The sequence below is a fragment of the Anas acuta genome, chromosome Z, assembly GCF_963932015.1.
Source record: "Anas acuta chromosome Z, bAnaAcu1.1, whole genome shotgun sequence".
NCBI lineage: Eukaryota > Metazoa > Chordata > Aves > Anseriformes > Anatidae > Anas > Anas acuta.
In genome coordinates, this window is record NC_089017.1 from 6759822 (window position 1) to 6831910 (window position 72089).

The 72089-nt window shown below is 39.1% G+C and overlaps 1 long non-coding RNA gene across 1 annotated transcript; it reads left to right on the forward strand.

The window, feature by feature from the left end:
* Positions 1-1179: 1179 nt before the first annotated feature.
* On the forward strand, positions 1180-24743 carry LOC137848506 (uncharacterized). The gene is made up of 3 exons (XR_011091396.1): positions 1180-2168; positions 4114-4312; positions 22523-24743. It is a non-coding gene; the product is annotated as an uncharacterized lncRNA (long non-coding RNA).
* The last annotated feature ends 47346 nt before the right edge of the window (positions 24744-72089 follow it).

The following is a 72089-nucleotide window of genomic DNA, read 5'->3' on the forward strand; positions in this document are numbered from 1 at the left end:
ACAAATGGGCAAAAATCCTTGCTTGATCTTGGCTAGAAAAAAAAAGCTCAAATCCTTGGTTCAACAAACCAAGCCGCAGCACTTCTACAACCCTGCCCGTGGTTGCAGGCCCAGCAGTGAGTACTCATGTGCCCCTCTGCCCTCTCGCAGGACTGACCCTTTGGTGTCCTTCCCACCAGCCCTGGTGGGTGACACCTGCCATCCAGTGAGCCTTACTGACGTCCTTAGCTCAGAACGAGATCCTGTGGTTTGAGCCGGAAAGCAGAACGCAGTTTCTTACCAGAAATCCTCTGTGCTGTGCTCTTATTACATATTTAAGCCATGGGAAACTTTTATCACTTTCAGTTGGTGGAGCAAAAAATGTTCATTTTAAAGCCCCCAAGAGATGTGCTTTGGGCAGTTTGGCATGAGGATATGAATAAGCACTTTTTGGAAAGAAGTGAGTAGCAGCTCTTTCCTCATACTGCACCTTGACTCGTTACTTAAAACTGCCGTTTGAAACTTCTATTCCTGCAAAATGAGCTCTCGTAGTGTTAATCTCTTACATGGAGATACTTAAAGCCTGGATTCCTTGCTCCTTTAACTAGACCAGAGAGACGCTGTGAATGATTCCCCTTGAAGAGGGGAACTCCCTACTGCTGGCTGCGGCTCAAGCCTTTACTACAAGGGGAGAAGGGTGCACATCTGCACTGTGCTGGGGCAGCAAGGGCTGCAGCCAAGGCCAATCTTGTGTGCTCAGCCCCCAGCTTCACAGATGTACCTCATACCAGTGGCACAGCGCTTTCCGAGCACGGCAATGGGATGGCGCAAGCTTGCCACGGCAGCCCTTAGGCACTCTGAGGTCCCGGACTCACTGTTTTTCTCCAACAATTGTTGAAATAGATCCAAATATATTATGAGGAGTGATGTTGCATCAGTTTAAACAAATTGTTTTTAGGGTAAACATCCGTTTTTGCATTTAGGCTGGTTCGGAAAACTTTTTTTTTTTTTTGGTTTTGTATTGGTTTGTTGTTATTTCTTTTTTTTCACATGTGGCCCAGGGTGAAAAATAACTACTTTTTTTTTTTTTTTTTTTTTTTCATTATTGAATGAAAAAGCTCTTAGTATCAAGGGATAATTGCTTCCAATCCATGTAGGTCACGGTTAACATTGAGTAATTCTTAGCCAGGCTAGTTAATGACTATGATATGCAAAGAATTTCTGTTTCCAAACGAATACAAGCCAAAGGTTTTCCTTAGCAGCATCATAAAATCACTGTGACGTCTCTCAGAGAAGAAAAGGGATAAGTGCGTGTGTAGGCTTTATCTGTTAAAAATCTTTGCCTCTCATTATTTTTTTTCATTTACACTGTCAAACTGAGTCAGATGGTTGGAAGAGTTGTCTGTCCTATCAGCCTCTGCAAATATTCCCCCATTTTGAAAATGTGGCAACAAAACATCATGAAATTCTTCTTGTGCATCAATCAAAATTTTTATTTAAAGAGTGGCTGACCTGAGACAGGACCCACAGACACCTAACTTATAGTTCTGCTTTCCTGCATCACTCCAAAATGTTGTGTGGAGGAAATCACTGTCACCCTTGATATCCTTGGGAACGGGTGAACACATTTCTCTGCCTGATGATGAGACTGGGAAAGTAATGGGAGTATGAAGGGATATTGGTTATAACACCATAGTAATTGTCCACTGGGTGCAGAGACTGCTTTTGTCAAGGTTTTAGTCATTTGCTCCAGAACAGTTTGTTCTTGGATTAGATGCCCAAGAAGCAGAATGTGTCACAGGGGATTGCCTATTTCTTTTTTTTTTAAAAAAAAAAAAAAGCAAAAATTGTCCCCTGTTTTCAGCTCTTTCACTGTGGAGTTCTTTCACCCCCCACACAGAGGATCAGTCTGCTGGGGAGCACAAATGCAGCTCTGAGCCCTTGCACACTGCCTGTGGCTGCAAGACAAGGAAAATAGTGAAAGGAGGCTCTGGGGCAAGAGTGCAGGAATGTGGCTTGGAAGTTTCAGGCTGAATGGTTAAGGCAGATGTGTTGTTCCTACAGGTAATTCCTAGGGAAGAAGCACACTGCAGAAAGCTGGGAGACATCTATGAATTGCACAGAAATATCAAAGATCGCGCACTAGGAAATGGTATCCCTGAAAGGACATCTCCATTCAAATCACCAAGGTATTTTGAAGGGAAAAAGAGCTATACATACATCCTCTGCATCCTATGATAGAAAGAGCAAATTCCCTTGTCCAGAAGGTCTTCCTCTGCTTCTCTCCTCTGTTCAAGGGTAACGTGACCTTTTTTTCTCCTTTGGGATGGGGAAGCTTGGAGCTCCTAATTAAGGCAGAGCTTATTGCAGTGCTTGGATTATATCACTGTATATTGTTAAAACTTTCACTTTAAAATAACAGCAGCCCTAGAATGTCATCTAAACAGACGCTGGATTATTGGCAAAGACTTATTTTATGCCCTCAGTATTTATTTTGAATGCTTAGGTTTGTGGTTTTGTTTACTTTCGATTAAATTCATTTCAGCTGTTTTGCTGTTTTGCAGTAGTCAAACTTCTGCCCAAAGGCTGTAGAACGGTCTGCTTTTAAGGCCTGAAGATGTTTGTGAAGCAAATTGGCATCCTTTAAAGCTCATGCCTTGTTTACCTTACCTCCTGGAAGGTCATCCTCCTTTAAAGCATGGTGTGGTTTGGGCACTGTGGATATATAAAAAGTGTAATTGTGTAATGCTGTTCTTCTTGTCCCTTCTTTCCCCTCTGGACCTTCTGTGGCATCACAGGCTCTTAGTCTCACCTCACTGTTTCAAACCACTCTGGCAAACCTGAGATGGCCTCTTTCAGGGAACACTGGAGTGAAGGTGGGGTCCCACCCCAAATATTTTTTCAGTCACTGTTGAACAGGGTCCAGCAACAAGGTCCAGACCCCGGAATTGCTGTTCCTTTTTGATCTGGAGCAGTCCCAGCCTTTCTGCATGGCATCTCTTTTTGGTGTTTTTGATTTCACTTTCCATTTGCAATCTCGTTTTCAAAGTCACAGACTTACAGCATGGCTGAGGTTGGAAGGGACTTCTGGGCCCACCTGGTCCAACCTGATCAAGCAGGGACACCCAGAGCATGTTGTCCAGGACCATGTTCAGGTGGCTTTTGAAGATCTCCAAGGAGGGAGATCTTAAATCTCTTTGGGCAACAGTGCTATTCAAGTCCACCTTTGATATGTTTAATTTCTGTGAAGCATTCCATTTCTCTCCTGAATGCCACCCTATGCTATGCTGAGAATTGCCAAAACGTTACTCCATTCTTCGAGAGTTACTGTCAGAAGTAAGGGTACATTTCATCCATCCTTCTTGCCGGTAGGGGTGGTTAATATCTTGCAGGGTAGTGCCTTCCAGATCCAACTGTTTATTGTTCTGTGATTTACTTTGTATTGCATCTCCTGGTTAGAAGGAAAGGCTGCACCTGTTCCCAGAAGCACTGAGAATAGGCTTACTCGGAGAGGTTGCCCCTGATGTATGGATGCTGGGTCCTCAGCCCCAGCACCTTTACCAGATCACTCCCTAGTAGAGACAAGTATAGTGTGAACATCCCCACTTGTCTCTTACTATTTCCTGTATCTGATACTTAGGCTATCCCAAAGACCTGCAGGCTTGAGGGTGACTCAGGGTTGACCCTGCCAGGACAGCACTCATGGAGGTTGCTGTGGGAGAGATGTGGTTGGGACTAGAAACTCAAAGAAGGGAGGAGGAAGCTTGGTGTGTGTTTATGACTTGTCTTCTTACCAAAGGATTTTACTGGTGGATGCTAAGTTCATCATTTTTGTGACCCCACTTGCAGAGGGCAGTGGCTAATTAAAGTGTCTTTTCCTTGCACCTGCCTATTTTTTTCCCTATCTAGCCATGACCTGGGAAGGTTAACCAGAGAAGAACATACAAAAGAAGAGTAGAAGATCTTTATATAGATGCTGGTTTGGCAGACTGAGAGGCCTCAGCCTCAATAATGCACATCCCTGTGCTCTCTTTGCTTTTTAACTCTTTATTTATTTATTTATGAAAAAAGAAAGTTGTCAGAAAGCTCTGTATCTTTTTTTTTTTTTTTTTTTTTTCTTTTTTTTTTCAATAGCGGTGAACTCATGAACTCCTAACCTTCCGAGAGACTGCAAGCTGAGAGGGATTTTAATCTGTTTCAAACCTTGTTAAGGACCGAATTTAGCAGGAGATAACAAACAAACTTGGGAGGAGAGAACTTAAGAGCTGCAGGAATTCCAACTTGTTCCCTCAAGAGCTGAGAAGCCTAAGTATCCAGAAAAGCTTTATAAATGGTAAGACCTTCTACACTTTTCCTTCACAACATGACAGCCAATCGTTCCATTAAGATACTGTTTACCCTTATTAGAGGCTGAAAATATATATACAGTTCTTAAGAGTGTCATGGTCCCATTTACATGTGAAGAAATATTTTATTTATAAAAGAGAAAATGTATCTGTAGTATTTCTAGGAAAATATATTTGTATTTCTATAAAACTCACACTAGCATGGAGGGCACTAATGTTCACTGCACTTAAAAAGCACTTTCAAGAGCTCAGATTATCTCCAGTACACTTAACAAAGACTTCCTTATAGCTTTTCAAAAAGGGCTCATAAAACTTTATATGACAGCTTCACATATGGTAAGAGAACCCCAAATATACTTTGCTTCTCTGCTTGGATATTCTTCCTCTGAAGATTCCCCTAGGATGTTTCATTGCTTAATTTTGGCAAAAAAAGGATTAATTTTATGTCCTTTCAGTTTTTCCTCTAAGTAACAATGATAGAAAAGTATGATTTTCATTAAAATTATCCCATCCCAGTTCTCACACTTGGTTGCATGCTTCTGATCTCCTTTCACAACATACTTTAGCGATTTCTTTAAAATTCCATGTTTAGAAAACAATGACTCTGAGAACAATATAAAAATCTGAAACTGAATATTTAAACTCAACTTCAGGCCTAATTCGTATTTAAATTGAAGGGAGGAGTGGTACCTCATACTCAATAAGTTTTATGTCATGTTTTGCACAATGATTTACAACTGATGGGAATTAGTTAATAGATGAGTCTTGTAATATATTGGCTTTACATATGAGGGAGAAGTGGACATGTTCTGAGTTTGTGAATGAACCTGATATCACATATAGAATCCATCTCATGAATACTGCTGCTAGCATCACATGTATATGCTAGCATCAGTGTTTAAATGAGCACCCAGGACTTGAACACCTCTCCCAGGATTACATGGCACTTCTTAGCAGCTAGTCGTATCTGTGCAGCCCCACACAGAGCACTGGGAATTAGTGTTACAATCCCCTTGCTGGGCTTCAATGGCATCACATCTTCTTCCCATCAATCTGTTCCTTGTGCGTGCAGGGATGTACTTGCTTGCTTTAACCATAAAATATTTTGAACAAGCAAACAACAGTGCCATTTGTTTCTGTTTTCCTTTCTGAATGACTGCAATTGTCTTCTGCAAGTTGTATGTTCCATTGTTTCTGTGTGTCATCCAGACAATCAGGTTAGTAAATAGTCAGTGGGGAAATGAGCAACTACTGATCTACATTTGATCCTTAACAGATATCCTAATTCAGTCTAAGAGTGGAGTTAAAGCTTCCTAAGAGGATATTGTGATTTGAACTTTTGATACTACAATGAATGTCACGTCACGTTGCAAATGGTAGAACTGGACACTGACAAAAAATATTTATAACTCTCCTAGGAAGGCTGCAATCAGGAATTTATTGCTAGTACTGAAATAATGAAGCTTAGTATTTGAGGATCTTTCCTTACTTTCACAGAAATCAGCAAGTTTGGTGCCATGTTTATAATTCATAATGTTTGCTAATGTTTGAGTTGAAAGAAGTAAGTATGTATAGGACATTCATAAATAAATAAATAAATTAATCAGGCTTTTAATCAGCCATGCAAACTCTAAGAGATAATTCTCATTCAGAAAAAGAACCAACTTAAAAGTGAGTAGTTTCGCAAACAAAGAGTGAAAATTGCAGATTTATTTATTTATTTATTTTTAAGAAACTTGAAACTCTAAATATATGCATAGATAACTTTTCTTTTTACAAATATTGCATCAATGTTTTTTGTTTGTTTGTTTGTTTCTAAATAGGAGTTATTATTCAGCCACTAATGCAAAGAAATGTACAAAACCACATATTTTCTGAAGCAACCGTAGGAGATGCTACTAGTCAGAAGCCATCATCTTTAGCATTATATTTTCAAAATTTTCTGGGCAGTTAGACTTTTCCAGCAGAATTTTTTGCCTATGTAAGGTATACTAATTATGGTTATGATAGTTAACTTGAGACTTACTTAACAAAGGAAGAACACAGGCTTCCTACATATGAAGGGAAGATAGAAGAACCCTGAAGTAAAGAGAAGAAAACTGCAGTCACTGACTACACGAAGTTCAACAAAAGCAAATGCTGGATTCTGCTCCTGGGAAGGGACAACATTGGCTATATATGCAGACTGGGGGTTGAGAGGCTGGAGAGCCCACAGAAAGGGATCTGTGGGTTTTGGTCAACAGCGAGCTGCATTTGAGCCAGCAGTGTGCTCTGGCAGCTTCGGGTGAATCAGGCACAGCATTGCTAGCTGGTCGAGGGAAGGGATGGACTTGCTCTGTTCTGCACTGGTGTGGCCTGTGTGTGATTTTGGGCACCACAGTGTAAGAAAGACATACAACAATTAGCACCCAAGGGAGAGCTATGAAGATGTTGAAGGGTCTAGAAGGCAAGATGTGAGCAGTGGTTGAGGTCCCTGGGATTGTACAGCCCAAAGAAGACCAGGCTGAGGGCCTCACAGTGGCCTGCAGCTCCCTCATGAGGGGAGCGGAGGGGCAGGCGCTGAGCTCTGCTCTCTGGGGACAGCGACAGGACCTGAGAGAACGGCATGGAGCTGGGACAGGGGAGGGTCAGGCTGGGTATCAGGGAAAGGTTCTGCACTCAGAGGGTGGTCGGGCACTGGGACAGGCTGCCCAGGGACATGGTTATGGCCCCCAGCCTGACAGTGTTCACGGTGTGTTAGACTTATGGTTTGTTTTTTGGGCAGTTCTGTGTGAAGCCAGGAATTAGATTTGATGATCCTTGTGGTTCCCTCCCAGCTCAGGATAGTATATCATTCTATGATTCCATGATATGATCTTGATGGGAAAAATATGTTTTACTGAATACTGAAATAATTAAAATTCTAACCTTTATTCAACAAAGCTAATTTTGGTGTGCAACAAATCTAGCATAAGCAACACTACTCCTGTCCCAATTTGTAATGTTATTCTAGTTATCTCTTTGGATACAGGTATTTTAATCCAACTTTTACAATGTAAAAATGCTCAGCTACACCTGTTAATAGGAATACTCCATAGCCTTGGGGATTGATTGTTATATGACATTATCTTTTTAATCCTAGTGTTAGATCTAAAACAGGTTTTCTGTGAAGGAGCACTAAAAGGTATTATTAGCTGTTTAATAGGGTGCACTGGTGAGATTTTAAGCAATTACCATCGTATCTAATTATGCCTTTGAGTCTTTTCTTTAGCCTAAGAGATTTGAATATGAAAATGCATCTTAGTTCATTTAATTGAATTACATTTTACTATCATGTAGTCTTTTGGCAAATTTTCATAATTGCTTTATTGTCTTTATGATTAGTCTACTTCTGTTGATTCATAAATACCTGAATTTAAAATTTTGGGCTCCAAACAACTGTCATCACTGAAGACACTCTGATATTTCTGATTGTTGTTCATTGCCAAAATACGAATACTACAGTTGTAGATAATCAAACATTTTGCAACTCATAGTTCTTTTATTTCCCTTTATTAGGCTGCATAACTAAGTTTGTGATTTACTGTTTTAAGCACTATCTAGTAAAAGTAAATAAGCCATTTGGCAGCCCCCAAATATACGAAAGAGCAAAGTGGGAATGTGGATTTTGTTTTAGAGTAACTATTGGTAACTTCATTGTTTGTTTATGTTTTCTTTGAACTAGTCCAGCAACAATTATTTAATTTAATGTGGTTTTTACTGGTTATGAACTTTTAAAATTGGGTTTGGTAATTTGAACATTATATGATGCTCAACAACTCTGTGAAATATTCTTTTAATCTTTTGCCTCTAGAGATACGATGTTCCAGGGTAGTTATTACCTTAAAGAACTTATATAATATGGGACAAAACTGTTCCTGAGTGAGAAGCTTAGGAAATGCTATGTGATTTGCCTGTGTATCTGCCCCTCTTTAGCAATGATTTTGCACCTGGATAAGAACAAGCAGGCCAAACTGAAGGGTATCAGACGTCTCTGCCTAGAGAATAAAAACAAAGCTTGTGGTAGGGAGAAGAGCAGGCAACCAAGTGCTTGTGAAGCACTTGGGTCAGTAAGTGTTCTTTATTGTTCTTTTCATGTCTAATGTCTTTCTCTGGGAACTAAATCTCCTTGGGCCCTTCTCTAACACTGTTTGCAAGGTGATGAGAATGTGTCTGACCTCCCTGAGTCTTCTCAGGGCAGCACTTGCATAATAGTAAGTTTGAAACATATCCATAGAGGCTGATAAATATCACTGTGGATTCAGACCAACACCAACCTCTCCTGATGGGTATCGCACTACTAGCTTAATAATTTACTGTATTGTTTGAAACTTACTGTACGTAATTTACCATACTCCTGTGATGTGGTTATTTATTTCATGTGCTTTGATATATCTACCTCATAAAAATGTTTGTCTTTAAAAACAGTTAAATTGCAGAGAAGTAAATCTAACTATGTCAGTGCTGCAATAATCTATTTTCATCTCTGTGTTAAAACCTTTGACAAAAACTTTTAAAGACATTTTGGAAGAGGCTTTACTTTCTTCTTTTGTGCCATGTTGGTGCCTCTTCCAAGAGTGTCTGACAAGTCAGGCCTTTGCGTGTATATTGCCTACAAGCACAAAATAAAGTAGCAAAAAATGCCCTTAACAAACAAATGCTCTCTTTTGAAAGGTGTTGAAATGCCCTATCATTAGTCTTGGCATCCAGCCTCTCCATCAGGCTGGTGGAGGGCGTGCCCAAGCTATGTGTAAATGAAACGCATTCAACTCAACATGACCTGCACTCATTTGCTACCCTGTGCCTTCAGCCAAGCATGTTCTGCTTGTGGGGGCGGAGGTTGCCCACCCTTAGACCTCTGGGCAATTGAGAACAAGGAAGATCATTCTCTCACTCTTTGGATTGACCTATGTTTCTCAAAGATCACGATGCAAAGTAATTTACATTCCTAAGTAGCAAGTCATGTTTTTGAAAGTAGGAAGTGGGCTGCTAACTTACTTGGGAGCAATTTTATGAAAAGGCCAAATTTTTGTAACATCTAGGAAAAGGAAAGCTGTTCACTAGGGAAAACAGAAAAGAAGCCATAACTGATTTCCAAGCAGGTAGTCTTGCACAGTGGCTAAAAGCTGACCTGTGACAGGTGTTAGCAAAAGCTGGCTATAAAAAAATCTTTGACTGTGTTTGCTGTCCCTAAAAATGCTCATTCTATGCATTTAATCTCCCCATATCATTTAATCATGAAGTCATATGCACTTCTAGATGTTCTGGTCATTTCCTTAGTGTTTGCTGTTCCCAGTTGCCACATATTTTGTAGACTATTGGACTTGCAACTTATCTGTCTTGCTTTAGGGCAGTGTGCACATTTTTATGGTAATAAAAAATTATATTAGGAGGAATGGCTGAGGGAAGTGAAGGAAGACCTTATAGTGCTGTACACTTACCTTAAAGAAGGTTATAGAATGGTGGGGATCAGGCTCTCCTCCCAAGCACCAAGTGATAAGACATGGGGAAATGGTCTCAAGTTGTGTCAGGGCAGGTTTAGGTTGGATATTTGGAGAAATTTCTTTCCTGAAAGTGTTGTGCAGCATTGGAATAGGCTGCCCATAGAAGTGGTTGAGTCACCATCCCTGGAGGTCTTCAAGGAATGTGTAGATGAAGAACTGAGTAGCATGGTTTAGTGGCGGACTTGTTGGTACTAGGTTAAAGGTTGGACTAGACGATCTTAGAGGTCTTTTCCAACCTGAACGATTCTAAGATTATATGATAATAAAAACAAATACTTGCAGACCTACTTCTTCCACCCACCCAGACAAAGCATATTGATATTTAAACCTAACTGCAATAAAAGTGTGCCATTTTTCATTTACTCACTTGCAAATTCTGTTGTACTCACAACTATTTTCCTGCCACAGATTTTCTTCTCCTGTATTATTTAGAGTTTCAACAAATATCACTTGCATTTGTCCTTCCATTGGTTTTCTAAGATGTTAAAATAGATAAAAAATGTATCATATTTCCAGGTTTCTTGAGTTGTTTTGGATATACCTATATTCTAGAGTATCCCGTCTTCTTGATGATAGTCCATTTATTCATGGAGCGTCCTATACAAACTTCACCTGCTCTCAGTGCTACCAAATCTTGTGACTGATTTTCTTTTCCAAATGATTGCTTTAATTAAAAGTATGGAAGAAACTTTCCACAAGTTCTACATCTTGGGGATTTTTAACCGCAGTAATGCAGCAACAATTTTGTTTTGTTTTTACAAATGCTGAGCTCAGTGCCTAATTATTCTTGTTATAAAATCCTCCAAGTGGTTTTCATCTTCTAAACAACTCCTGCAGCTGTAAGTCCTTATCAAAACTTCAATTGCTCAGGCAGAGATTCTTTGACAAGGTTAAAACACAAAAGTGAGCAGGGTTAATCTTGCTTGAGTGCAGACATTGTTCTACATTTCTGTTGTGGTTTAACCCAGCAGGCAGCTCGGCACTGCACAGCTGTTCGCTCACTTCCCCACAGTGGGATGGGGGAGTGAATCAGAAAAACGGTAAAACACATGGGTTGCAATAAAGACTGTTTAATAGGACAGAAAAAGAAGGGAAAATAGCAACAATAATAATCATGAAAGAATATACAAAGCAAGTGGTGCACAAGGCAATTGATTGCCACCTGCTCACTGATGCCCAGCCTGTCCCAGAGCAGCAGCACCCCCCAGTACAAATCCCCCAGTTTTGTTGTTCGGCATGATGCCATATGGTGTAGGACATCCCTTTGTCCAGCCTGGGCCAGCTCTCCTGGTTCTGTCCCCTCACAGATCTGGTGCACCCCCAGCCTTCTTGCTGGCTTGGATGCACAAGAAGCAGAAAAGTCATTGACATGGTGTAGGTGCTGCTCTGCAACAACTAAAACATCCATCTTATCAGCATTATTCTTATCCTAAATCCAAAACCATACCAGCTAAGAACCAGGACAATTTCTCACATTTGGTTTCTCTTTTCCAAAAAGTGAGTAGAGTGAAATGGCAAACTGCCTTGAACTGGCCAGAATGTTTCCAGTTTGCCCACAGGCAGTGGAGTCTGCCCAGCAATACGTAGCCTGCTGGGAAACAAAATGTGATTTGCTTCCAGAAACACACGTAAATACTGCAATATGTAGTGAAATTCTTTCTCTCTTTTTTTTTTTTTTTTTTTTTTTTGGTTGCCTGTGTGGATTATTTCCTTATCAAAAGACTCTTTATTCCTTCCCCAAAGTAACTCTTCTGTGAAGCAAAACACCATAGAAATACAATTTATTAATAAAAGTTTTAAGCTGGTGATTCTTTCACTGACCCACAGGCTGGGTAGGAAATTGATGAAATCTCATGACCTACACCATGCAGCCCAGCTAACTAGGTATAACACAGCAGGCTCTGAAAATTGCAAACCTTCTTATAAAATTGTGAGCTACTTTTGGCTTTCCTGATTCAACAGCTGTCTGATCTCAGTGGGCAAAGACTTCTGATTCAGTAACCTTACAGACAGCTTTTGTACTCTTTTATAACCCTTACTTCTGAGATGAAAACAAAAGACATTAGGCATAACTTAAAAGCCAGAACTTATTACTAGAATTCTGCAAGCTTGACAGGGCTTTGCCTTTTTCAGATTTGATCCTGGATGCTGATCTCTATAGGCACTGCATCAGTGTCATACTATAAGTGTTTTGTCCAAGAATAAGTGATTAGATGCTTCTGAAGGAAAGGCAGGATTATAAATATGTATGCAGAGAATATAAGAACAAACAAACAAAGATAAAAACAAAGGAAACAACCTTAAACTTTTGAATTTTAATTTAACCTTATGACAGATTAAACATTTCTTTGTGTAACATAATGGCATTTATTTAAAGCCAAAGTTTATGCAGATGGTTTGTCTCTGTGGAGAAGGTGGCAGTGTGGATGTAGTGGTGTCAGGCAACGGGCCCATGGGCAAGAAGTAAATGTACCATTCTGCAACAAATGGGGAAAGAGAAAATGTCGTCTAATCCAATTCAGCAGCTCTCACGTTAGCTGCATTTTGCCAGAGGTGATATCCAAACATGCAACCTGTGCCAAGAGGAGAGGGCAGCGCTGTCCATGCTGCACTGTGTGTATTTACAAGACAAGAGTCTGATTCATGTTCATCTGTTGCAGTGTTTTGTGTGCAAATCTCCTAAGGCAAAGGTGCTATATGTCCTAGTAAGTCTGTTTTTCAGGATGTTTGCACTGTTGTCTGACTTCATCTGTTCAGACAATCTAGGCATCTTCACGTGCAGTTACTGCCTGTGATACAGTAATGGAGGTTACCGTGCCTCTGACACTGCTTCAGCCAGTTTGCTGGTAAATGCAAGGCTGGCTGCAGTGGGACATTATCTTAAAATGATGTATGCAAACTCTTTGGCTTATCGGTGTTTTGAATTTGTAAAAGTGATACTTTAAACAGCTATTTTTAAAAATATAAACCAGAAACTTACTCCAGTTATAAGCAAATGATAACTGACTTTTCTTGATAGCCTAATGTCTGTTGCAGATTTTGCTTTATAGGACTGTTGACTTCAAAAACACCTGAAAATGGTAGAATGAAAATCTGAAACTAATTAAGATACAGTTCAATAGCTGATGATTCATATCTCCTTTATGTTGCTATTTGAACTCATGTCATATATGAAGCTTTTACTGTGAAACACTTCACCAGTTTGTGCATCTGTTAAAAGATTTAGAATGGAAAAATTCAAGGTGTGTCTTGTGTGAAAAAGCCCAATAATAAATTCCTGCTGCTTCAGCACATTATTTTAACAAATATATTGAGTGGAAAGACTGGCTGAAGATTTAACATGCTACTTAAATTCTTACCACCATTATTTTCTGAACTTTCAAATAAAAGCAATGCAATATGTATGGATGAATTTTGAAATACCCGTTGTTGGTTCAGGTGTTCAAATTAAGCTCGCCCTTCAATCAAAGCTTGGCACTTAATCCAAACTTCCAAACATGAACTAAAAGAGTTTTTCTCTCCTTTTAAAAAACGTGTGTATATATTTTCTCACATCACAAAACACTTTACATAATACAAATATAACCTATTTTACTTTGCCCTGGGGCAATTTCCATTCTGTAGTAAAAGTTGCTTTATTATCACGAAGCCATATGATGCATGGTGAAAACTTATTCAGCTAAAATACTGAAATGATGTGTGGATTCCAGCACAAGTTTGCGACTTTCATGGCAAAGTGCACATTTCTTTCAGAACTTCCCTTGCATATAAAAGAATTGCAAATAAATCAGAGTAAGATAACCTTCAACAGAAGACCACAGAGCCCACTCACCATGGGCTTAGACTGCAAGAAAATAGCATTTTTAAAGAACTGCTTGCATGCACACTCAACCTTGACCCTGACATTAAGCATTGATCCAGCTCAAAGTCAGGTTCCCAAAGTGATTTTGCTATTGCAACTTTGGGAAAGGCTGTACAGAGGTCTGCTTGCACAGGGTAAGCACTTCCAGTCCAAAAGCCCAAGGGCTGGCCAAGTAAATCTGAAATTTAAACAGTGAGGTCAGAATGTCTTGACTCAATGGACTTGAAATTAAAGCTTGGCAGGAAATAGTTTTTCTGTCTTTTAACCCTTTTCATCTTAAATATTTCAACTTTTTTTTTTTTTTTTTTTTTTTTTTTTTCCTTTTTTACTACAGTGGGATAAAACCAAGATAATTTGAAGCTTTTTGAGAAGAAAACACTCACATGCCTGTTATTAAATATCTTGTATATGAGCCATGCAAGATGCTTCTTTCTCTTCCTTCAGACATGGTCATGCCTGGAGAAGAAATGCTCTGTAGGATTGAATGGCCAGGGCAGCAGTACGGGGAGGGAGGGTGTGTGGTAATGCTGTCAAAATACTGGCAGCACATCATTGCATATATCCATTTAGGATGCACACCTCGACTGCCAAATACTCTTATTTCCTGATGTGTCATTATCTGGGGGCATCCAAGCCTCTGCTCCTTTACTTTCTCATCATTATTATGATGAACTATGTGTTCAGGAAGAAAACCAAAGATTTGTTCTGCTATTTCTCCCCACTGAAAACTGATTTCTCACCTCTCGTGTCTCTTTAATCTCTGCTGGATGGAAAGCTCCAGGCTCTGGAAGAGCTGTCTGGGTGCTTATCATGCCCTCATCCCTAACTGGATCTAGACAAGAATGTGAGCGTCCCCCTGTCCCAAGAGGGATCATGCACTTTGCTCATAACAGAGAAGCAGCAATATATTTATGGATGAAAACAGTGATTTAGCAGGTTTTAGTCATGGATGAGGCAGCAATTTAACAAAGTTCAAGTGGTAAATGGGACATTTACAAGTTTTGCGAAGGTGAGGCCACTTGATTATTTACTGCACAAAGTACAGGGTCAGACTGAAAACATCAGGCCTCATATCATGTAACGAGGTTCAGAATGGAGTACCTGTCCAAACCCCAAAGAATCTAGACGACCAGATCCTATCCCAATCCCAGACTTAATGTTTTATGGCTAAAGGATTATATGCACAATCCATCTTTTATGTCACTTAGCTAAGTTCACAAAATTTCAGCATGCTCAGCAACTTACTTGCTGAGTTTCAACTGACTAGCTATTAGTTACCAAGTATCTATTGCAGGTCAGGAATCTCTTGACCTTTAGGAGTAACCTCAAGAGGCATCCCTACAGAAGGGGAAGATCCAGTCATGCAGCCTGCTACAGCATGGGAGAGTAAAAGGGGCTCTGGGCTGTCCCCTGTTCGTGGGGTGAGATGATTGACTATTAGTTTTATTTGCATACCAGCTGTATTTGGGCAGTGCATGCCCCTTTAGCCCTTGTATTTCTCTGCCCCAAACACACCCTGAGCCCAGTTTATTGCCCAAGCAAGTTTACAGAAGGAAGGGTCAGGCTAGGAGGCCCAGAGAATAACACCACCACACCCCCTTACAAATAACAAGCTTATATTTCCATCAGGTCTTTAGAGATATGTGTGTTTGAAATATGGTATTTAGCTAACAAGGGTTTAATAGACTGTATTCCACTAAGTTATTCAGCCTCTGCCTCTTCAATATGCCAGAACTTTCTCAAAAGCCTGGTATTCTGAAATTTTTATCTATCTATCTATTTATTTATTTATTTTTAGTGTTCTTTGTAGTCTTTGACCTGTTTTAGTCTGTTTCCTTAAAAAAATGGACCAAGACGATGGCACTGTCTGTCCTTCCCACCCTCAGATATTAAGATGGTTGTAGTTCATATTTTATTCTTTTTCGAAGGATTTTGTTTTCTTGTTCATCGATTCCTCAGGTATAAAGTGCTCTGTAAATCTTTAGTGGTTCCCAGTGTTAAATTTGATCTTAAAATCTGTGAGTGTGATGGTGATGAAAAGCTAATACAAATGTTTACAAATTCTTGATCATATTTTCTAAAACCCTTGACACGGCTACAATTCTACATATTCCATGTATTGCATTAAAACTCTCTAGGTGTCTTGTAGCAGCATCCAGGAGAGTTTTGATATAGTATTTTTGTCCAGAACAGAATCTTGTCCAATAAATAAAATTAAAGAATTAAAAATATATACTCAACACACATGAAAGACTAGTCATGAGCTTTTGAAGAAAATGAAAAACAAATGTGATTAAAGTTTTGTGTCTTTAACTTAGTTTTTCTGAGTGTCTCGATTTTCATTCTAACTATGTAATGTTCTCTCACTTGATGAAGGCAAAAAGTGATGGGATATGAAAATGCCTTTGTGAATCTTCATAAAACTACTCACATGCAAACTCTAGGCCGCGTAAACTCTAGGCCTGCTTGAAATCCAACCTTCTCTCCCCCTCCCCTCCCTTTTGCTTTTTTTCAAACACCTAATTTTGTTTTGGAATAGAAATAGAAATAGAAATGGAGATGTTACCGTCTCATGATGGTAACGGTCCAAGCAAAATATCGGTAGATGTCCCCACATTCATCTCAGGTTCTACCTTCCTTTTTAAAGCCCATGCTAATGTTCCATTGCAATTAAAATCAGAAAAAAATGCCATGCTAGGAAGGAGACGAGTGTTTTTCTAGCCCTGACCCTCAACTAGGATCAATTGCACATAGACACTCCTCTAAACTGCTTCACACCAAGGCATTGCTGGCATCTCCCTTGATGAAATGTAGGCCTATTAGCCCAGGTTTTAGAGGGCATACAGGCCTGGGTAACAGGCTCTGCCCTTCTGCTTTGCTTTTACATATCACATATTCGCAGGCAAATACCACTTTTCAGCTGTGCTTCCTTTTCTCTGGGCCAAGCAATCCCCTTTTCCCTTCTGCTGTTACCTATGGCAATTCCGTAGGGCTCTCAGCCAGCATGTCCCACCACTCCTCCCAGCCGGTGCCAATTTATTAGCAATGATGAATTATATCCCACTAACCAAATCACTCATGAAAATGTCAAATTGGTCCCCACTTAGGGCATAGTGGCTGAGATTCCTGCTAGATTCTTCCTTGTAGTAAAAACAAAACAAAACAAACAGAGACCTACCTGCTCTGGTTTCTACCAGTTAAGCACCCACTTCATTGTTGATTCATCTAGAAAATTTTTCTTTGGTTAACTTCTGAGAAAGCCTAGTAAGGGTTTTGTCACTGTTCTGTGTAAATCAACATAAATGACATTTGCGGTTTCTCTCCACCCACAATGCCTGTTATTGTCATAAAGAAAGCTGGAGTGGTTTCATGTGATTTGTTCTCAACAATTCCTTGTTGTCTGTAATTTATTGCCTACTTACCTCGGAAACAGTTGTTTATTTTCCTTGTATATTTTAGTAGCTGGAACGAAGCTGACTGGTTTCTCTTTTCTTCTTTTTCTTCTTTCCTCCCTGTAAAAGTACCCTATTTCTGCTTTTTCCAGTTTTTGGGAACCTCATCAGGTGTTTTCAGTGAGAGCAGTTAGCAGCTCTGCAGCTGAACCACTGCTCTACTTGATGTGAATTTCATCAAGTCAGTTCATTCAAAAGTCATACGTTTGCTCCTTACTCTAACCTAATTTCTATTATCCCATGAAGAATGTGAATTATGTTTGCCATCAGCTTGAGAAAATATGGTTAAAATCTTCAGATTTTCTAGCCTTAACTGTTTGTATCTTTTCCTCTACACTAAGTAATGGACTTAATCTTCTTAATACTAATGTATATTTACAGTTCATTTTGTTGTTACATTTGGTGTTCCTTGTTAAGACTTAGGAAAGTTACAGATTCTTAGCTCTGAGGCCAAATCTTACATGCACTTTGTTACTATCAGTTAAATGGAAACATCAACTGAACTGGGACATCCCTGTGTCAGTTTAGAGTTGTATTGACAGTGTCACAAAATGTGGGGGAGAAAGAGAATAGGAAGTTTAATGGTAGCATAGAAAGGATAGTTTAAATATGTTTTACGTAACCTGACGGGTTGAGCAGGTTGGCAAAATTTCTCCTGGGGAGAAAGGACAATGTGTTTGAAGAAGAAAGATCCTGTAACTGTGTAAAACAACAACAACAGCAACAACTCATAATTTACCAGTACTAACTTGGTTCACTTGGATCCTGATACTGGTGACACAATGATGTCAGTTCTGATTTGCTCTCCACAAGGTCAAAGCCTTGGTGACGTGTATAGCCCTTACATCTCTTTCATAATTAGGTTTACTGTTTTCCAATCTTTCCTCAGAGCCCTCACCTAAGACAATAAGATCTTCATATCTCTTGTTAAAAGATCAGGTATCCTTCATCTGTATGTTCAGAAAAAATATCTTCATATATCAAAGCATTATCTTTCATAGATGGCCCAGGTATTAGTGCTCATATAAAGTTTTTTTTTTTTGTGTGTGTGTTTTTTGTTGTTTTTGCAAAATCCAAAGAAAGCTAAATGAAAGCCATTAAATGATGCAAATAAAGTACTTCAAAGGGTTTTAGCCATACATGTATAAATTTATACCATTCATTACCACCATAAATTTATATCCATCCATACATATGACTTACAACCATACATGTATAAATAGGGTGAAAATCAGACCCAGGTTGCATCTTCAGCTAAGGTGTAAGATCACCTCCTAGCTGAGGTGTGTCTTTGGTGCAGATCTTGGACTTTGGACAGAGAAGGTCTGAGGGCTGTGATATGCTGCTGTTCCCACTAAATCAGCACTCTCCAAGCCCTTGTTCTCAGGCAGAGCACTGCAAAGCTTCTCAGAGATGTGAGTTGTCAGTAGATTTCTGTATAAATGTTATTTTTCTAGGTCATTTCTGCAAGGCCTCTGCAGCATTTGCTGACTGCAGTGAGTAAAGGGGGGATGCTGAGAGCATGAAAGATAAGCAAATTTAGCAAGTGCATGGAGAGGAAACTGTACTTCCTCCAAACCATTCTCAGCACTGTTCCTAAGCTGTTTACTTCCTATTTTGATACCTAGAGCAACAAGAGACAAGGTTTCCAAGCAGGCTTCGATTGGCCTTGGGCTCTGTTTAGCCTTGCTTCCTACCAGGAAGCAATTGTGATAAGGGCTGGGACTTTGTTCTGTGAGGTTTTTCCATCCATAATGTTGGGAACACAGTACTCTATTCTTGTGCTGGTTTATGAAGAAGTTTTGAGGCACTTTAGTGATTTTAAGAGGTTTTTGTGTGCTAAGCACCGTGGTTCTGACAAGCACAGTACATATTCCATTTCATAGTCTCCATATTTCCTGCTAAGATCATTGAGCACTGACCACTGCCAGCAACACACAGACAAGTCCTAGCACCCACCTACCTTATTCCTGGGGTCCAGCTTGTGCTGGTGTTCCAGCCAGCCTGAAGACTCCTGAACCCTTCGGCAAAAAAATTGCTTTGCACTTTGCTTGCTGTCCCTCATGCAAGTGACCTTTCTGTGTGAAAGATTGGTCACTTAAGCCACAAGATCCTTCCCAGCCAAAGCCAAAAGAAGAAGGAAAGCTTGAGTACAGGCAGGTAAAACCCACTGGTAATTCTTCTTTTCACTGAGCTGTACATCCAGATACATTTGCAACAGGACCCTAAGAAAAACAGTCCCTAGTAAGTAGTAAAATGAAAGGTCAGGAATAAATACAGAGTAAAATATACCAGACATAATTCACGGTGTCCCACTCCCTGCAAAGATGTGGAAGGACCATATTTAAGGGCAAAATGATAATTTTTATTTATCAGGTTCCATTCTTGGCTGTTTTGACAAGAAGATTGTTGAACAGCATAATCTCCTTGCTTCAAAATGAATATATTGTGCCCAATAATTTCTATTCTCCTCCTTCAATTTACTGTCACTAGTATTGTTGAGCAGGAAGAGCAGAAAAGAAAAAAATACTGACAAAAGGCAAATTTTCTTGCAAGCTTTTGACAGAGACCTGAGGTATCTGCGATGCTTGGAAGAAATCTTTGTCACCCTCCTTTGTGTCTTGTTTGGTAGTGTCAAAATATGTTTCTTGATTTATATCTATCTGTGTACTAGTTGTGCAGCCCTTGTTTTCTAGTTTCTCTTAGGTTTGTAACTCTCACCCATCTGTCAATGACAGTATTTTTATATTTGTTTTGCATTTCCTGTGTTTCACTGAAACACAAGCATTTGCCTGTTGCTTTCTTACAGTTCTGTTGCTGATGCCAGACAGGTGCCTTTCATGCATACCGTATTTCTTTTTCATTTCTCAATGGTCTGCTTTGAAAATTATTGCTTGGGATGGGATCTGCTTATTCCTTTTGATTGTATAACTGCTGGGGACCTCGGACAGCAGGTGCTGTTGCTGTTACTTAGCTTCCTTTCTTTGTTTTCATTTTGACTCTGATCAGAATGCTGAAGTATTACCAAGTTGCTGGATTTTTACAGACTGTTTTTGTTTCTCTGCAAGAATTAGAAATCTTCACACCATCTTAATGTAAGAAAAACACATTTTGGAAGAAATATGCTCACAGGCTTGCTCTGTAGTTGATGGGTTGCCAGCATCTTTTGGCTCCACTTGGAATGTGTGAGAAATGGTGTGACTTTCTGTGTGAGTGGCTAGAAGCTGTAATGGTCTCCTGGGGTTTAATAAATGAATAGGAAAATGTCAGGGTAATTTTCATGAATATTATAAATTACACGTGGGAGGTCATTTAAAAAATGTACAAATAACTGTAGGGAGGCCTTATTTGTTCTTTTCTTTGCCAACTGTACTGCAGAAATAAAAGTGTTAGGTAGAACTGGGGCTTTGATTTATTTGCTCTGAGGAAGGAAAAAGAAGAAAAAATATATGCATATACATGCCTACATTTCTCATTTCATTTCAGCAGAATGTTGTTGAAATACTATCTCAAAACAAACTTTAAGATATTTTCTTCTAGAGAATGTGGAAAGCTGTTTTTCAAGGAGGGTGTTATCTGCCTGGGCACTTGGCTGATCTAAAAACAAATTTACATTGGGCACTTACACCTGCTTTCTACATTGGATCTACTCAGGGCTGGCAGTGAGAAGCCCAAGAAGGGCACAGGATATGTGGTGGCACAGGTGGGATCTGTGCCTCTTCATGGGTGAGGTTTTGCCAGACAGCTGAAGGAGCAGCTGCAGAACACCTGATCTAAGCGCTGTGGTTTGGACCGGCAGTGCTGGTAGCACTGGGAGTGCAGCAGGAAAGCCAGCTGGGAGTGTCGCTCCCATCCACCCAATGGTCATCACTCAGTTATATTGAAAAAGCCGTTCTAATATTTAAAACTGTATAGATCTAAAAAAAAGAAGGCTGATTTTTGTAGGAAACTCACATGAGTTTCCTGACATCTCTTTCTTTGTTCATACTTATATCAGTAAAGCACAGGCTTATCACAGTTGCTTGATCACACCAGGCTGTGACCTATTGACAGAAGAAGGAACACAAAGGCTGGTGAGAAGGAATGTATTTTTTCTGTTCAGGTGATATTCTACTACTTCATCCTATAGCTTATTAGCCAAGTACAGTGTTACTACTGCTGGCTTTCTCATTCCATGTGCTGTGGAGCTGATGAGTGTAATTCCAGAACTTAAAACCCTGTCTTAACTCATGTGGTAAAGGACAAAACCAGTCTCAATACAAATGACAAACATGCCCTTTGGGGTAACATTTTTACATGCATTCTAGTTTGTAATCATGTCCATCCAAATCTGTAGATGTGTTTCTAATTCAGAACATTTTATAAACAATGCGCTCCCAACAAACCAAACTATTATTCCTGCTGCCTCCTACTGACAAGTGGCCACCCAAGCTAATGAAAAAAATCAGAGAAAAAGCACATTAGGCAAGCACATTTTGCTCTATTTTATTTTAAACCTGCCAAACCAGGCTCTGATGGAGTACAAAAGCACTGTATTTGAGCCAACCGTAATGATGTGGAAAAGCAGGCCCTCTTACTTATTGGGGTTCAAGTCTAAGCAGAATATTAAATAATAATTGGCTTTTCTACACAGAAAGACAACTGGACTTTTTCTGTGGCAGCTTGTGTGGAGACACTAATAATGCTAATTGCAGTATCTGACAGGTATGACTGCAAGAAGACCATGGCATTTTCCTCATGTGCATACTATGGAAGGTTACTGTAATGAATTGAAGGGTGGTTTATAGCATTATCCTAAATGATTCTGTTCTGATTTTTCTTTCATTTTTGGTGCTCTTTGATCACTTCAGGACGCATGAGAAATAAACTGATTCATCCATTTTACATGTCACTTTTAGAATCTGGGAGGACTCAGTTCTTCCTTCATCTTATACAGACTAAACATTTAATAACAAGCCACATAAAATTCTTACTTGGGAATTTTAGCAAGGGAAGTCAGTTTACAATCTCATGCTTACACCTTATAAAGACACATTTCAAATATAGTAAGGCTTGATGCACTGTACCTCATTTATTTGTTCAGTGTAAAGCAAGTGCCCAAACTTTTGTTTGCTTCTTCTGTAGAAGAAACAAGCATTTCACTTCATTTCTCTGTAAAAAGAGTTTACAGTCCTTGCATCATTTTATATCTTCATAATTGGCTAAGACCATCTGAAAATTCAAAGCAGCTGAGGGAACAGACTTGCAGCCAGAAGAACTAGAGTGATGGGACTGTGGTTCCCTTCTGAGGCATGTTGAATAACCACAATAATTAACTTAGTATTTCTCAAGTTGATTTTTTTTTTTTTTTTTTTTTTTAAGGCTACAAACACTGGGGGGAATAACAATCACCTGGAACACACAAACATTGAAATTAAACCATGAACGTCAGAGTGGGAGATGGGGTGCCTTCGTCTTTCCTTTCCTGGTGCCAGAGGACAGACTGTACGTCTTGCCCAGAGGTCTGGGGGAGGACCTCCCTTCCTACTGAGTCCTCGGCAGAGTCCTCTGCACCATGAGGTTTGGCTCTGTGCCCCTCTTGCTGGAAAACTGCCCTCAGTGCAAGAAAATCCCAAGGCATCATCAGCCAGTGCCCTCCACATCATTGGAGCTGCATCCTGTGAGCCCTCTCCTGCCATTGGGGCGATGTCTGCTGGATGCTTCACGGGTTTGGTCCAAGCAAACTCCTGCTCTGTGGTGCATGGTGACAGGCCAGCACTGCTCCATAATGGGAGGAGGAATGTGAGGTATAATGTATAATGTACAGAGGGATCTGGATCCTCTCCTACATGGCTACTGCAGAGTAACCATTGTGGCATAGGCTGTCCCTGGGGTGATACCTACATAAATCTGCGCTGTGCTGCTGGGTAAATCTGGGAGGTGATACAGCGTGAGAATGCTGTTTGCTCAGATAGACAGTGGTGGAGAGAGGGATACAGGGTGGAGATTGGACAGGTATATATGGGAAGACGGATTTCCCATATAGACAGTGTCAAAAATATATATCTATATCTATATTTGTATGTGTATATGTTTATGTATTCTAGTGAATAACTGTATGTTTTAAAAAGTTTTAAAACTTCTTACAGAAGGTCATTTAGTACTCCACTTCTCAAGTTTCTCATCAAAACTTCTCATTTCCCATGGCTGACCCTTCTCTGGAAATTTACTTCTGCCCATGGTGACACAATCCTTTCAGCTCCTTCAGCAGCACTGGAAAACACAGGGATCTTGGGAGAGAGACTGTAGAAAACTGCAGAATCAGTATCTGCAAAGTTTTTTGGAGCCAGCACCCCAACATGGAGTGGTGTGCTCCTCCATCACTCTAACCACCCATGTCCTCCCATCCCCAAAGTGAAGTATGGGCTGAATTACAAAAGTACAGCATTTCATTGACCAAGACAAACATATACACCTCAACTTGCCTGTTTTAGAGAATACCTTTTCAGACATAACTTTGATATTAGCTTTATTTTTTTATCAGTGATCGGTAAATTTTGAAGACATTAAGAACGTGAGATTCTCTGTGCTTGTAGAAACCCATTTAAGGCTTCTTCTTTATTAATGGCTTTGGAAATTCCTTACCAAGACTTACTGTAAGTTAAAGGTAAAGCATGGATAATATTTCAGCCATCAGGAAAAAAGGTTTTCAGAATTGCTGGTCAGACTGTAGCATCCTGGGGCAAAATGGAACCACATGGAGTACTGAATCAGGACTGCTGTCTTCAGAGGTGATCTTCAGAAGATGAATTTCTACACCAGATGTTCTCCCATACCATGGTGCATAAAAAACACCATAACGAAGTGAAGATCCAGCAGTAAAAGACCAAAAGACAAAACTGCAGGGTGATTTTGGAAGAAAACAGGAGCAATCTGGACCATCAAGTGCAACTGCTCTGAAGACCTCACTCATTTTTTCCACAGAAATCAAAAGTACATGAGTCTATGGCAGGGAATAAAAGAAATGTTCAGTAATAACTGGGACTCAGTATAAATAATGAAGGGGTGTAAAGAATGTATATGACTGGAATGTACAGCCATAGAAGATTTTAAAAACCTAAAATGAAAATAAAAGTCTTTATGAATTCTGCAGGGAGTGCATTCTTGGCACCATCCTCCAGAGGGGAAGTTAAGAAAGGAAAAACATTACGTGATGAGGAGGGTAGGTAGGTAAAGGGGAATGTAGGTATTGAAAACAAAAACAAAAACTTTTTAGGGATATGAGCTAAGAAATGTACACAAGAGCTACGGGAAGAAGGAAACATTCTAAGTCAAATGATTGTGGTTTCTCCTTCGTCTGGAGAATTATACAGCATTCTCCTGACTCCAAATGGGCATCACATCAAAAATGTTAATGAGAGAGACTGTGTTTTCAGCTTGTGCTTTATAGGTGGTTAAGCATTTTCTTATTGGGGCAGTAGTGGCAAGGACAGGTTCACTGATGGTTTGAAACAATCTGGGATTTGTAATTTTATTCTAGAATTGCTTGGCTACTAGTTATCTGTTATGAAGGCATGGGGAACATGCATTTGGCTTTTGCAGGGTAAGGGGAAGTATGCTAGAAGACCTCCTTTCCTCATCTATATCACAAAAGGCCAGGATGCTAGCAGCTCATCTGCTTCCTTTCATGTGGCAATTTGTCTGAACACAAGCTGGACAAGCTCTTGGTTTGCCTGGTGCCAATCAGCAGCCAAGACTATATGCACTGTCCCCACAACTGCCTGCAAGGGATTCAGAAAGGGGACAAAGTGCTTTGTTGTTGAACCTGTGTGCCCGACACACATCTTCAATGTATTTTCTTAGAAAATTTGCTTGCATGAAATTTGGATTTTACCTGGAACAGGATTCCTGGACTTCACAGCAGTAGAGCATGGATGCGTGCTGCCATAGGTTTCGCTGCCTGTGCCTGCCTTCATGCTTTTAGGCAAAATTTTTGGAACCTGCCCCCTTATCTCCTGGGCCAGACAGTGGGGATAGCTTTGTGATGCCTGAACTCCTGCAGCTCCCCAGTGGGTATAAAACCCTATGTGTACATTAACTTTATGAACCAAACCAGTGTATTTGCAGTGTTTCAGCAAAATATTCTCTTTGGCACAAATAGTGACAGATTACAAAGGTGTTTAGGAGCTGCAGGTTGTAGATAAACACCTACTGGGATTTCAACAGTGCTGGTGTTGGCCAGGTGCCTAAAACCCAGTTGGCTTCATTTCCTAATTACCTTTGTTATGTTGGCCACACTTGTAAAGATGCATGCATACAGTAGGAAGGAGTTCCCTGAAAGTGTATGCTGCAGTTCAGAGTGCACAAATTCCTGGGCAGAACTTAAAGCTTCAAGTAAGTGAGCTGAACAAAAGGTGTAACGCATACATGCAGGAAGAGTTTGTTGCATGTCGGGTGTATGTGCCACTCTGCAGGTACTGCAGCTTGCTAATCACTGGCACTGTTTTGATACAAGTTTACACAGGAAAACCAAAAGCCTAACAAGAACCCAAAAAGCGCAACAGCTGTAAGATACAGCAAGCAATTGCTAAAGCAGGCTGAGACTGAATGTTTCATTTTGATCACAGGGAGCCCTGGTCTAAATGAACTGCCAGATGGCAACTGGCTAAAAGCTAAGGTGATTTTCTGCTTGCAGACAAATCCTTGGATCTAAACAGTTTTACAGAGGGCCAGATTCTGCTCCCCTTATTGAAAACAAAGAGCCCCTTCCTCCTGGACACTGTTCACAGAGAGCTCAATGGGAAACAATTCTGGAGCTGAATGCATCATGCTGTGAAAATGTGGGTGCAAGGTTCTGCACGGCAGAGAGCCTGTATCTGCTTATATGCTGCCTTTTTATTTTCATTCTTTCCCAGTTAATAGTGTACCAGCTCATGTCATTGCAAAGAGACTTCCTTTGTTTTGTTTTCCTTTTGTTTATAGTTTGCTGTTATCATAGATGACCTCAATGGGTGAAAAAGTGAGTTTTTCTTTCAAGGGTTGTGTTGGAAAGTTGTCTGTAGGAAGTACTACAGGCCTTGGTGTCCTGCCAGTTCAGCACACTGAAGTGACTGCTTTCTCTTGGATGGGAAATCCTACTTTTATTCCCAGAGGGCTGCTTTAACACTTAAACATTTTAATTTTATTTTTGTTTTTATTTTTATTTTTATAAATCCAAGAGTCTGAGTTATATCCTTGTGGTTAGGAAAAAAAGACATTTTACTAGAGAAGCAACTTGTTATGACCTTAGGTAAAATGCCAACTGCAATAAAACGTACTTTCAAGTGTCATTTATCTATTAAGCAAGATTTAAAGAGACACTCACAAATATCTGGCTCTGCTTGCCAAAATCTATATAGCCTTTTATTCTCAGAGATATTGAGGTAAAATGTAACTTGTCTCTTTCAGAGTAATGGCCTGATTTTTGTGGTCAATACACATTCACTTGAAGTTTTTTCAAGTAAGCATGATAAGTTCAGGCTCTAAAATCAGACCTGATTATACACCAGGCATTTTTCTAGCTTCCCTCCAATGCAGAAGCTGGATTGTGACCAGCAAGCTTCACAACAGTTTCCTCCATATTTTCTAAGGAGTTCACAAGGTGTCCTAATTTCCAAGGGGGGTGGGTGGGAGGGAAATGGATGATATCCAAAGGAAGTGTGGGGATCCCAGAAGTGCATCTACAGAGAAAACAGATTGTTTCCCCATCAGCCCCACCGAGGCTATAGACAAAAATAAGGCTTGTTTGCTCCCCTTCTGTTGCAAGCTCTCATTTTTTTTTTTTTTTTTTAAATTATTATTTATTTATTTATTTTTAAATGGTGCTAATGGACTAGTGAGTCTCTGGTGTTGTGCTGCTGGAAAAATGCTGTCCATTCCCTGGGTGTTGGCAATGAATCTCATTACCCTAAATCAATGTAGTATCAAGCAAATCTCCACTATGTTATAAAAAAATTAAAAATCTCTGAATCATCTCCTTCACTGTGTTCTTTACTTCAAGACACTCTTGAGTCCCTTCTGACAAAATTCTATCCTGATTTTCATTGTAGTCCTGTATTAATGCCTGAATGACATGAATGCTCCGTAAACCAAAATTTGCCTCTTCATACTTCATGTTCTGAAGCAGAAGAAGCAAGACAGTTTGTCTTTTCCTTTTCTTATGTTGTGAACTCTGTTCACTCCTTTGAACTCCTTTGTTGTTGTTGTTGTTGTCTGTCATTTGTTGTTGTTGTTTTTAAGACCTCTAAGTAATATTAATTTAATAATATTGAATTGGATTACTATTGAATTGGAGAGGAGTCTAAGCAACCTGGCTTCTAATAGCACTATCTGCAGCCTAAATAAACCTAATGTCAAGCTATACTTAACTCCTCAGAAGAAAACAAACAACAACAACCACAACAAAAACCTTATTGCTTTGCCATTCTGTAGTCTATCCCAGAAGATTTTCAGTTAAGCTCTTGGGCGATACGTAAACAAGCTGAGATGGAACTGCCTTCATACGTTTTGGATCCCAACTTTGCTACCTGTTGGCACAGCAACAGGAACAAAAATAAATAGCACTTCAAGTCCAGAAATACCAGAAAGGGGGAAGAGGAAGGAAATGCAGTTGTTTATGTGTTTGTCCTTTTTCTCTAACGCTCCTCACTCATAAGCAGGAAGTCAGTTTTAGTTTGGAAGCAAGGAATGCTCAGACATAGTTCAAGGTCACGTCTCTATAATGAGACGTCTCTTCCTGCACATGCTCCTCAACACTGGAGTTCACTTTTCCCTTTGACCTTCCAAACCATTTGTAAGACCTTTCTCTGATTCTCTCTGACAGTTATTCACCCAAAATCCCAGATGAATTCAAAGTCTGTTCTGTGTTTTCTCAATGGTCATAGGAGGCACTATGCCCTCAGTTGTGTGCAGGACAGTTCTTATCTTTTGAGGAATTTTATAATTAGAAATGACTTGAGCTCAGAGAACAGGCTTGGGAGTGGATCTGCCTCTAATTAGCTGAAATCCTTTCTACTTTCCCTTTTCACACATAAGGCAATTTTTGTTCATGTTTCCTGACGCTGAGAGAGCAGATGAGCAAAACCCCTTTGTGTTAGATAGTAGGATTTTTAGGCATTCATCCTCAAGCATTTAATGAAAAATTGAAGGCTCGAGGAGTCTGGCACACAGGCACTGCCATGGCACATTGCAGATGTCTGATGTCAGGTCAAAATGTTTGCAAACCTCTGGAGAGAAGTGGGACTAACTCCTGGCTGAGGTTAAATTGATCATCTAGAATGGTGCTTAAAAATGCAGAATATACAACTCCTACATTTTTGTCCTCAAACTGTGTTGGGTTTAGATTTTCATCTCTTAGTTTATGTGCTAAAAATCATAGAAGAGGTAGGTTTTGTGGCATCAAATTGTAGTTGCTGAATGCATACATTCCATTACTAAAAGAAAAAAAAAAAAAATATATATATATATAAAAGGAAATGAAAAGAAGAGAAAAGAGCCAAAACACAGAGGTAGAATGAAACTGATTTTTGTAACAAATGCTAGAGAAAGTAGTAGCAAATTTTGCAGTTGAAGCAAGTAGGGTGCTTTTGAAAGTGCTATATGAATGTGTAATAACGAAGATCTACTGAAATTAGGAAGAACAAGCTGAGCAGGAAGAAGGCAGATTTCTTCTGATGAAGCATGCTTTCTAACTGTAATTTCTCCTGGTCCCATAGACAGGATACTTGAGTTACCTTCATACCACTAAATAAAACAGGTCAAGTGCTGTGCTCCAGCTCTGAAATAATGCATGTGTGTAACAGGCTACGGGTGGGTACCTGTACTGCGTGAGCGTATAGGTGTGCATCGTAGGCACGGTGTTAGGGCATCCAGGGTGCTTGAGGGTGTTGAGTTCTCCAGGAGGGTGCTGGGGGAAAGTGTTGAGGGGAGGGAGCCACAAAAGGAGTGGTTTTACCCATGCTCTCATCCCAGAGGGGATGGTTGGGCTGAGACGTGCTGACAGAGAGTCAGCCCAGGCGATCAGCAGCCCAGCAATAAGCTCGCTCACTGACTCTGCCTTATTTAGCAATGCAGGCACAGCATCAGTGTCTCTTAATTGGAAAAAAAAAAAATAAAATGCCACCAGCCATTTTACTGTATGTCAGAAAAATCCCTCAGTCAGTGAATCACAACGTGTCTTTTTTGGCAGTCAGTCGTAACAATAAAGCATGGGGTACAGATGGTTTTTGCTGTTGCATTTGTGTTTGTCAGCAGCAGAGGTTTGGCAGATAAAGGGATAAGTCCTGTCTCATCTACCCCACTGTCTTCATGTGGAGATTGTCCCAGCAGGCCAGAAATTTTTAGTAGGAATTTTCCTCCTGCAACCCTTAAGGCTAGGTGCATCACTTCATGTTCCTAGGTGTTTCTTGTCCAAGAACTATGTGTTTTGCTAGTCTCATATGAGTAAAACCACAGCAGAAACACAGGTTTTGTTACCAGAGTAGAGCTGCATAAGCATGAACGCAATCAGTGATGAAACCTTTGTTATCAAGATGTTGTTTCCCTGCAGAGCTGCTCTAGGTGACATCTGTTCTGTCCTTGCCATCAAGTAGATCCAGTGAGCATTCAATTCATGTGCATTTACACCTTGCAGTGTGAATTAAAAAAGTATAATTTTCAGCTGATCCAAGAAATGATATAACTCTTGCTGTCATCATTTAGCAAGGTGTTTCTTTACAAACAAAGAGAATAGTTTGCTGAACTATGTAGGAATGCTATAAGCAAATGTTGATGCATTTTTGTCTATGCATCTCCTTGTTACCTTTGGCATGAAAATTATTCCAAAAGCTGGGATGGAGACAGGGAGATGAAGCACCTTCCTTTGTAAAACTACACTGACTTTAGTGCTCTCTGATAACAAGGGATGTTTCAGAGATGGTATCAGATCACCACTGTTGGTAGGACTTCTTCATGATGCCAAGAAAAACAAGGCTGGAAATTTGCTAAAATCAACAGGATCTTGCCTTAATAGTTCAGGCAAATGCTTGTCAGAAGTCCAAGTCTGATAGTGCTGGAAATGAATTGCAGAGTTTACCCACAAACAAATGAGGCAGTGGAGGTCAGGCATACAGCAGCCTGAGGGGGTAGGGTAAAGCCTGACAGTTCCTCCTGTCCTTTCAGTGACTCTCAGAGGTCTTGCTTTCCATGGTTCACTGAGAGTGGGACAGTGACTGCAAAATGAAGGCAAACAAATCTATGGTGCAGTCACTGCTGCATCACCAGGCCACAAAAAGTGAAAATTGAGTGCTTCTTCCTGGCTTCTGTGTGAAATCCTGTGGGGGCAGATTCCTTGGAAACATTACAGGTCAGAGTGGCTTTTCATTAGCCATAAAACCCCCTTTCATTCAAGAGTGTGAATGCCTTAACTCTCCTGTGAAGAAGGACAGACAACTGGCCGGTTTAAAATTTGGTGAAATACAGGTCACATTACAGAAGAGAAGTGAATACAGGCTATAGCTCTTGGTCTGTTTCTAAGTGGCTATAGGACATTATCAATGGTCCTTGGTTATTTCTGTCAGTATACAGTAAAATCTGCAGACTGCAGATAGAGATAGCAATGTGTAATTATGTTATGCAGGTACACCTATCCTTAAATACCCACTAGACCCCATTTCATTTTCTTCTTCCCTCAGCTCAGGTGCTGATAAGGAGTCCAACTTGGTGTTTTGAGAGATGTCGAGGGAGATCTCTGCAATCACAGCTGGTTTGAACTCTAAATTGAAAATTTGTTTCTTCATCTCCATAGAGTGACTCTATTTGTGTAACCTTACTGCCAGGCACCTGTTAGTCTTAGCCAGATCTGTAAAACCTAACCACACCTCTCCAGGAGCCTGGGAAAACTAAAAAGCCAGATCTAGGCACTTAAAAATGTGTGATTTCTTCCTTAAGCAAGCAATACATTTAAATAAGCAGTTTATATTAACAGTGCTTTCCAGGGTTGAGGCAGGGTAAGAGAAAGGGAAGTATAATGACAAATGCAGTTGGCAAAGGTTAAAAAAAGTTTCCTACACCTACAGCTTAGCTCTGGCTTTGTGTCTGTGTCTAGATCTGTCTGGGGACCATGACCTGAGATACTGAACAATTGAGGTCAATGTGGCTCAGTTAGACTCTTAGTTGAATCTCCAGGTAGGAGCAAGATATTATTAATAATCTATCGACACTGAAGAAATGTTGAGAGCTCTGTTCCCATCTCCTTGCCCCTGTTCAAATCACTTCAGATATGCACATTCAACATTGAATCCCTGAGAGGATGATTTGGTTTTTGTCCACTGATGCAGAACATCTTATTATAAGAGACTCTTGCTAGTTGATAAGGCTTACTCTCATTGTCAGAAAGAGTCTGACAGATTCCTCATCTGAGAATACAGAGTTACTCTGCTCATCATCAAAAGTAGGTTTTGCAAAATTTGACTAAAATGCAGAGAAGCAAAGTCCAGCGTTATGTTTTGTACATAATCAGACTTTAAAAAAGAAGCTGACTAGATGTGTATTATAGTAGATGGCTGCTGACATTCACTGTTCAGAAATAATTAAGCCAGTACAGCTGAGTAGCAGAGGTAGTATGCTCCCACTCCCTGTTGATACTTTAAGAAGGAGCTGTCGGTATTAAATGAGATTTTACTAAAAAGCAATTGGGTTGTAATTGCTAAAAAGTTAGAGACAAATAGATCAGTGGTATAAGGTTTCAAAGTAAAGCACACTTAAACCTGAATGCTCAGTTAAAGCCTGATAATCTTCAGACCCAATAATCAGCAGAAAGGACTCAGTGAACTATAGCGTTTAGTTACAGACATTTCTTTTGACAGAGCTGAACATCATCGCATTAAAACCTCCTACCTGGGGGCCTATGAATATGCCAGGAAGGGGCACAGAAGGCAAAATGAAACCAGTGTGATGCCAGATCCTGGGAACCACCACTATCCTGTCCAGATCACAAGAAGGGGTGAGTTTGAGCCGCAGATTCTCACCTTACACTACTGTTTGCAGGTCCATGCAGCAGAGGACACCTTAGGGATTAATTTGTCTTGAAAAGCTCATTCATATAATTTAGTTTTTAGTATTTAAAATCTTAAATGGTGACCGTAGGAAGTGAAGAAGTAGGGAACAGTGCTTTTGATGAGTCCTGGCACGCTGGGTGGACCTGGGTGTTGTATTATGCTGAACTCATGCTATGGGATGCTGACCAAAGGACTGTGGTATCCCAAAACACTCAGGTTTATGTGGGACTCCTTGACTTTGTCTGGGCACAGCAGAGCTTCCCATCACTTTTTAATCTTGTAAACTTCCTATATTTACATGATTTTAAACAGATTTTTTTTCTCAGTAAACCAGCATGAGCATGACCAGTCTTACATTTCTTGTACCCACAAAGATCTTGTTCTGTAACAAAACAGAAAATATGGTTTGAGGCTTCATATCATCAGCAAGCCTCTGGCAGAAGCCTGTGCTAAATAATTACATGAGATCCTACAAACCCACCAGCTAAATGGCATCCAGAGTGCAGAATGAATTTACTGCCTCATACATAAAGTGCAGAGAATGCTGATGTGATCAGATGATCCTAAAATTACTATGAAATTGTTGAGGCTGGCAAACAAATTGTATCTGCTTTGGAAAATACAATATTTCTGTGTGCACCCTTGTGGCTTTCTGAGCACTGTGTGTTGTCCATCTGTTGCTTGTCCCTGGACAAGGAGGCAAGATTGAAATCCAGCTGTGCAATGATCTTATCTATAGCCTCTGATTAGCTGTAGGCAGTGAGACAATGTATGTCCGGAGGTGACATATATCAAGACTGCCAGATTCTACCTGTTCATCTTCAGAAAGCTGATTGCATTCCAGCGTCATCTAATCTTACACAGAAAATTTTTTCATGGCTTCCTGCTACCAAAAGTGTATAAAAACAAAAAGTATCATCTGTCCATCATTGCTGGCTCTGTCACAGCTTGTGACATAGAGGACTCCTGATCTCTTGAAGACTGACTCCTTATGATATTTTGAAAGTACAGGAGACAGAACTGGCAGCTGTGGTGCCATTCCTCTCCCGTTCCCTTCAGTCTTTGTCAGTTTTGTAAATTCAGGCCATTGCCCTGCACTCTGCATCAATGCAGCTCTCATGACAAGCATACACAGATGCCTTTTTCTGATGGATTTATCTCATGACTCCATCAGTGTCACAGAGCCTGCAAAAGAGACACACGAATGAATATTTGTTTATATATCATTATGAATGGAAAAAGGTGCCTGTGTGAGGGTTGGCCACAGACTAGGCCCTGAGTCTCTAGAAGTGCTGGGGCTGCCTGTCTTCAGATCTTGGAGAAAGCGTTAATTTGCTTCTTGAAACATATACTGAAAGGCAGCTTGTGGTTTGCAGGGGAGGTGAGGAGGTCAAGAACAACGCCAGCTATTTTTGGGGGAGTGTAGAGCCATGCCAGCACTTCTAGTCACCTGAGGAATCATGCCCATCTGTTCCGGCCATGTGTACCTGACATGGGGAGTGTCAGAAGGCAAATGGGCTCCCTCCATGCTCCACTGCATTTCTGCCACAGCAGCTCACCGTGGTTCCATCTATTCATAACAAATGCATTTTTTTTTTTTTAATTCCTATAAAAAGAGAGAGAAAGAAAAGGTGATGTAGTGATGAATTTTGCATTACAGTGGATGAATTTATGGATTTATATACTCTTAAAAGCTGTTGGTTCAAAGGCTCTTCCAAGGTAAATGGCAGAGTTCTTCACTTGCCTGAAATACTGTTCTGGAGATGGAAGTCAATAATAACTTGTAAGCTTCCCTTTTTAAATTATTTATCTGATGAAAACAATATTGATTTTGAAAAGCCCATACGGGTTCAATTTTATGCATTTCACTATTATATGCTTGAAATCAGAATGTATATTATAAATAAAATCAGTTAATACGAAAGGAAATGCATTATCTGCTCAGAAAGAAGACCAAATTGAGCTTGATGCAGCTTACCTTGTTTTGAGGTTCTGTTTTTGCTCCCATACATTTTAGTGGCAAAACTCTCACTCATTTCAGCAGTGTAGGAGCAATTCCAGAGACAAGAAAGCAGCTAAAGCTCTCACAGAACAATGGAAATATGATGCCGAGAAACATCAGGACACTCAGCTGATCTCTCAGCAAGTGGAACAAAAAACAAAAAATGAAAGATTGATCTTTCAGGAAAAAAAAAGAAGAAAAAAAAAAGCTGTTTGGAAACTGATGTATTCAGCAAAAGATATACTGAACAGGAGAAAGCTGTGCATTATGGAAGGAAAAACTGTTTGCTGAGAGCTACCAGGACACTGACATCTGGGAAGCTGGACTTTGGAAGTGTGTAATGCGTTTGAGTGTGCAATGCTCCCAACACTTCACAGGATGGATAGAACAAGCCTAGACTGAATGTGCTAAGCTTCCTCTGGGATGGAGTCCCCTGTGACTTTGGGAACATGTCAGGTAGGGCCTGGGAAAAAAATAATATAGGAAACTTGAGGAATGCAACTAGATTTATTCCTTTCTTCTGTAAAAGAAAAATTACTTCACCCTTGCTGTTTCTAAGGACCGTTAAGGCTTGTTTGTTGTCAAAGGGTTTCCTTTGTTCTGCATCTTAAACAACCCAAAACAAAGACTTCTTGTGTCCTTTCGGGAGCCTAATTCTCTTCTCAATGCAAAGCAGTTGTGGGAGTCCAGATTCTGCAGACTTCCTAAGTGGTTTAAAACAACCCCAAACATTATGGTCCTGGGTACAGTTTGCATTCTACTTGTTAGAAAGGGGGAAGGTGTTATTATTGCAGACAATTTAAAAACATAACAAAATGTGGGCTCCGGTTTAATTTGAGAACGGAAAGCGAATGGTATTGTAAAGCTTAATGTTTATAGGAAAGAATGCTTTTCCTTTTCAGATTTTTCTTAAGTCTGAAATTTGTAAGAGGAAGTTCAAAGAGGATATACACATTAGTTCCTACTTGGTTATTTTCCATATGTGAGGTCAGTAGATTTCAGCGGATTAGTTTGGGTTCCTGAACATCTGAAAAGTTTTGAAATTACCTTCCTGAGGTTTTGAAGTAGGGTATTATAGTTTGCAAAGAAAAAGATCAGTTCAAGCAGGCTTCCTGCACTGCCTGTTTACTAAGAAAGTGAGAGTAGAGTGGTCTGAAACGGGAGATGCCTGTAATCAAAATAGTTTACAGCATCTTCTGAAGCACATCCACTGTGGCAATGATTTAAAACTCATCAGGCTTTTCAATAACCATCATACCTTTCAACATCCTTGAGACATTCCCTCCTGCTGACTGCTGATTATTGTCAGAAACCTTTGGGGAAAGGCCGTTTTATTGTTTCAGGGCAATTTTCAGTGTATGTAAGCAAAAGATCCACTTTGGTGAATCTGGTTTTGTAAAGAAAATCAGACAGCAAAATACACCTAAAACCAACTAGATTGGCACTGTTTTTGTTTCAAACACTTCTGTATGTTGGCATGTACGTTTTTCAGTTCTACACAATATTTCCTCTCAAAAGCATCAGTAATTAATCTAATGTGAGGTTGCAGAGCAATTTGCTCACAAAGACTTGGTTCAAGTTACTAGAATTGGAAATATTCACCTGTGGGATTCAAATATACTTTTCCCAGCTTTATTTCAGAAGTGCACTGAACTTTAAATGAAGGGTCCAGATTTAGTATTCATGAGTTTCTCTCCAAATTCTGGATATTTGGAATTGAACCACAAATATGTCACAGAAGGTAGGTGCAGAGAAAGGTGTGGGAATGGCAGTGATTCTTTTTTCACCAGTAATTTCATGCATAAATGCACTCCATATACATGGGTATGATGGAGATGTTCTCAAGGGTACATTAAATAGCTCATGTCAAAATAGTTCTGAAAGTTTTTGAAGATGCTGAGACTGGCAAAAGTTTTAGTGATGTGTTCTGTAAACTAGTCTCTTCCCATTCTTGAAAATGAGCATGAATGTTTTTGAACTGACCCACAGAGGAAAAGGTGAGGTTTGAAAGGTGCAATTTGGATTCAAAATAGCTTTGAGCATTGAGCAGTGCCTGGGTCTGTTCCAGGAAAAATAGGTCCTGAGTAGCCTTAGTAATAAGTGGTTGGTTAGTAGCATTATATTTATTACCTTACTTTCTTTTAAGGCCTGTAAATCCTAATCTCTTCCTTCTGAAATTTTCTACTGCACATTATTCTGTTTCTTCTGACTAATTATTTTAAATAGCTGACATACAGTACAAGTGGGTAGAGCACTATAAACTGAATGTTGGCAGAAAGAAATGTACTTTAAAATTAATATTGTATAGTCTTAAGGTATGATTATTTGTTAATATATAAACAAAAGAAAGGAAATTTAAAAGTTCTTATCAATCTTCCATTTCAACTCAGCAACACCCTTAGAATACATCTGAATTTGAAACCAGTGAGTCTGCTTTGGGGCTTAGCTGTTAAGCCGGTATTCAAGACTCTTTCTGGATCAGAGCTTAACTTTGACAGCAGGAATGGTCTTTATAAAAAGCCAACTTTTTATGAAAAGCTAAGAAATTTTTCTGCCTGCACAGAAGTCCCACTTCATGATTATTATCTTCAGAGTATAACTCCATTGAATCTACACACAAGGTATGTCTAGGGACAGGGTCTGCCATTTAAATGTCATTAATATAGAGGTTTATGTCTGTAAATGAGCAGTTCCATAAAAGATATATTTGAGCATCATATGGAATTTTATAAATAATTTGTAGGTTATACTCATCTGAGATTAGGGATTTTATTAAGGACATTATGTGTACATATGCAGTTTTGTTCCATATGAGTTCTAGGCTCTTCCACGGAAATGAATAGTAATTTATTAATTGCACAGTACAGTTCAAAAAGTGCCACCTGAAAGAGTTTTTGTGTTTAAATTTCTTGCTAGCAAAAGTTCAAAAGTACAGTGTATAGAAAGGGAGGAGTGGTATACCTCATGCAGCAGGGAAAATTGCAGCTCTTTCCTTGCCTTTAACAGATAAATGCATCCCGCAAACTCTGCCTTCTCTTAAGTTTGTGCAGTTCATGGAACTGTGGACAAAAAAAAAAAAAAAAAAAAAAAAAAGCAAGAATTTTGCAGGAGTTGGTGTCTTTCAGAGAAGACTTAAGATTTCTTGAAATCTCTGATGTCTTACACAGCAATTCAAATGCCACTGTTTTGGTGGCAGATCAAACTATCCTTTCTTGTGCTGTTTTTACTTGCATTGTTTCCCGCAACGCTGCTAAACATAGGATCATCTCTGAAAATGAAACTAAGAAAGGACAGTGATGATATGTGTTTATTTATTTTATTTTATTTTATTTTATTTTATTTTATTTTATTTTATTTTATTTTATTTTATTTTATTTTATTTTATTTTATTTTATTTTATTTTATTTTATTTTATTTTATTACTTAATGACTACTGCTGAAATGCTCTCAGTTTCAATGTGAAAAAGAGTTTCCTTGTAACAGCCCTGCAAATGCAGGATTTAACAGGGGATGGCCAGACAGACTCTTTCTGTCTCAGGTCTGGGAAACATGACAAATGTTGTGAAAGCAAATATAGGGAATCTGGGGCAGCATCTACCGTTGGTGCTTCTGATAGGAACATCCTATCCCAGGCTTGACATACCTGCAGTAGAACCTTTTAGTTTCTAGGAAAAAAGGTAATGGTTGTCCCACTGACCAAATTTCTGTTTGCAGCAAACTAGCAAAGGAACTGTTGGATGACAAAATGATCAATAGCATAAAGCCTGGAGCAGTGCAGTGGTGCTGCTTCCAGTGGCTGCAACAGGCTTTGGATCAGGCTGTGAAACCAACCCAGATGAAACCTAGGCAAGCACAGGGTTTTTGTCTTTGCTCAAGCAACATTTGAATTGGCTTCACTCATTGGAGGATTAGGCAGTTGGTTTTCCAATATATGTATTTGGAAACTTTTCCTTGAGGTTAATGCAGAATATCTAAACCAAAATAAATCAATTTCCAGGTCAGTGTAAACGGTATAAAAGTAATTTTCTTTCTAGTTCCCAGCTTCATCTGTGCAAATGTCACTTTGTTGGCCCAGACAGCCATCTGGCCAGCTCAAATACAAAGATTAAGGAAAAAAAAAAAAAAAAAAACAACAAAAAAAACACCACTGTTCTGCATCTCCCCATTTCCCATTCTTTTCCTGGAAGAGAACAGGTTTGTTGTATCATTGTTGTCATTGGAGGAAATGGCACCGGGCTGCCAGACTTCATAAACTAGTTTCATTGATTCAGTTTTGTCAGTCCAACAGCTGTCTCCCAGCCCCACTCTCCTTACTAACGTCAGAACTCCCGTCACTCCAGGCTTCAAAGAAAGATAAAGATATCTTTTTTTTTTTTTTTTTTTAAATAAGCATTCAGTTCCAAGGGATGGGTGTGTACATAGGATTCGGTCCAACTCAAATCAATCCAGCTCAAATCAAGATTTCACCTTGCATAGGATTGGTTCATCCATATAAACTCAGGTATCATCAAAGGAGAATAAAAAGGACCATATGGAATATATCTTGTGAGAAAAATACATTTCCCAGCATAAAAGTGTTTTTAAAAAATGTTTATTATTTTTCTCCAAATCTTCATAGTCTACAAAGAAAGGCAAATTCAGCACTAATAGCCATGAAATTTATAGCCCTGTGTGTTCTTAATAGTACATTGAAAAGAATACAGCTACTGGACTGTTACTCAGATGAAAACATTCCTGGATAGAGTAACTTAAAAAGACTGATAGTCAAAGCTGTGCCACTCAGCTACACACTACTCTAAAAAACTGTTCTGTTTTCCTTGGAATGGGCTTGCAACACCAGTGATGTATAGTCATTAAAAGATGATCTGACATTTCTCTTTCCACACAGTTCTCCTGGATTCCGATGACAAGTCCTAGCCTGAGCACATTTTGAACCTTTTTCCTGAAGAGAAAAAGCTAGATAAATTGTGCTGTTATCCTTTCTAATACAAATGTACCAGTCCAGTTTCTTCTCTAGTTGTAATGAATGTTACATGCCCTTGTTTCCAAATGAAAGACTGAATACAAGAGACTTAGGAGGATTAGGTCTGCATTAGGCTAGAAGATTTCTCCTTTTGGGTGGAAATGTTGAATGTTCATGCACAACCAAGACAAAATTCTCCCAAAAGATTTTTATTTTTTTATTTTATTTTTTCCCCCACACTCCATTTAAAACTAAGCCACTGTAATGTAGAGGTGAAATGTGATTATCAGCTATGTTTGGAATCAAAGCCTCAATACAAATCAACTTTTCCTATAGTTTTGGAAATAAAATTAGCTTGTGTGGAATCCAGATCCAGTAAAAATATAGTTTAGGGAAAACAGGCACTTTTTGTAGACTTCTACCTGCTTGTTGTCTGTATTTTCAAAGTGCATCAAAATATTTCCTGCATGTACTTAACATATGGTACTATAATTTTTAAACATTATATCATTTGTAATCCTGATTATTACTTTAGTTTCAAACACTCCCATAATTTTCATTAAAGGCTTTGCACCACCCTATTATGAACATTTTTATGATTCATGTTTACATGATCTACTCACTCCTTGCATAGATCACTTTTATCTGAAAAAATTTAAATTTTTCCAAATGGAAATTAAATATTATCTTCTATGTTATTTCTTTATGAAGTTTGCTTTTTCAAATGTTTAACTACTGCATATGGTAATAATATAAAGCATCAATCACTTATCACAAATATTCATGGAAAATCTGATTTTGCACTGAGCTGTATTTTGTCAGCAACTTTGGTAAATGTTAAATTTTGTTTTCTTAACTGTAGCCAGGAAAATTAACATCCACTTTAGAAATTCATTTGGAAGACTTATTCCATGAACTATTTTTTTGTCAATTTTCAGACATTGTAATCAGTTACTCATTAAACACTACTGTGTTTAATATAGACATTTGTTATTTCTACCAGACTATGAAAACACAATAAATTAATTTTAATTAAAAAGATAGCTTGACACCTCCCTGCACCTGAGGCCAGAACATACTAATATACAGCTGATCCGCCAACACTGATTTTAATACTGATTGAATTTGAATCTTCATGGTCTCAGGAGGAGATATGCAAATACACTAAGAGCAAACACTTCTGTTTGCTCAGCTAATGCCCACATGCCCAGCTAATGATTTTACAGCTCTTAGTTAGACTTTAGGAAGTCTTTGCCCTGTATGGTATCCTTACGCACAAAAGCAGACTCCCAAAGTACGTGGAACACTTACAGCTATGAGACTTTTTGGTAGCTTGCCAAAGGGCAAGCATAAGGACTAGCTCCAATCTAATAAACACAGTAGTTTCAGTTTAATTGCTCATCCTTTGACTTCTAAGCAAATGGGATTGACTGCACTTATTTTCTTTCTTAAGGATGAATTCTTCATCAAGAAGCATCAAGAGCATATTTTGCTTCATTTTTTTTTCTCCTTATTTCTTTTTTTTCCAATAAAATGCAGAGAAGGTCTGTCTGAGGAGCTGCTATTTTATTTTCTCTGTCAAATATCACACAAAAAGTGAAACATCTGTGACTAACTGCTGTGACAGGATCTATCTGCTGGAAAGCTGCAGGTAAGTGGTGAGTAAGAGGTGTTTGCTTCAGCTGCAGAGGAGAACCATGTGGATGGTTATACCATGCTTCAAAAGGACCATCTGGGCAAGGACCTGTTGCTTCTGTCCTCGGAGAATCTAAAATGCACGAAGCCATTAAAGAGCTGTTGTGGTCCTCCCTACAGGTGACTGTCAGGTGACAAATTATTTTGGACATGCACTTCATTGTCATTGCAAGCACTTAATTTAATCCATCTGTTTTGCAGAGTGTTTTGGAAAGCTTTTGTTTGTAGGCTTGAATTTCATGGAAATATTCTCTGTGCTTAAAGTTATGAATGTGCTTAATTGCCTCTCTCAAACAGATACTTTACTAAATCAATTACTTTAATAACTCTGTGTATCAGGAATACAAAGAACAGCGAAGGTGCCCTTTAAATGGATCATGCAGCACCACCATATGTGGAAAAGACATGGGAAACAGCCAGACTGAAAATGCAGCCAAAGACAAAACATTCCTCCAGTGATGTGCGGTAAGCGCTAGCTGAAGGTATTCAGCACCTCACAGGATCAGGCCTTGTGTGATTAAATTGCTGTGCAAACCCCTGGTAATAGATCCTTAAATAATAAAGTGAAAGGAGAGATAGGAAAGTTGGGTGGGAACAAAACTAACCCAGTGTGCTAGAACATTATTGTTTGAGTTCCCAGCATTTTGTGGCTGGCTTAGCAGTGCGGCGACTGCATTCAGCAGTGGTGTTGTTCTGGCCAGTTGTTCAGTGGGAATGTTGACCTGAGCAACAACACTGTGGTATGTACAACTCAGGTCAAACACATCTCTGATTTCTGACCACTTTTTCTCTTGGGTGGTGTTTATTTTCTTCCCAGAAAGTATAGTAATATTTGGTTTTATTCAAACTTGTGGCAGTCTTGCATTGCTTATTCTAATACCTCTTGCTGAACCTGACCCACAAGTTATCCCTTTGTGTAAATAACTCATTTAGGCCTAATCCTCCAACCCCCTGCTTAAGGCTGAAGGAAAATAATATTTCATCATGGGAAGTGGAGCTCAGAACAAATGTTCTTTCACACCCTCAGTAAGTTTGCAGACAACACCAGGTTAGGTGTAAATGTTGATCCCCCTGCAGAGGGACCTGGATAGGCTGGACCAATGGGCCAAGGGCCAACTGTGTGAAATTCAACAAGGCTCAGTGCCAGGTCTTCACTTTGGTCACAACAACCCCAAGCAATGCTACAGGCTGGGGGAAGAGTGTCTGGAAAGCTGCCTGGCAGAAAGGGAGCTGGGTGTCGATGGCTGGCTGAATATGAGCCAGCAGCATGCTCAGGCAGCCAAGAAGGCCAACGGCATCCTGGCTTGGATCAGGAATAGTGTGGCCAGCAGGAACAGGGAAGTGATTGTCCCCCTGTATGTGGCTCTGGTGAGGCCGCACCTCGAGTACTGTGTTCAGTTTCGGGCCCCTCGCTATAATAAGGACATCGAGGTGCGTGAGCGTGTCCAGAGAAGGGCAACAAAGCTGGTGAAGGGCTTAGAGAACAAGTCTTATGATGACCCTCTGAGGGAGCTAGGGTTGCATAGCCTGGAGAAGAGGAGACTTAGGGGAAACCTCATTGTACTTTAAAATTACCTTAAAGAAGGTTGTAGTGAGGTGGGGACCGGGCTCTCCTCCCAAGCACCAAGTGGTAAAATGAGGGGAAATGGCCTCAAATTGCACCAGTGGAGGCTTAAGTTGGATATTAGGAGAAATTTCTTTACTGAAGAGGTTGTGCAACATTGAAACGGGCTGCCCAGGGAAGTCGTTGACTCACCATGCCTGGAGATCTTCCAGAAACGTGTAGATGTAGAACTTAGTACCATGGTTTAGTGGTGGACTTGTCAGTACTAGGTTAAAGGTTCGACTATATGATCTTAGAAGTCCTTTTCAACCTGAACAATTCTATGATTCTGTGATCCTAAGATTCTTTGACCTTGAAGGAGCACCTGCCATGCTGGGTAGCATCACCTCTGTTCACAGGGTACACATGCAACTGATCTCCAGTTTCATCCTTTCACGGGTCCCACAAAGAAGATGAATGTGCCAGTAAGCAGCGCATGGAGAGCTGCTAGGGCACATTTGGCTCTGGCATCTCTTCTCTTCAGCAGTCAAGAGGCCTTAGATGTAGCAGTGAAAGAACTTGAAAATCACCTTTTCCTTTTTTTTTTTTTTTTTTAACCTTTTCAAATAACTGAGTTCATGAGGTAGCAGAAAGAGTGACTCTTCATTTCATTTCTGCAGGTTGATGGTCTTGTCTCTGTTTGATAGGTCTTGGCCATGAATGGCCATGGACAAACCACTTCATCCAAGAGTTTAGTGGAAAAGTAGAGAAATTGTTTAGAACAATCTAAAGGAAGTTTATTTGTTCTCAGACAGATATAAAATCTTTGTAGAGGAGGTAGCAAGTGTTGCAGTTTATGTTCTTTCAGGAAGAAAGACCTTTTTCTTCCCCAGAAATAGAGGAACAACCACATTCGCAGGTAAGACTCTTTTATAGTAGATACAAAAACAATAAACAAATTACAATCACTTTGCAGGTAAATTTTGTCCCTGATATAATCTGGCATTTTCATCAAGCCATAAGTAACGCGTCCTAGAGATACCAGGACAAAGCAGCAATATTTTATCATTATTATTATTACTATTATTTTTACTGAGGTGATGTCTGTAATCTTCATAAATAATTTAAGGCTTCTCAGTCTAGGCACAATACATGTATACAATAGAAAGATGATTTCTCTCTCTAAAAAAGCACGTCATCCACAACTTCAGAACAACAGCATTACATCACAAGGCAACCTTTTGTTTTGTTTTGTTTTGTTTTGTTTTGTTAGTTCTGCCTGTGTCTGCATGTTAAATTATGTGAGAATTGCCAGGTGGTGACTTGCTGAATAACCACCATAAATAAAATTCAACTGCACAAATCTATATTTATTGCATTCATGGTATTCAGATATTGTAGGAACAACTATATTATCTCCCAGTTTATTGTGATTAGATCACCTGAATCTTGCATTTCTTATTCTAAACCTAAAACTATTTTTACAATTCTTTATAGAAAAGTAATATATATCTCTATGGTTTCTAATTATTGGTTTGCAAGTGTAGTCAATCAGTTCTAAATAATCATAACAATCTGAGTGACTTAATGATAAAGAATGAAGTAAATATAAATACTTAATGTCTAGATTCTGAGTATAGCTGTAGTAGTTACTAATAGCAAGCACTTCTGAATCTGGTAAGAATGATATTTTGTAAAGTTTCTTACAGAACTGTTTCGAGGTGATGTAGACCTTTGAAGACAGTGGATTGGTCATTGGCTTGATGAAACATTATTTTGTGGACTTGGGCTAGCAATGAACATCTATGCTCAGTTATATCAAATTTAGTCATGGCTGAGAGATTTTTAGATATTAAACTCACAACAGAAGAAAAAATTCTCTCAATGTGTGTGACAAAAATCCAGATTATGCAGTCTGATATATATCAGACTGATGTACTAAAGCCAGAGATACAAAGATGCCTGTGGATTATCTGGAGGTTTAAACGTAGTAGTCACTGAATGATAAATTAGCCTAAAAATATTGGGCAAATCACATGAGAATATATGGTATCAATGTGAAGAGAACAGTATATTTAAATGCCTGCTTGTGCAAATTGTGGTCAGATTCTTAATATAACAGAGCAATGTTACTATGTGAATCTCGTTCACTGCTAGCAATGAATAAGAAGTAGGGAAAGTTAGACATAAAACAGGTATCATGTTATTTTTTCAGCACAGATCAAGAATGCAGAGCCAGGCCTTCACCTGTTATAGTTTGCCATAAATCCACTGTTTTCAGATGAAAAGTCCTTTTCATAAGGACTGGAAGTAGCCCTGTGTGTTACTTTAATGTTGTCTACAGGTGAATCATCTTCTGAATGTTAAATGTTTTATAAGCGAAACATTTTCATCTGTCATCCATGAAATGTCCTCAGATGCATATAAAGATACATCTTGAATGTATTAGCCCATCTGCATGGAAACAGATATCTGAGGAAAACAAACAAACAACAAAAAGACAAAAACAAAAAAAATAAAAACACACAAAGTTTTATGTATTATACTAGATCCCTTAAAAATGTAAATCATACCAATGAGACGAGGGCTGTCTCTCCTTGTAATTTCTTTTAAGATCACAGCAATCTTCAAATTTTATTGGATAAAATGTTATGCATTTAGGTGTTGAAGTGGTGTATTTGAAGGTATATAGGCCTTTACATAAAGTGAAAACTTTAATCTAGCACTCAGATTCTTTATATCTGAAACCTACATTTGGACATGGTATTTGAAAGTGGTGGGATTTGTTTCCAGTATAAACATATGAAAAGCCTGATCCCTGACATTTACTGTTTCATGCTTCTGAACATCTAAAGAACATGGTCAGATGTCAAATGTCTTTTTGGGGGGAAAGAGGGAAAGACCTTTTCTCTTCCTTTTCTTTATTCTATTTAAGTACTTTGGTGGAGGAGTAAAGCCTTGTTTCATTGCAAAGGCAAGGTATGCCACAGCAAAAACGTGCAAACGTCACGTTTGTGGGGTGAGTACACAAAGCAAACAGTGGTGCTTTGATGTGAGAATGTGCTGGGCAGCAAATTCCCGCCACATATTCAGCCTTCTTGCAGCCTCAAATATTACTTGGTTTTCATTCCTTCCCCAAGCCTTCTTGCTTCTGTCATGGGGTGCCTGCTTCTGCTTTCCTTGAAGTGAAACAGCCCCCTGTCATGTTGCCTGCATTCAGGGGGAAAGCTGCTTGCTGTGCGTAATGACCACTGCAGCACAGGGGCTGTGGAACAGAGATCTGTCTTTTTTTTTTTTTTTTTTTTTTTTTTTTAAATAAAGTCTTTCAAGTGCCATTCAGATAGAAAGGTGTGTTCTGCTCTCATGACTTGGTACTCACCGGTGTCAAAGAGAACATTTATTATATGTTCAGTAAACTGACTTAGTAAATCATTTTGTCATGCCGTGTCCATACTGGTGAGGCAGATGGCCAGTAAGGCACAATGGCAGTCCCTCAGGTGCCCATAACCAGGTCCGGATAACACACCCCACTCCTTGCCTCCAGACAGGTCTGGGGACAAAGGGAAACCCTTGGAAGAACACCTGGAGCTTAAGCAGCCTGGTCTGGTGTTGGTGGGGATGTTGGAGGCCATTGGAGCCCTACCTTGCTGCCATGCTTGGTCCCAGCTCCCCGTCCCTCAGGCCACAGATGGCTGTGTCTCCCTGGCATGACCCCACCGAGAGAAGAGGCAAGTATCAGGACAACAGCAAATCTTCTCTCTTGAAAAACAGCAGGCACTGGAGGTGAGTGGCAGCACACAAATGGCTGTTCTAGAAACTTCTGCCCAGGAGATGTGATCACTGAAGCCCAGAGGTTGGCCCTCCAGGCTTCGGCATGGGCTGTTCACACAGGCTGCAGCAGCGTCGGTAATGTGGCTGGGAGGAACAAGACCTGACCCATAACTGCAGGAAGTTATAAATAACTGCTAGTTATTTACATCTGAAATAATCACTCTGGTTTTGTTTCCTCACCTGCTTCAGATGCTGATTTGACTCCCCAATGTTAGATACCAAGGATGAATCACCAAGAGGTACCAGCTTCTCTGTACTGACTTGTAAAAGAGTTCTTAAGCAACAAGCCAAGTTGGAGGGCTAACCTTGGGTTGCCTAGATTGGGCTGCCTAGGCTGTCTCACTCCTGATTTTGAAACCAGGTGTGGATCTGCTATGGCAATTCAAAACAAAAATTAAAAATCAACACCAGTCTTAAGATAAGGAAAAATGGGACCGAAACCTGTTGCCCCTGAACTTTGGAAGAAATTTCTTTCAGCTCTCCAGTGCATGGGGTGGTTACCACATCCTGTTTTTACTAAAGTCTCTTTAAAAAAGTCATGAGTGATGATAGAGATAGAAGAGGAAGAGTCTCAAACTGTTAAAATGTCCTTGGCTGTCTTTCTGCTACCTGGGTAGATTTTGCCAAGCAGAGTGCTGCTGATCCTTGAGTGATTCAGGTGCCCAAACAAGTTTATTTAAAGCCAGCTTGGGTACTTCTACACTACTCTGGACTTTGGAGAACAGATAACCCTGAACATGCAACCGGGCAAGGTGGAGAGGAGTCACACTATGGTTTATGGCCTATACCTTTGCTATTTTTGGAGGCTGGCTTGATACATGCAAGCTAAAATCCCCAACTGACACCTCTCTGAACCCCTGAGGCTAAGGGCTGATTAGCTAACTTGCAGGATTTCTTTACAGAGAAATACATTTTCCATTTGTATAACTGTGGTCTAAGAAGTTGTTTTAAAGTTAACTTGCACAGATGCGTCTTTTAATGTGTTTTCTTTTCCAGTATGACAGTTCTGGGGAGGTGGAGGGTTATAAGACATGACAAATGCCTACTATTTGCAAATTCCAGAAAAAGCAAAAGGCACTATTTTACTATTTAATAGACTTGGCAAGTACCTGGGTACAAATATCAGGAATGTGCTCAAATATACATGCCCAGCATTTCCAGAAAAAAAATAAAAATGGTTTTCTCAAATGAAAGGTGCATTTTAGCCACACAGAAACAAAGACCGCAGTATTGTTTGGAGGAGTGGGAGTTCTGGACAGGGCAAGTGAAAAAACAATGTTCACAAAGTTTATCAACTAGTCCAACTATTTAAAAACAATTTCCTCCAAAATTTTATTTAAAAAATTCATGCAATTTTAGTAATCCAGCATTTTTCCCCCTATTTCATGTGAAGTATGTTAAATTGAAGACAGAAAGATCTTCAGGGCAGATTTATTGAATAAGTTTTCAGAAAAGAGCCTCTGAGAGATATGTTTCACCAAAATGTTTCAACAGGGGCAATGTGCATTAATTCTCATGTGCTGTTCATGGGAAGAGTCTATGCTCCTCTTGTTTTATTCATGCAATAAATGCATTTCTTCAGGAGAAATAGTAAGAGTTTTATTTTGAACCCACAATTTTTTAGAGAAATGTGGTCAATTTGAAATAGTGAGAAAGGTCCTTTCCTCAAAACAAAGAAGGGTATGAAGAAGCTTTTGTAGAAAATATTTTAGCAGATTTTATGTAAAAATATTTCTATCATTTAGAGGAAGATAGCAAAAACTCTAGAATTTTTCCAGACTCTGTTCATTGAAATAAGAGGCAAACAAAAAGCATGTGTCTCACTGAAATTCAGCTGTCTGCAGTTATGTCCCGTGTCTTTACAGGCTCATTCAATTTTGGGGGACATCTGTTTCTAGGATCCCTTTATGATGTCCCATCTCAGACTTTTTAAAGGGTTCCTAGTTAAGTAAAAGAATATTGTTTTTAGACATCCAAACACAGTGTTCATGTTTTCAAAATGCAGCTGAGTTCTTAGGTACTTTTAAATCCCAGGTGTTTATTCCCTGCAAAGAAGATATTGTAGGGCGAGCTCTGACAAATACATTTCCAAATGTACTGGAAGTGATTATTTAATCATTCAGGTCTTGGAGGCTGGGGGAACTCAGGGAAAAGCAAAAAGAAGGGTTAGCACTAACATGCATCATCAGTTTGGTCCTCCACCTATATTAAATTTTCATAATTCTATTGTTCAGATAAACACTTGTAAACAGTAAAAGGGTAGATGATCCTTCTAAAAATGAACACATGAAACTTAGGCTAAATACAATGATAGCTGTTTATTGCCGTGTTAAGATGCTTGTCTGTTCCCCCTCAATTTTATTTCACTAGAAACTAATTTAAGGGGATTGTCTCAAAAAACATAGTGCTAAACTAAGAGAACTTTAAAGTAGCCTTATTTCATGCAAAAAATAATTCTACCTGTTTGTTCTGTCTGGCTGTTTTATGAGTGCTTTGCCCTCTGGACTTGCTTTGTTTTAACTAGTTTCTGAGATTTATTTAGAGTCTGATTTTTTGTGTTCCTGACTCATACAAAATTGAAGAAACAACAAACTAGTTTTAACAGAGGCTGTAAGAATTTTGCTAACATGAAGAATAAAGACTATTCTGTTAACCTGACTGCAAAACTGATTGGAGAACTCTATTCTGTTTTAGTTGGCCTGGGAAAATAGCAAGCTATGCACTACGGATGATCTAAAGATTGAGATTAATCTCCATTTGCCTGATTGGAAAATACATTCATTTCTCTTTACATCCTGTGTAGGGTTAAAGAAAAAAAAAAAAAAAAAAAGCACCTTTGCTTTGCAATAACTCTCCTTGCTGTTATTATTAACAAAGATCATTGCTCTGTTCCCCAGCAACAGATGCTGTTGGACCCAAGCCTATATACACAAAAGGTCTTGGATGCTAATGTGGGATTTAGGTGAATAAACCCAAAAGTTAGATCCTCAAAATCCCTATTCAGCTGTTGCCTAATCCTGTAGGTGCCTAGATTCTGTAGAATCCAAATGTATTAATTTTAAACTTCCCAATACCTACATGTCTTTTTACTTGGAAGTGCTTCAGGTGGTGTTTATCTCCTTTCTGGTCATACAACAGATGTTCTCAGAACATTTGCAGCTTTCTCCTTCACAATATGCAGCAGCCTCTTTCTTTGAAAATGGTAAAGTGCTCCTTGCACAGTAATTCAGAGGTTAAATTCTTGGGAAGAGAGTGACAGAGGAACAGGTTCAATTTATCCTCTTCTTGCTAGTCTTCAACTCTACATCCTGTTCTCCCCAGGATAATGACTTACCCAACACTCTTGCTGTGACAATCCTAGCCATGTGCTTTTCTGCTTACTTGCTTTTATTGTTTTCTCTTCCCATCATGAAAGAGAAGCTTGAGCCTGGGTTAATTATATAAGAAGGATATGCTGCTTATTTTCAGGAAAGGTCTAGGACTCTAAAGCTATGACAGACAGCAATACCTTCTTGTAGACATGGGTAAGTCACTCAAAATATTCCAGGTCATTCTTGTAATGCCTGTGGACCAGGTTTAGATCTGAGGACTTAATAATTACTTTTCCCATGGATTCATAAAGGTTTTTTTCAGGCATTTGGTAAATGCCAGTCATCTTAATGTAGTAGCAAGAAAGCTGGATGGTGAAAACATTAGGAAATGAAAACAATTGAATTAGAAATATTTTTTTTCTTCTTTTTTTTTTTTTTTCTTCTGATGTTGCTCAGTAAGAACTTCACAGTGGATTCTGAATAGATGGAGTCTCAGGGTTCTCCCTATCTTACTCTATTGCATGTTTTCCTACTGCTGGATTGTCAATAAAAATGCAATCAAATTGAAAAACTGATTACGTTGGGATGCAGCACTAGAACTACTTAAAAAGGAACTTTCAAGTTCCTTGTTATTTTCCTTCATCTTGTTATTATGGACATTGCCAGGAACTTGGCTGGTCCCCACAGAAATCTCCAGGTAAAAAATAGTAGTCAAGTTACAAACTCAGACACTGTAAAGATAGGCAACAGTGGAACTAGGGAAAGCATATGAAATCTGAGGCAGGTACTCTTGTGAATATCCATTGTGAGACAGTCTTTGTGATCACACAGCCTTTTTGTTTTTGTTTTTGTTTTGTTTTGTTTCTAGATTCTATGTCTTCTGGTCTGTAGCAACTAATCTCAATGTTAACTGATCTCCTCAGTACCTTGCTTATCCTGTTTTTTTTTTTTTTTTTTTTTTTTTTTTTTTTTTTTTTTGTCCTGAACTCTGTTCTCTGGAGATGAGATTATGAATTTTCTCACATGTTCTAATTGGGCAAGCACCATTAGCGTGTTTATTTTCAGAATGATAATGATGTAGGATGGGATGATGTTTGTAGTCCACAGGTGGGTGTCCCAACATTATCCAACTCAGAGATATATTCACAGCTTGTTCTAGAACATTTTTCCCCTCACTCACCATTAATGTATTGCCATTATATAAACTACACTACACATGGTTTAAACCTCAGAGAGCAAGAATGTGTATCTACAAAGTGCAAGGCTCCTCTGTCGCATTCCCTATATGCAGGGTGAAATCGATAGTAAAAGATCATATAAACGCATGGGGTTTCAGGAAGGTAAATGTTGATAGTGTCAGATTACAAAGAAGTAACACCTGAAGTAAGAAACATTAAAATCCCCCAAGAAAAGAAAAATCATGAAGAGCCCACCATTACTCTGTTGGAAATTTCTCTTAAATTTGCAGGCTTTTTGAGCACAAGTATGTTTTGTTTTTTGTTTCAATACATTTGTCCATATGACCTCTTTAGGAAAGATAGATCATGGAAAGTTCTAAATATGGGATTGTTAAATGTCTTTTACTATATTCAAACAAAGTATTCTTAAACCTTGAATAAAAATAAAAAAAAAAAAAAAGGAAATGACAGCTGTCAATGCTTGCTGGCATGTCTACTCTAATGGACATTGATTAGGAAATGGACATTGATTAGGAAAAAATGTTTCTCTAACAAAGGACATAGAAATGCTCAGAAAAATTTCTGGGGTTCATGTAAGGCTCCTGATGTAAAATGAGGGCTGGGAAAACTGAACATTGGTAGGCAGCATTCTTCCCGCAAGTTGGACATGAATAACAAGAGGAGCTGGCCTACCATGCCTGTTACTGAAAACACTTAGGTGCTTTGAAAGAAAAAAGCCGTTTGCTTGGCAGTCATGTTGAGATAACTGGTAAATAAACCTCTGTGTTTGGCTTGCTGTCAGGATCGGTTTTGACACTTGGTTTTGATTATCCATGTTTTCTGTTAGATGCTCTGAACTCTTTGCCTCAGACATATGCAGCGCCAGTACAATTCACAGTAGTGCAAGTTCATGCAAAGCTGCAGTGTTCAAGCTCTAAAGGGCAAAATAGTATTGGTGATAGTAATCCTCTATCCTGCTAGGAGTTTCTGATGTTTATATCTCACACTATCTTGATCTGTGTGTTGGAGAAACAATCCTAATAACCTGGGGCATTATTTAGTGTCTTATGTGCATGGGCTAGAGTCTGTAGTTTCAATCAGATACTCATGGCCACATGGAAGTAATGGAGATTAAAAACTATACAGAAAAATGTCACCTACTTGTCTGTCAGTATCTCTCCACGTACATATAGATGCGCTTCAGATTTCAGTTTCTAAACTGTTTATGTGTTGAGTCTAAATATGAAATTTGTTTTAGTCTTACACCTAAAACTCTGCCTTCAAGTGACAATGTGTGTTTGTGAAGTGTTTGTGAAATGGTATTTTTTTCATGTAGGTGTTGAAGGTTATTTTGGTTATGTTTGTTCCAGTTTTTTTCTGGATTTTTCCAATACTTTTTAGTATTGCTAACTGTTTCCATTGTATCATTTAAACTGTAGTCTCATTTGTATCTGCATTTTCCGATTTAGTTTAACATTATGCCATTAAAAAAGCTTCACCACCAGCTGTGACTCCCTATCTTTTCAGTCCTGTTTTCTCCTTTCTCTTCCCCTCCCCCCCACCTTATTCTCTGCTGTCAGCCTTCTTCTGACACTGGTCTTGCAGAAGTAATTAAGTCTAGTATGTATGACTCTGAACCTACAACCAAAATGCTCAGGTCAGTTTAGAAACTATTAGGGGAAATCTAACAGGTTGACATGCTCTAGCTATTGGGTTAATTAGGGTATGCTGTGCTACTTCTGTGAAACAGTAGTCTTGTAGTGGATGCCTGCAAACTGAAGTACTAAAGTTGATGGTATGTAGATGTGGTGGTGTAGCAGTCTACTTTGTCCTTATCCTGTGGAATAATAGCAGAGAACATTGGCTCCTCCTGTATTAAAAGTACTCAGCCAAAGACCTGAAGAGAAGGAAAAAGAAGCTGTAAGGTCTATTATACTTCTTTATAGTGTTGCAGTCATGGATGCTTTTCCTCTTCAAAGTATTAGCAATATTAAATCTGATCTCTCCTGTTTTCCCTAAAAGGCTCTTTGGAGGTCCCATATGCGTATTATGAGCTTTCTCAGTCCTCCAATGAAATCCAAAATGGATCTGATATTTCTCCCAGGCGTCTCTCAAGTATTTGAGTTAAGTAGGTGTTAACAAAAATAACTTGAAGCATTAAACAGTCCAAAAAATAAACCACTTCCCCTCTCTATTAATTAGGTTTTACTTATATGCTACTGTGGTCATAATCTCACCTGTTCTCCAGCCATCCATAATCTTCCAGGAAAAATCGTGTAGATTTCCTCATGCAAATAACAGGCAGAACTCCCTTTCTTTTCCTTTTTTTCTTTTTTCTTCTTTTTTTTTTTTTTTTCTTTTCCTTTCTTTCCTTTTTTTTTTATATATATATATTAAAATAAGATTTATTTTTCTAAAGTTTCTACTTTGTAGATTGTCTTTAAATTGACTGTGAGTAGTGATTCCAGATGTAACTGTACTAGTAACTGTCATTTTTTCTTCTAACAGGGGCAACATAACCTTCCATTTCTTTGCCAGCAGTGAAGTGCTAGTAGATGGCTTTTCACATAGCCATGCAGCCAATAAAACTAGTACCATTTTATTTTCATACAGTCTTCAAGCCTTCCTCGATGTATTGTTAATTCTAATCCACAAGCCCCATTTCAGTCCCCCTAAAACCAAAAGACATTTTGTGATAAATTTCCAAGGAGCTGGAAGTTGGGAGCTTTTCTTGGAAAACCCTTTTCTCTGCAGTTTGCTTCTCCTAGAATTCTCCATTGAAGCAAAGATTTTCCTTGTTGCATACATTGCAGAATATCTTTGTCCCATCATTAACTGCAGTTTTGTAATCACATGAATTGAGGTCACTGGCTATTGTTATAACCCATCTTTGTCCTTTGAGGCTACTGTTGCCAGCAGCACAAAATAGTTCTTCATACAGCGTTAAGATTTCCCAAGTGAATCCCTGTAGCACTTCCAGGTATTGCAGTTTGTACAGCACATCACAAAACAATAATATGGACACTGAGGAAAAGCATACCATTAATTTATTAATGAAAGGTATCATTTTAATATAGAAATAATAAAATTATATAATGAAAATAATTATGTAATCTCACAATTATTTAAAATTAAATATATCTTCTAATTTTTTCTTCCTCATGTGATTACACAACATGCCAGAAAGGTTAGTTTGCATCATGTAAACTGACTGTGCTGGAAAGTACTGCTTTATTTAGTACATGAATATATTCTTCTGAAGAGTTTGTTAAATCAGTTTGTGTGTAGATATTTCACATCACTTCAACTATGCAATCATGTCATGGGTCTACCACTTGCAAATTTTTCCCAATCAGTAAACTCTCAATCCTTATTAAACAGTGAGTGCGTTAGTTATTCTCTTTCACCCTTCAGAATGAATCATTTCTCATTAAACATCTTAGCTGAGTTTGATGTTCATGGCACTGTAACGATTGAACTCTCTGCCCACAGACTTGCTGGTGTGAATAGCATTTCCTCTACTTGGTTAAACCAGCCCAGTTTAGTCACAGACAAAACCAATGCTAAGCTTCCTCATTTGTACAGTCTGGGGAAAGATATGAAAAGGATTTGCCTTTCTGGCTGTGTCAATGCCCATCTTGAATCTCTTGCTCTTCATACATGCCATGCCCAGTTGTTTTGACTTTGTCAGCTGGCGATGTGAATGTGACCTGTATGTTCAACAGTAGGGTGCAAACCCACCTAAAGTTTCCTTTTATGGCCCAGCATAACAAAGGAAAGCCATACTTGTTTCTACTCCTGAGTTAGTTAAGTTTATACAAATAGTGGCTTATAGTGTCCTTAAGTGATTTCTTTGGGTCCCACTGTCTGTTGTTTTAACAGAGTAACAGCCCTGGCAGGAGAAGCAGCAAATAAAGTGTCCGGTAATTTGTGACACCTTTTTCAGAGTTTCCTGTCCTTTACATAATCCCCATGTCAGTAATCTGCACAAAAACTTTGAAGTGCTTTGAAATCATTCACATTAGTGTGAAAGCTGAGGTCTGAGGGAATGGTGTTGATGGGGTGTGTTGGTATTTTTGTGCATTTACCACATGCTTTTCTTGGATCTCTAGGGTAAGTGTCTGGAGAGGAAGATATTTTTTCTCCTCCTCCAGGCTGTGAACTGGTAGTGGGTTTACTGGTAGTTGACTTAATTTTCCTTATATGCCAAAGCATCAATTTGCAAATGTTCCCATTGGGAACTCTTCACTTTTCCCAGTTTTAATCCCACTTCTGCAAATGAATTCTACTTGGCTTGTCACCCCAGACATAAATTGAAATAAAGCCTATATTTTGTTCTGCAGGTAATTAACAGATTCCAGAGGACTTTTCCTTTTCTCTATCATGAAAATTATCCAGTTTTCTAAATAACTTAGAGGAGGCTTTCAGGGAAAGGGGATAAGATACCTTTTCCTTGATATATCAGGTATTCTCAGTGCTAAAGTCTAGACACTGCAGTTTATGAATGTGGGAGGTTCCAGATAGCTATGTTCATAGCTCCCAAGAGGGATCTCTTTTTTGAACTTCCCAGCAGGGGTGTCTTTGCCTTACTTCACATGTTGTTCTGTCAACATTTTTGCACTTGCTTACCTGTCCCTGCCACAATTTTTTGTCTCACAGGTCAGGTTTCTATGCATTAAAAAACTATTTTCTCACAATTGCACATGTGTATTATCCTCCCATTGGCTCTGTGATGCTCGATGCTATGAGCAAAATCATATCACAAAGATACAAAGATACATATTTCAAGATACTGTTGTGCGAAAGTGTTTGAGTGCTTTCCACCTTGCCAGTAGTTATGAACCTCCGCTTCCACATTGCTCCACTGGACTGGTCACCCACATCATGTAAAGCAGAAGTCATGCTGGTTTACCTTATTTCATCTCCAACCTCCAGATTTTCTGGAAAATAGCTGAAGACTCTGAGATATTGTGATAATATCCAGTAACTCACCAAAGATGTTTGAGGGTCAATTCCATCTACTTTTAGACCTAAATACAAGGAAGTAATAGAATCCATGCAGGGTTAAAAAAAACAAACAAACATGCAACTGTGACATCTTGTCCATCTCTTCTTAAATAGGGTATAACCACTTCATTAATTAATTTTAATTTTCTTTTCATATAGCCCTTACTAGTGAAATAGAGAAATACAAGCAATAGTATGCGAAAGAAATGCCACAACTGACTCAACTCATAAATTTCAAAAGTAAAACAGTCTTCACAACGTAAACACTAAAGGGGGCATGGCAAGATGCAGTGGTTGGATCTTATTTCCAATGTAAGGGCAATTAATTGTGATATTCTGAATTCCTGACTTCTGAAACTGAGATAGGACTTCTCCCTGCAACAAATTAAGGTCTTAGAGCAGGAATTAGTTAAGTGAAGTTTTGTGTTTTGTGCTACTCAAATGTCAGAGTATGTCATCACAACAGTTTCTTCTGAAGTTTAAAATCTACAACTAGAAAACTATTCTAAGCAAACAATGGACATACTTTTAAAAGCTGTATCTACTGAAGAAAAGCAGTAAAGCCAAAATAATTTACAGATTCTCATTTTTAACTTGATTCCATTATGACAATTCAGGTCACAATGACGCAAACTCTTGGTTACACAACACCAGCACAAGGTGACGTGTTAAGACCTGAGTCTGTCAGTCACAGGTGAAATAGTCATTGCCAAAAGATGCACTCTGGAGAGAACTTAGGCTTTGTATGAAGACAGAGAATCTAGTTATTTCCCTAATATCGTTCACATTTATGGAGAAGTGAGGATGTTCATGATGGAAGCTAGACCAAGGAAAAGGAGTATCTGCTGATACCTAAAATAACAGAGATACTGTGAATTAAAATGTGGACAGAAACCTTTCCCATGTTCCAACTTGTACAAAAATAAAAAAAAAATAAATAAATTAATTAAAAATTAAATGGGAGAATGACAAATACGTTGTGTAGGAACAAACTGCAGGAAGGGATCAAGAAATCTAGTCCCCTAGCTATGGCAGGGAAAGGAAGCTAACAGCATGTTGTTGAACTCAACCTGGAAACTAATTAAGGTTTGACCTGATTCTTTCTTCTGAAAGGCTCTTTTAGAAGCTCTTTTGAAGAGGAAATTTTATATTTAGTCATTCACTACTAGTTCTTGTGTTATGTCACGGTGTAAATGCTGTAAAAGTTGTCTTTCAGTTTAAATAGCTTTTCTCCACCGCTGGTATCTATCCGTCTGTGTTTGTAGAGAGCAATACTATGTCCTTTCAGACTTAGCAAAACAAAACTTTCTGTTTCCTATATTTTTTTCTTTTGGATACTGTTAGCTCTTCACTGGAGCTTTTCTGGCTTCAGTTCATCTGTCTCAGGCATTAGGGATGAGAAAGGCAAACATTATTTCAGATCAGTTTGCTGTTGTGGCTTCCATTGTTCATTAAATGTGCCTCTTTCTTCAAAGGCTGTCCTCTGAAGTACACTGGGATACTCCTTTGTATCAAGGGGACATGTTTCTTTTTCTCCAGTTGTTGTGTGATAATAAAAAGTAACTGACAAAGTCTAAGGTATTAAAAAGGCATATAGCTGGATCTGTACTGCAAGATATTTAAAATATAGTGTGATACCAAAAGTTAAGATGAAGGTTAAATTAAGTTTACAGCTCAATTTAACAGATTTAGAATCTGATTTTGTTATGATCACAACGGGTTTTTTCTTTATCATATTCAGACTGATATAAATTAGTTTAGCTGAATAGGAGCAAGGCAAAGTGCAGAACATAGCTACCATTGGAAAAGAACAAAATGAGAGAGAATATGCGTAACCAGAGTCAGCTATCAGTAAACTGGATACACGAGTTACTTAAAGCTGTTTCTTTTTACTCTTCCCGCAGACATGCATGCCATGCAGCTGTGCTTTTTTCAGTCCTATAAGTACTGATAAATTCTATAGAAAGCAGAGTGTTACTCTGGAGGACATTCCAGTGTGGAAGAAAGCACAGAGAGAGGTCAGTGGGTAGTGGTGCAAAATTAGAAAGTGTCACTTATACAACGTTATTATGAAAAAAAAAAAAAAGGTACTGGAATTCCTGCAGTATTTTTTTAAACTTCAGATTGTGAAACATTCTATGTGTCTTTAAGTAAAATATGATCTAGTGATAAAATACAATAGTGAATTGCTGTTTTTCAGCCCGTTTTCAATGTTTTCTTTACCTTTGCACATAACTGGCTACTCAGAACCACACATTACCACCCACCTTCTAGGCTGGTATCAGCTACAGAATGAGAATGTCCTTGCAGGGATCTTTGGTTGAGAGACGATATTATTTCTTTTACTGGCCCATCCCCAGTGACATGTTTGCAAAACATTCCAACTCATTTTTAGGCACAGAATCCATGTTCTGATATGGATGTGACAATCTTTATTTTATAAAGATGGCATGAATACATATTACTGAATGAAAGGAATTTTTTTTGTGGTTATTCAGAATGCCACTGAATATCAGAAACTTAGACATCAAAAAAATAAAATAAAAATCCCATGTCTCTGCATATTTTAAACACTTTTAAAAAGTGAAAAATGGACATCTTCTCTCAGTCTTTCAGCCTACTCCTGAAATAATAATGAAGTAGGTGCTGAATCCTACCATTTGACTGCTAACAAAAATCTCAGTAAATTCAGTAAGAATTTGGACTTTATGCATTTTGTCTCTATTATGTCAAAATGTCTTAAATGTTGCCTACCATCAAGGTTGGAATGTGGACTGAGAAGATACTTTACTTCTTTATAGAGCCATCTGTAAAAGAAACTCAACGCTATCAATTTGGTGGTTTATTAGTCATTTGGAAGAGTTCTTATCTATTTTCGCGATTTTGTGCATCAGCTGCATAAGCTTCCCTGGTGGTAAAGCAGGCTAGGGATGAAAATGGTCCAGGGTTCATTTTCCCTCTTTTCTGTCTTTGGTTGGATGCAAATATCAGTACATGAACTAACAGACCTATAAGTCCAACCCCATTCCTAACTGCCAGTTCTGACACAACTCAAGAGCTTCAATAAATCCAGAACCACCACCCTTGGACCAGAATGATGATATGGCTGTTGAGCACTGCTACACAGGTGGTATTTCCAGTTTGGGCTGAGAGCTCTGTCCATCCCAGCAATGCTGGTTTTGCAACATAATGCAAAAAGTTCAGTGTACTACAGATTTAAAACCTTGAACACTTCAAACAGCTGCAGCTCCCCCCAGACCCCCTGCTCCTGCATGGGCTCCTCTCCACGGGCTGCAGCTTCGGCCCGGGCCCTGCTCCTGTGGGGGCTCTCCATGGGCTGCAGCCCCCTCCAGGCCACATCCACCTGCCCCACCAAGGGCTTCTTCATGGGCTGCAGTGTGGTGATCTGCTCCATGTGGGACCCATGGGCTGCAGGGGGACAGCCTGCTCCACCAGTGGCCTCTCCACAGGCTGCAGGGGAACTGCTGCTGCGTGCCTGGAGCACCTCCTGCCCTTCTGCTGCACTCACCTGGGGGGCTGCGGGGCTCGTTCTCTCACATTTTCTCACTTCATTCTGCTAGCTGCTGTCACACAGCAGCTTTTTTTCCCCCCTTTCTTCAATCTTCTCTCCCAGAGGCACAATCAGCATTGCTTGTGGTTTGGCTCTGGCCAGCAGCAAGTCCATTTTGAAGCAGCTGGATCTGGCTCTGACCTGACATGGGGCAGCTGCTGGGCTCTGCTCACAGAGGCCAGCCATGCAGCCCCCACTACCAAAACCTTGCCATGTCAACCTAATACAACATGTCTTTGTTGGATAAGTAACCATAGTACATCTTCTGGACTTGCAGATTTGTAAGCCCTTTGGTTGAGTTTTCTGTGGTATGAACTCAGAGGAGTCCTTCCAGCCTCAGTGATTCCACAATTCTGCAACGTATTTTTTGCAAGTTGCAGCTGCAACCAGAACGATCTCTGTAAGCTCATTTTCTATACCTCTCCTGGATGGCCTTATCTATTAACTGATATCATTTAGGAATAAATAGGCTACCTATGGCCTTGATTAAAAGAGTGGTTGGATACAATAAAGAAGGGCAAGTTTCAGGAACTAGACCTCCCCAATTCATAGTCTCAGAACTGATGGAAAATGTCATGACATGGATGAAGTCATCATTTGTCTCTTTCACCATGACCCACCTCGGAGAATTTGGAAAAAGAAGAGCAGGGGCCCTCCCTGTAAAAGCTAAATAAATTATTCTTCTAAAAGAAGTCTTCCCTTCAAAACATTCATATTTGTGCAAACTTCTGACAGTTCTTTAAGGCATCTGGATGGCAGCTGCACTATATTTTGTTTGTTTGCTTTCACCCCGGTTTTAAAAAATAAATAAATTACCATTTGATGTTACATGTCTTCCTAGGGTCCCCCTCCCCCAGGTCACTGTAGTAATAGTATTGGTTTTAAGAAAGGAGGAAATTTACTTCTTTCTTCCTGGCTAATTTTTGTTCGATATTGTTTTTTATTGTTATCAAGGGTGTGTACAGAAATAAGTCTGTGGAGCAAGCATGGGGAGATATAATGCCTTCAGTGTTTTGAATTTGGGACAAACACAGATGCCCAGTGATAGGAGTATCAGTCTGAGAACAAGTTCTATCAGGTCTGAAGAACCCTTTCAGATAATTATTAGCTGGAAAGATAAAACAAAACAACAAAAACCAGTGCAATAGAAAACTATGGTGTAACAGTAAATCTGTTTCCTTGGGGGATCTCTTGGGTGTTCTGGTCTCTTACTCAGCCATGTTCAAGTGACCAGTTCAGTGAACAGGCTCTTGTAAGTCTGATGATATTAATTCTGCTTGACTTTCCACCCTTCCTGTTTCTCCCACAAAATCACAAAAGGATTGAGTATTTGCAGGGATAGCTTTTATACCTGACTAATTCACTCACCATTAATTTTTTTTTATTTTACTCTTCAAAGGAGAGTGCAAATTCTTGGCAAACAAAAATGAGGAATTTGCTCATGACTTCATTTTGCAGTGAGCCTTCTCCTACCCTAAACTGCACTGAAAATATCACTCAAGTTGATAGAGAGGAAACTAACTCATTTGCAGACACACAGTTTGTTTAAAATGCCTTTTGACATTTTTCATTGTGTTCTTTAATGTTATAAAGATGGGGATATAGAGATAGATAGGGCCATGTTGTGTCTCTAAGACCCACACAGCCTTGCTGAAGGCTCTGAACAAAGCTCTTTCTCTGAATAAAATTACCTTAGTGTCAGAGCATAGCTTCTGTTTATGTCAGAAGACTGGTTGGCCCAGTGATAGGATAACTCGGTTTTGTCAAAACCTGTAAGTGTCAAAATAATCTCAGCAGATCCACTCTTACTTTGGCCTTCTGATTTTCAAGGGATTAGTGGATTAGAGAGCTCGTTCTAGGTCCCAGTACTGAGTTTCGTGGTCTGATAGATCTTGCAGGAGAGTTCAAAAAATATTTTCAGCCTCAATTCTTCAGAGATTTGAAAAATCTGGAAAAACTTCAAATATGCATCTGAACACACTGTACAGTTCATGGTACCTTCCTCAGTTATCCTTTGTTCAGGAAGAATAAGTGATGCTTCACAGTCTGTCTACATTTGCTCCTTCCTGGGTACTTTGTTTTGCATTGTAGAAGTAATCCAGCTCCTAGCTAAATAGCTAGACACATGCAAACATACAAAAATTTGGGGTATTAAAAAGCTTTCGTTAAACAAAACAAAGTGCTTCTTGGTTCATTTAAAAATAATCGTGGTGCTTGATTTACATATACTTTGGAACATCCTCAGAATAACTGTTCCAAATCTATAATTTCAGCTACTGCTTCTGGCACAGTCAGATTTAATTGGGTTAAAAAATGTAATCCTAGAAGTATAAATTCTAAATCTTTGCACATTCCTGGCATTCCATAAACATGCATACTTTCATAATTTAGCTTTTGTAAGATCAGGCCCAGAGTGCCCTTCTTGCCCACTGGCTTGGAAAAGAGTTGAAGGCCCTTACCATATCATTGCAACAGAGAAGTGAAGGAATTCAAAGCAACCCTGGAGAACCATTAGAAATAAATTCATTCATTTGCTTCAGTTTTTGAGATTATATATATATTTATTTCAATTAAAGTCCTCCCTACTACAACTGCCATTGCAAAACTGCAGTATTAAAAGCCTTGACCACCTCTTAGGTCTGATGTCTTCAAGTCTGTATAGAAATGGGGTATGCATTGACTGGCTCTCTAAAGCAAGTATTTTAGTGAAAAAGCATGATTTTTGATGTACCTGATGTAGATGTAGAGTGAAACAAGAAGCTTATAAAGCTGGTTGTGCCCTACAAAGCTCCATGATCACTGTATTTCCCCATGTCCATTAAGGTTTGCCAATCATCAAAGTAAAAGTAACCAACGGTAATATGGCTAAATCAAGGAGGTTGAAGGATCTGTGAAATCTCAGCATTTCTGTGTAATATCAAAAATGGTACTTTTGCTGCATTTTTAAGTTCTTCCTCTGAGTTAAACATGCTTCATGTACTAATTTGTATATAGATTATTATTAATGGTATATATATAATGAATCACAGAATGTTTTAGGTTGGAAAGGACCTTAAAGATCCCCTAATTCTAATTCCCCTGCTATGGGCAGAGACACCTCCCCCTTGACCAGGTTGCTCAAAGGCCCATCCAACTTGGCCTTGAACCCTTCCAGGGATGGTGCATCCACAGCTTCTCTGGGCAGCCTGTTGCCATGCCTCACTATCCTCACAGTGAAGAATTTCTTCCTTATACTTAATAAAAACCTACCCTTTTTTTAGTTATAAACCATTTTCCTTTGTCCTGTTACTACACTCCCTGAGAGGAGCAGAATGAATTGAAAAATCAGTGAAGTGTGCCAAAGGAGAACTGAAGTCTTGGTCTTTAAAGTACTGGCACACTGCTGACACAATCATCTGGATGGCAAATAAAGCAGTTTTACTGGAAATATACCTTCCGCATATACCTTCCACGCTCTGTCTGACCTTTCTGTTCAGTTATTTATATGAATTTCTGTATTTTTTTTTTTTTTGTTCCTGCTATCCTATAATTGTTGCTAGACTCCACGATTTTGTTGTCTGCAATGTCTGATGCTACCATATATGTGAAGAGCATTTCCTGTAGTGGTTTGTGAAGCTGCTCCCAAACCAAATTTTGCCTGAAGGACTGTCATCAGGATGACAATAAACAAAACATCCCCAAAGTGATACAGTAGGTCTCTTTTCAGTTGTGCCCAGTGACAGGATGAGAGCCAATGGGCAGAAACTGAAGCACAGGAGGTTCCAGCTCAATATGAGAGGGCACTTTACTGTGAGGGTGACAGAGCACTGGAACAGGTTGCCCAGAGAGGTCGTGGAGTCTCCTTCTCTGGAGATACTGAAAAACTCACCTGGATGTCACCCTGCACAATGTGCTCTAGGTGATCCTGCTCAGCAGGGGTTGTACTAGATCATCTTCAAAAGTCCCTTCCAACCTTGGCCAGTCTGTGATTTTGTCATTCTGTGAAAGAACTTGCCTCATTATTATTTATTTAATAGTTCAAGGGAAGTGATCTTCCTCGTTACTGTCAGAACAAATTGAAAAGTATCATTTAAAGGTGAGTAAGAATGAATATGACCTAAAATTTTAGTATTTTGGGAAGAAAAAGGAAGATGGCCTGAACAAGGAAGATGGCCTGAACTGAAGTTTGCCTATGAAAATGCACCAACATCTGCCAATGAGTCTTTATCCTTCTCTCCTGATGGAAGGGCAATTCATATTTTAGGCCTGTACAGCTTTTATTTCTCAGCTAAGACTGCTGAATGCCAGTTACTGTCTGTCCTGAAGGTAGCTGGATTACATTCTTAAATCATCGCAAAAGACCTTACTTTTCACTAACTCGAAAGACAAAAAATGAGGTTTTGTATATGAATTCAGTATTTTGTATGAAATGTAGGCAGTCTTTCTCTATTTTAACCACAATATAAACCAGCACAGAAAACAATGTAGGTTTTGGCATCTGTGTCATGTTAGTTTTGAATGATGAATACATACCAGATTTGGGAATTACAAAAGCTGCTTGTGTGGTATATTACAGTTTTTCCAGTGTATCTCCAAGTACTTGAGCTGTCCATGTCCTAAATTCTCTGTTGTTCTCCTTGGCATTTCCCGCTGGGATTTCCCACTAAGCACAAGGAATCTTCCCTTGGGATTCATCTCCCCAGTGGTATATCACTACATGATAAAAATGGAGGGCTATCGGGAACAGAGTGACACATCTTATCTAGAGCTATTCTGAAACAGAACCGGATATCCTTGCACCTACACAATAAATATTTTTATGAACTATATTCTAAGACCTTCAAGAGATGCCATAGCATACTAAAATACCCTATTCCAGTGGTTTAACACATTTTGATTAGAACAATTTTCTAATCAAAAGCCAATAACACCATTGATGTAGTCTTGTTCAATAATTTCTAATAAAGGTTGGGTATGATATATACAAGCAAGTCAAAAAGTTTGCTGTTCAATTTTTAACCCTTCTTACATAGGCTCTCACACAAACTTAAGTATTTTTTTTTTTCCCTTTGGATCAAATTCGTTTATCTTTGGAATACTACTGTGTCATTTTTAATGGTCATTACAGGTGTTAAATAAGATTCTTATTTGATAAGAACATGTGCAATAGGATTTTTGCAATAGGATTTTTGACACAATCAATTTAGAGCACACAATTCACCTAATCCAGTATCTTATTTCCACACCAGCCATGAATGAGATGTTGAGAAGAATCTCCAAGAAAGAGAGAAAGAGAGAAAGAGAGAGAGAAAGAGAGGGAAAGAGAGAGAAAGAGAGAGAGAGAGAGAGAGAAAGAGAGAAAGAGAGAAAGGGAGAGAGAAAGGGAGAGAGAAAGGGAGAGAGAAAGGGAGAGAGAAAGAGAGAAAGAAAGAGAGAAAGAATGGAAGAAGGGAGGAAGGAAGGGAGGAAGGAAGGGAGGAAGGAAGGGAGGAAGGAAGGGAGGAAGGAAGGGAGGAAGGGAGGAAGGAAGGAAGGAAGGAAGGAAGGAAGGAAGGAAGGAAGGAAGGAAGGAAGGAAGGAAGGAAGGAAGGAAGGAAGGAAGGAAGGAAGGAAAGAAGGAAGGAAGGAAGGAAGGAAGGAAGGAAGGAAATTATTGTCAAATATGCCCAAAGGGAATTTGCTTCCTTCCCCTATATTTGATAGTTGTCTTATTCAATGATTAGTGAGGTCCTGAGTTTTAATCATGTTTTATGCAAGAGAGGGAATTTGTGCAATACATGTAATGACTTTTTGAGAGTACTCTACTGTCTTTCTCTTTCAGTTAGTCCTGTGGTAACAGTTTTGTAATATATAAAGGATTATTTGTAAAAAAATGCTTGCTTTTATGTATTTCTTAATTTCAGCATCTTTAAATGAATAGCCTTTTGATTTTGTCAGATGTATCTTTCATCCCATATTACAGGAAAGAGTAAACAAACAAATATATAAATTAACTTTCCCTTAACTGTTCAAATGTTTTCCTCAAAATCACACTCTGACATGATCTTTTACTATTTTTTTTGCCCATTTTAATTTCTATGATTTCTGGTTTCATTTGAAGGTATATCAAGTTTCTTGATATAGCCACAATCTGTTGGTGATGTAGCAGGCACAGTTCTGTGTTGCTACATTACAACACAGCAAGGGGCATAATATCTTCCTATTCCAAACTGGTGGGAACATCGTATACTCACAGGTGCTTAAAGTCTTTGTGAGCATATTTGTGATGAATTCTCAGTCTAAACAGAAAAAGTGAAACTTCCCCAAAACCATAGTAGTATAGCTCACAGTCACTGCAATATCCCACAGCTTCTACTGAAAACTAAGCTAACAGTCATTTAAGAGGATCATTACAGTCTCAAAATTTTGATTCATAACCTTTATATTTAAAGAAGTTGTTTTGTTCCTATTTTTCTCATCTGCACGATGTCATATTACCTCTCTCCTTTACAGGATGTAAAGCTAAAACCAAGATGCTCGGAGTCCAAAGATACCAAAAAGTTTGGCTTAGGTGGTGGTGACCACATAAAAGCGTTAAGTTTTTCCCTGTTTCATGTGGCTTTTTACTAGGCTGGACAATAAAAGCTGTGGGAAGAGGCTGAGTAATACATCCAAACTTAATTTAAAAAAAGAAAAAAAAAAAGGGGGGGGGGGGAAAAAGCAGGTATGCTAATGAGAAAAAAGTGAGCATAAAGAAATGTTGAGCTGAGTATATTTTCTGATCTTTTTTTTTTTTTTTTTTTTTCAATAAACATAAATAAATCCTATAAAAGTAGTCAGTCATCATTACCAATTTTAGGGATGTAACTTCAGGAAGAATTTTGTCCTACATAATTAACAGAGATGGAACGGTGTTGATAGACAGGTACAGGATTGTATTGATTGGCAAATATTTGAGCTTTAGTTTACAAGATTGATCTTCAAAAGTGATAATTCTTAGCTGGTAAATCTGTGAATGAAGAACTGGCTAAGAGGAACAGTAGATGTGTAAGAATCTGTGGTCTGAGCAGACATACTTGGTCAGACCAATTGCCTTCTAATTCACACTCTCACTCCAACAGTGGCTACAAGCAGATGTGTAAGCCAAAGTATATAAATTCAGCAAACATACAGTGAAGCATCCCTGGAGCAATCTACCAGTCTGACGCAAGTTGTGATTCTGTGATTTCTTGACAGTGTGTAGTATGTATGTGACCATCCATGGATTTCGATGCCTTGAATTTTTTTTGTTAGAACGTTTTGTAATCTACCTTTGTTCTGCCTCCAAACAGCAAACAGGCTGGCCTGTTTGCTGTTTGTCTCTTGGATCATTTCTAAGGTAAGTTTTTTATCTGTTCTAAATATACAAAGTGCTGCTCCTCACATCATTCAGAGACTTTTCAAAGTCACGTGTGAGACATTTTCCAAAGTTTTGCGGTCTGCATAATGAACAGTTCAAAAATACAGTGAAATGTTTCTATTATGCAACTCCATAAACTTTAGACAATGTTAGGTTTGTAGTCTAAGACAGTTGCCCAAACTCCCTCTGCTATCACCGGAGAACAACAGAAGCTTCTGGATGGCGATTCATCCCATTTATTTCAGGCATCCATTTTTGGCTGGAATGAGCTGCCTGTTGGAGGGCCTTGTCTCTCCCTGAAGGAGGAGTTGGATAGCCAGCTTAGACAGGCTGCTCCACTTTCACAATTAAAAATAGGTTCCATGAATCCCAATCTAAGAGCTCATAAACAGTATTTACTTTGAAATTCCGTAATTTGGAAAGACATTGTAATCTGAAAGCAAAGGAGGACTAAGTTAATGAAGTAACAATGAACAAGTGTATTAATACAGTTCCAAGGAGCTTCCAATGGCTGCATGAATAAGGCAGCCTGGCAGCAGAAACATAACCCTAGAATATAGAAGTCTGGCTGAGGTCTGGCTTCAGATCAGTCTCAAATAGTCCTCCAGAGGGTCATTCTGGTCAGGTGTTCTTCTAAGAGAGGAGAAATACTAAAATAGCTGCAAAATTGAGCATATGAAACATAAAGCATTGTGTTCTTACCATGAACCTGTGACTGTTATCCTTAACATACGACAGAAAAGCACTGTTTTCCGTAGCTTTCTCTGTATAGGCTGCATGAATTGGGCAAAGTCTGAATAGTTCATTGACTGCTACTGATACAGATACTGATACAGAGATTAATTCTCTGAAGGTCTAGCAATTCAGGGGTGTTTTGTTGTGGTCCCACACAAATCTCCAGTTTGGTAGGACATAGCATACATTTTCCTTTTGATACACTTCATAAGGCTACATACAGACCCAAAACTGTCAACATGAGTTTCAATGTGAGTGTCAACAGCGGGACTTAACAAGGTTTTAGCTTTTCCATTAGCAGTGACCCACATGTTTGCTTTTCAAATATGAAATCATCATGCAGATGCATTGCTCCCAGTCCCCTGTTTGGACCGGTCTGTTTCCCACCATGAATTGCATATGTTGTTTGTATGTATACTCAGAGCTTCCCACGCTGTGGTTCATTCATGAAACCATACGATGGTCCACTGAGCTCTTGCTTGTGGTGAATGTAGAGCAAATCTGGCTTTCCTTGTTTCCAGCTGTTAGTGTAGGTGTGTCACAGCTTACAGGAGAAGCCTGGGGTCCTGTAAAAGCAGCTGGAAACAAAGAGCATGGAGATTTCAACTTCTTCAACCAGGGATTGCTACTGCACTGGAACCAAGGCTCATCAACAACACCTGTTTGTTAGTAAGGTGATTGCACCTCATGACAAACTCTTGACAGTCATACAAGTATGTAGACACCATTGTTCATCCCTGCTTGACAGTCCTTATTGCTTTTTCAGGTGAGTGCTTTCCTGCATATCAGATATCAGTCAGATCTGCCTCACCTTGATAATGTTGTCATAACTTTTGCAAGTTGATGTTTTAATCTGAATTCAACTGACATATATTGAAATGAAACTGACATATACTGAAATGAACAAAAGCTGGGTCAGGGGTATGTCGCGTAACCTCCACTAACAGAAGTTATCTTGGTTGAATGAAAGGGTTTGTTGAATATTTTTTTTATTACTGTGTATAAAGGGTCCATGAATAGGTGGACAGAGAACACCCAGTTTGAAATTTTCGGGCAAAACTTTTAATGTTTTATTTTATTTTGTTTTTCCTTTTCTGTTTAAACACCATGCTTTTCAACAATCCAGGCATGACTGACGTTGTAAAGTGATGAATCATAATGCAATATGTAAGCCATATTAAGAACTTATTTCCCAAATAACAGTGGAAAACCAATCAGGAAAACAAAACATTTTTAAAAATTACTATTTTCAAACACTGGATAATGTATACACCTCAAGATTTTAGCATAAATGCTATGACATGATTTGTTTGTGTGTGCATGTATTTCATTCTCACCCAACAATTATTTTGACAGTATTATGAAGTATTAAGAAACAGTATTATTAGTATTAAGACAGTATTATTAGTATTAAGAAACAAAGCTGTTCAATCATTAACTGCATATCCTCTCAACAAAAACGTGAAGTCTTATGACCAGAACTTTGAAAATGTACCTAGTCATGTTAATATCTAACTCATCACTGCACATCTCTTCCTTCCCCAATCAGCTGTCCCTCAAACCCACAGTGGGCATTGTATCAAGTTCTTTGGTGATTCCTGTTGTATGATTCTGGTGAGGGTTGAGCACTCTTGATACTGGGTCTGAGTGAATTACCTAATTTCTAGTGTTTTAGGACTCAGTGGTAATATTTCTATATGGCATGAATGTGACCCTGAAGGTAGAAAATTGATAGGGGTTTTTAGAAACCTTTATTATAACGAGAGATTTCTTAAATGCTCCTCCACAAATGACCCTCCAGATTTCTCGCTCCTTTGTTATATTAAGGCAGGATGAAGGGATGGATTATATAGAGAGTCACTGATAGGTGAGTTTACATGGGACTGGTGTAATTCTAGTGGCCATAGCTAATAGAGGGAACACACAAAGGCATTATGAGAGCCCCACGTGTATAACTACAACCATAAGTTAGTTTTCTGGGTCAGCATGGATCATTTCTAGATAACAATATAATTGAGCTGATGATGCATATATTTCCAAATTCCACTCTTTTTGGCTTTTAGCTCTTTCTTAAAAATGATGGCAAAAAAGACATTCTGAATAGAGCAGAAATCTTCAAAACAGAACTCAGAAAAACTAGGCTTTGTTTCAAAGTTATATCCTGGCCAGACTTAAGGGAAGGCTTGTCAGGGTTTGTGCATCCAGCTCAGCCAATTCATGCTTCCAGATGGAAATTCATTTTTTGGTTTTGTTTGATGATCTCGGACAGGTCAGAAATAGATATCTTATCCATGTTTTGTCTCATGTTCTGAGTTCATTCAAGCAAGAGGCTGTTAAGGGCAGCAGATCTGTGTAAAAAAGGAAGCAAGGGGTGCAAGGGGTGCAGATAAGTACAGACTAGAACCATCTTTATTGTCAAAGCTCAGATGTAGTCCTTGAAAAGAAAAAACACAAACTTGTATTGAAACAGCCACAGCTTCATTTATTACATAAAATTTTACTGTACTCAAAACTACTTCAGCTGGGCATTATTAAATACAAACATACATGTCTGTATGATAGTGGGAATTTCATTGTGTGCTCTGAGGCATCTGTAACCTTCTGGAGACCACCTGCCCAGGAAGGTCATAACATTTCCAAATCTCAATATATATTCCATGTCCTGCAGTGGGTTATCCAGCCATGATGTATTTTAAACTGAGGGAACTGGGCCTGGGTAAAAATGCAGCTTCCAGCTACTGTCATTCCTGACCTTTGCCTTCTGCCTCTGTCTTCTGCTCTCAGTTCCTCCTGCATTACAGCACTTTCTCAGCAGCAACTTGATTGTGCTTTCGGGTGGGGTGGTGGGGCACCACACAACTATTTAATTTATAAGCAGCATCTTGCTTTTATACTTGGCATGTTAGGAGGAAGATGGCATTTGGCAAATGCTGAAATTAATAGTAACTCTGGCTCATGAACATGTCCCAAAGAGGACAATGAGGTTGGCAACAGCTACAGGAAGAGGAAAGAAGAGACTAATTGGAGGAAATCTCTTGTTTTAGCCCAGAAGTGTAGTTGAAGCCCAAAGCTGGGAAATATAATTGCATTAAATTTTGCTATTCTTTGTTTTCCTGGGGAAATGGTGTAAATTCCCCTTAGAAAAGAGCATGTGACTGAGTAGTGGACCCTACTTTATTTGACCACAGAAGGGCTCAAGCACATAAAAAGTTTCAGTGAAGTAATATGCTCCTATAAATCCACATGAAAGGGAAATGATGGCATATTTGGATCCAGTATAGAAAACCTAGATCATGTGTAAAGTATCTCTTACCACAGCTCCAAATGAAGAGATAGCAGCTAAGGTATGAGAGTGTTTCAGGTTTCCTGAGGCTTGTTCCAGTGACAATCCTGCATCCATTGGCCTTTTTCACAGACAAAATGTCATCTCTCAGGTTAGTAAACTCTGCTTTCCCATCACATACATTCCACAGCTTCCCAAACTATGCTAAATCTATTTATTTATTTATTTATTTATATCAGTAAATATTTTTCCTCCTGTAAAGGCTGGGACAACCAGAATCTTAGTTTGTCTGTTTACTTGACCTTAGTTCCTCTCACCTTTGCACAACAGCAAACTTCAGGACTCACAGCAGTTCTTTATACATCCTCTCTCGCTGAATAAACAATAGGCCTTTCCCATAATGTTGCACCTCACCTCACTGCACTTGTTTTAGTAAAAATCTACCTTGGTTCTCGCCCTCCACATTTTTTTTTTTTTTTCATAAAAATTCTACTATTAATTCTGCACTGCCTTTGTCTGCAGTCAGGCAGGCGCTGGGGTTGCAAGCTGTGGGAGATCCATTATTTTCCCCTGCATGTATGGTTATTGGAAAGGCCAGCTGGCCTCAGTATGCTGGCTATATGATATCCAGTGTCTGAGAGCAAGAGACACTGAGTACACAAATGCATGGCATGGCAGGATGATAGAGAAGAAACTGTTAACAACTTCTTCCTGTCAGCAGAAGGGTGGTCTCTAGAAAATACCTTTTATAATTTGTTTTCAAAAGGAGCCAATTTAGTTACTTTTCAACAGATGAACAAAATCAGAAATTAAAGCATTTTTACACTGAGAGAGAGAGAGTACATAGATTTAAAACAACTGCTTTCCCTGTAAAGCATGCATCAGACTCATTCAGATTACCTTCAGATCCAGAAAGAGAATACTTTTTGCAAATACTTTTTGCAAATTGAAGGATTTTTAATCCTTCCTCACATAAAAACTACACTGAAGACAGTGTTACCTTCCTTAAATGACTAAGAGGAAAGATCTTAGGGTACGGATAGGTCTCATGCTTACTATGGTAAACACCTTTTCTTTTGTACCAGGGGAATCACCACTTTGTAGTCTCAGAGCAATTGTAACTGAAACTGAAGCAGAACTGCCAGCACATAAAGCGAGTCTTCCACTATCGGTGTGTTGTGTGCTCACCTGGCAGGAAAACATCTATGTGATTTTGTTACAATCCTAACTAGTAGGACTAGGGGTGGAGGGAGGAATACTACATATCTCTGCATTTTCAAAGGGAGGGAAAACAGATAGGAGATGCATGCCAGCTCCTCAGTATTTTAGTAAGTTATGGTTGGTTTCTCTCTCTCTTTAAATTGTGTGCATTTGTCTGACCCCAGCAAGTGGTGTGATG